The 72,089-nt window shown below is 35.6% G+C and overlaps 2 protein-coding genes across 2 annotated transcripts; both read left to right on the plus strand.

Annotated features, from left to right (window-relative positions):
- The first annotated feature begins 15,193 nt into the window (after positions 1 to 15,193).
- LOC105051282 (cytochrome P450 71A9) lies at positions 15,194 to 19,061 on the plus strand. Its single transcript, XM_010931629.4, is given in 3 exon segments — positions 15,194 to 15,493; positions 15,496 to 16,127; positions 18,303 to 19,061. Coding segments are annotated over 3 exon segments (1,530 nt in total). The 5' UTR covers positions 15,194 to 15,207; the 3' UTR covers positions 18,915 to 19,061.
- Positions 19,062 to 30,665: 11,604 nt separating this feature from the next.
- Positions 30,666 to 51,982, plus strand: LOC105051281 (rhodanese-like domain-containing protein 11, chloroplastic). The gene is given in 12 exon segments (XM_010931627.3): positions 30,666 to 30,794; positions 30,797 to 30,852; positions 30,937 to 31,041; positions 32,067 to 32,174; positions 32,290 to 32,386; positions 33,923 to 33,962; positions 34,076 to 34,150; positions 51,050 to 51,137; positions 51,280 to 51,347; positions 51,587 to 51,659; positions 51,743 to 51,755; positions 51,758 to 51,982. Coding segments are annotated over 12 exon segments (867 nt in total). The 5' UTR covers positions 30,666 to 30,718; the 3' UTR covers positions 51,826 to 51,982.
- The last annotated feature ends 20,107 nt before the right edge of the window (positions 51,983 to 72,089 follow it).

A 72,089-nucleotide genomic window follows, 5' to 3' on the forward strand; every position in this document is an offset into this window, starting at 1 on the left:
GCTTCGTTCAAACACCTACAAAGAAATCTTTACCGAGATATTCTCCGACGAAGACCCTCCGACGCTCAAGTTAGGGGATAGAGAACAATGAGAGGAGAGAGCAGAAAGTTAAGTGTGTACCTTGAGAGTCCCATAGTCTCATTATTTATAGGAGAGGAATTGGAGTCGTATTCATCTCGGAGTTCTAATAATCTTCCAGATTTGTCACACAGATTGATTTGAATAAGATATTTTTTTTACAGGAGATTCGATTGCAGAGAAATTTCATTCTATCCGGACTTTTCTAGTTTAAGAGAGAGGTCTGATGAGAAGGAGCTTAGCTCAGCCATAAACAAGCTATAATAGATCATTCGAGGCTGAGGTTGTAGAGTCCATGAAGCAGGTGTTGACCTCAAGTTGCCTGAGATTGGTCGGCAATGTGCAAGCTATGGTAGGTCGTAGTAGGATGAGGTGAACCAAGATTAGGCTAAGGAGTAGGAATTGCTATAAATTCAATAGGTCGTGCCTGGTGATCTTCATATCTACTGTATACCCATAATCTGGTAAATATCAATCTCCCATAGCTCAACTAGAGGCAAGGATGTGGTAGCCAAGGACAAGGTACAAATCCACAATACAAACCAAATCATTTTGTCACTCAAACTAAATCAGACCAGACCAGTGAACTATGGTTTGGTTTGGTCTGATTATCAGTTTGACATATTGCAACATAAAAGATGAAAAATCTTGAGAAAAAAAAATATTCTAGCCAAATAAAGACTGGAATTATCAGAATAACTTTTGGACCAATATATAGCTTCGATTTCTGGAACCGTTAAAAGTGAAAATTATGCCAATAGCCAACCAAAAGCTAGGCTCCATTCTAGGGTTTATGTATCAGTGTCAATATATACACATATTACGATTTACGATTTGGTCTGGTCTAATATTTTTGCAAAATCAGACCAAACCGTTAAACCATTTTATATAAAAATCATAAACCAAACCAAACAATTTTATTTTTCAAATCAAACCATACTAATAAAAATGCTTTAATCTGGTTCAATTTAGCGGTTAGAGCCATTTAGAGAGCACCCTTACTTAGAGGTTTGATAAAATAATTTATGATATATAGATGATGATATGGCATATAAGTGATAATATGATACTCGATGATGGACATTTTTAGGTAAAAAAATTCTATTGCAATATGTGCTATATGCCACATCATCACCTATATACTGCATCATTAAAATAAAAATTTTTATATATTATACCAGATCATGATCCATATGATGGCAGTGGTGCTAGTGAGAAAAATAATGCCACATTATTATCATCAATCAATCAATCATATAGTCATCTATCTAAATAGTTTATGCTATATAATCAGCCACATAATCACTAGCTAATATCGGCAATTCCAACAAGAGGTGGCTAAAATTGAGGAAGAAAAATTTTTGGAGAAAAAGAATTGAAAATAGAGAAAGGAGAACAGCATGAGGCATCATGGTTGCAATGGTATGCTGGTCCATATGGAATGAAAGGAATGGAAAAAATATTTTTGTTGAAAGCTTCCAATGTGGTTTAGAACATGCCATTCTCCTATCTAAAAATCAGAGTTTGTGTCCCTGGGAAAGTTAAGCAAGAGCTGGAAAATATGACAAAGGCTATAAAAAGATAGGGGAAGAATGAAGTAACTTCACTCTTGTGAAAGAATTAGATGGATCTTAATTTCTTCTCTTCTTTGGATTTTATGTTATTTTCTTATTCCAGGAAGTTAGCAGCACTAATTCAAAGAAATAATCTATCATTAGGATTGTAATTAACAATTTTGCTTCGTATATTTCCTCCCACTTGCTCATTTTTATTTTATATCTTTTTCTTTCTTTCTTCTTCCTATGCATATAAATCTTCCATTTAAATAAAGGCCTAAATGGTAATTAGCCTTCCATTTTTGAAAAAGAAGAAGAAGAAGAAGGATGAATCACGCCAAAAATCTTGAACTATTTGAAAATTTTTAATTTTTATCTGAACTTTGATTTAGTATAATCAGATCATCAAACTTTTCAATTTAGATCCTGACAATGAATTCTGTTTGGCTGCCATAACAGAGTGCCAGGTAATATCACATGAGTTGCTATTGTGGCAGAAGAGGGTGATGTGTATAAGTTTTTGTCCCTTATTTTTATCTCTTCAATTAAATTATGTTTGGTAGCTGGCAATCTATCCAGATTACTGATAATTAAATATGATAATCTGGATTACTGTATTTAGTATATTTTTTCGGTGGCAATCCAGATTGCCTCATGGGAGGCAATTTAGATTATCTTATGGAGGGATAGCTATCCAGATTACCACTTCTTTGGTAATATTGTAATAAAAATTTTAGACAAAAGTATCGCTCAAAAAAATTACACAAAATTCATTACCCAACCCTTCTCCCAGACCCCCCAACCCTCCTCCGCATGCACCCCTGGCCTGTGGCTCCTCCATCTTCCTTTGCTTGCCCGAGGCTCCTCTGCCCTTATCCTCTCAACCCCCTGTGGCTCCTCCATGCTCATCTCCACCATTTCCATGGCTCCACATGCACCTGCCCCCTTCCTATATTAGAAATTATATCCTAAAGTCAATCGTTTGATGATTGTGCTAATTATAAATATATATAAATTGATCAATAATAAAAGTTATTTGACCTTTTTCATCACAAAGTTACATCTTCTAACGAACTCCTATATTATGATGAAGTCTTTAGGATTACTTTGATCGATAAAGGAAGATTTATCGTATAGTTTTTGAACTTATTCGTGATCAAATGATACGTTATTACTAGGACGATAGTGATATCAAGTGTAGGTCATTGTGTGTCACATACGTTGGTTGTCTTCAAAACTAAATGGTGTGGAGATACTGGTATGACATGCAAGTGAGATGTAAGAGTACATCATCATGAAACGTGATCAACTGTGGAGCACTCTACTATCAAGAGTAGCTCGCAAAGTGTATGGGTATAAGTGTCCCTTCGATCTGAGATCACCACAGTGACTTGCAAGCAACTCACTATACTTTGATACTAGATAATCTGAATTTATAATTCAGTGATGGAAGATTTCTGGATGCAGTCAAGTACTTATCAAGTTGGTGCATGAGTCAAGATGGAATTGATCCCTCCAAATTAGTAGGAGTTAATGTATCAATGTATTTCAATTTAGCAAAACTTGAGCCTCGATAATCTATGTGATGGATTTGAAAGATTGAAATATAATGTGAATGACTTATCTAGGATTAACAGTTAAATCCTAAATTATCTTTGAGCATTAAGGTTAAATGGATGAATTATATGATAACCATACATCAGTAGGTTCTTAAATATTGCTTCGCCATCATTCGATCTATCCGAACGTCGGATCACCATTGCTAGATGGTTTCATCAATTGATTCAAAAATTTATTTTTATACTGTCGGCTTAGGTTCAAACCTATGGAGTCACACTCAAAAGAAGTTTCTGACTCATAATGTGGCTGATCAATGATTGAGGATCGTTCAAGGATTTAATCATTAATACGATTGATGATTAACCTTATACAAAAGTTACAATAAATTTATTTACCAAGTGTTAGTGAATTAATAGAGAATTAATTAATAATTAGATTGTTGATTAGCTCAATTTGATTAAGCAAAGAGGATTAAATAAAATCTAATTGAATTAGATTCAATTATGTTTGATCCGATTAGACTATGAAATGACCTAATCGCTAAGGAAGAATTATCCCTGATTTGATCAGAACTTTGATTCAATCAATTTTTAATTTGATTGAGATTTGATTAAAAATTTATGAATCTAATTAGATTAGATTTCATCTATTTTATTTGGGCTAAACCAAATGTGATTTGATTTGGATTCAAATAAGAAAATTAAGAGTCCATATAATGTTGGACCCTTCTCCCTTGCGCATGAAAACTTGGATGCCACTTTTCTCCATGCATAAAATTATTTTTTTTGAGATTTTTTCATGACAAAGAGTCCTTTGCCCTCTCTTTCTCACTTCCAAAATTGAATGAGATATGATTTTATTTGGTATGTTCAAATGAGATTTGAATTAGATACCATAAAAGATAATGTTTGACATTATCTACAATCTTGCTACCCATATTTTTTTTATTCCATTATTTTGTGTGACAAAATAAGAATTTTTCATTGTGGAAATCAGATGGAAAACCTGATTTACCATGAAAAAATATGAGATGGGGCATCCTATATTTTTTTGGATGTGCATTGGCGTGGAATTTAAAGAGGAGGCGATATCTTGTTAGAGTCCATGATCTCTTGGACTCTTCATCCCACCTACTTACACATTGAAATAAAAGGAGTTTTGTTTTCATTCTTATGCGTGTAAGAGACTAGAAGAAGGGATTTCATGGTGAGAAGTCCTTGGGCATAGGTTCCTAATGTGAAAAGAGAAGGAGAGTCCTTTCTCTTAGGGTATATGCAAAAATCTAGTTTCTAGGGTTTCTTTTTCAGGGTTTGAGAAGAGAAAAAAAATAAGAAAAAAATTATTTTCTTCTCTATCTTTCTTCTACCTCTTTACCTCCTCCAGAAGTCCATCTTCAACCTCTAAACAGGTTTTAAATATTTGAAGAAAGGATCTAGATTAATCAAAAAGGAGGTCTTCATACGAACTAGTAATCCCGAAAAGATTGATCAAATCAGAGCTTCGAGTGAATTTTTCGTAGAGGCCGGACGTATGTGCTACTATGAGAAATTAACAAGAATCATCTTTATCATATCTCTTAATAGTGATGATCATCGATCCATGCTTAGATATCGAGTTCTAAACTTAGATGGGTGTAGATTTGATCAACTACTTACATCCATGCATGCAGATTTTGTCATGTGATTATTTTAGATTTTATATGCAATATATCATGTCATAGTTTTTAGAGTAGGTTGATTTGATGATTAGATCATATGCATGTTAGGTTAATATGATTAATCTAATTATCTTCTGCTGTATTTTATTTCAAAAATTTTTGAAATACATGCATGAAATCGTCTATATTTTTCAACAGTGGTATCAAAGTCTAGGTTCGTTATGACATATTATATATGCTCATTAAATCTAAATTTAATTTTATTTAAATTTGATATATGATATCTTTAATCTAAATTTAATTAATGATTGATCGCACAAACTGACATAAGGTTGTCCTGCTGTAGGGTTTATCCCTTACAGTGAAAAGGTTGTCCTAGTTTGTACTGATCATTGATAAAATCTGATTTTACATATTGCATATGATGTTTATGATCTGATTTAGATATGATCTAAGGTTGTGATTAGATCTGATATAATTTAGATTAGATCTAAATTTAAATATATATGATATGTGGTTAGATTAGATGATCAATTAGCAAGTACTTGAATTGAGTTGATCATCAGGCCGTCCGATCATAGAAGCAAGAAGAATTTAAAGGCCCTCTCTTTTCATTCAATGGGATATTCTTATGGCATGTAGGGATGCCATGTGATTAGATCCCATGAAGAAGAATATGGAAGGAAGAATTTATTTTTCTGTAAAATCTTAGATTTTGAAATTTTAGGTTTGTTGTATATGATACAAGGTTATATAAAAAATAAAGCATCTAATCTATATGATTAAAATTATTTTAATCATGAGAAAATAAAATCTTGAATCATAAAAGATTTAGATATGATCTAAAAGGATGTTTATGATTGATTTTATTTTAAGATTATGTAAGATTTTTAGATTCGAAACTCTTTGAATCATGCTCGCACAACTACTGAGCCGCTCTAATTCTGAATTGAGTTGACCCAATCCCTTTGTGTAGCCGGCTCAATATTGATTGAGTCGATCCAATTTCAGAATAGAAAGTCTTTGCATAATATTTGTTGTAAATTGTTTACAAAATGAAAAGTTAAAATTATTCAAAACTTAACCTAAACCCATGTTGATGCTGAAACTTAATTAAGAATTAAGTGTAGAATCGATTAGATCTAGAATTTCGCATAAAATATGGGGGGCATGGGTTAGCTAAAATAAGGTTTTTTTAATTGAATTAGACCTAAGGTTAGAATCAAAGAGTTAATGGACCATGTAGAGAAATTGATTAAATTTAACCAAATGTTGAATTAGATTAAATTAAGATTTTTCTAGAACCAATATAATAGTTGTAGATAGTCAAGTCTATGTCTTTGATTAGATCAAATAGACTTTGATTGTGGCTCAGTGGTTGAACTCAAATCATTAGGTTGGTCAAATTAAAACTAATTAATCAATTAGTATTTAAGATAAGTTTGGTATTTTGATCGATGATTTTTAATTGAAAGCAGCTTACCTGACCAATTTGGTGAATTAAATTTTGATTAGATCGCTAAATGATTCAAGTTAACCCATGCCATTAAGGTTGATCGGTGTGACTGATCTAGATGCCATTTCAATTAATATATCCCTAATCTGATTCAATGACTTGATGAAGTTAGTGAGAGGATTGTGATCCACTGATTGATCTCTTCTTCTCTTTTCTCTAAATTAATTAAATCTTCTAAATTATTAGGTCCCTAAAATGAGCTGGTTATGATAATAACTAGATCATAGCCTCCCATTAAGATGAATGGTAATAGGTCCATTATTTTTTATTGACATTGTAGGCACCATCCATCTGATATTCTCTCTGAATAATGAAATTATCATTTATCATATGATGACTTTATTGTCTATTTGATGATGGTTGGGTTGACCGAGCCATCCTTGAGCTTGATCATTCATTAGTTAGAATCACTGAGTAGGTTCATATTAATGGTTTGATCTAATCGAGACTTTTAGTAGATGCCCATCGCCTACTGAAATAAAATTTGAGGTTAAATTAATTACTAAAAATTATTTGAAGAAATAATTAGTTGAGAACCTACCCATAGGTGCATATGGGTTGATCGAGCCATCCTCAGATCTGTATGGATTCTAGTACCCGCTAAGAAATTAAGGTAATTTCTCGGATTGGAGGTAGAGGCTACCAATTTGACTAAAATAGTGGGAGAACCTTTAGACTAAAGTTCAAATTTTTAGACTTAATCAATTCATAAATATAGAGGTCTTGTATTTTTTTTTCAGTTATGGCTAGATGTCTGTTGCTCTATTCAATGTTTGACATTGACTTATTTATAGGACCCAACTTCGATAGATGATATCAGAAGTTGCAAATAGTTTTAGCGCATGAATGGATCCTAAATATGATTATAGATCCAGCACCTAATATTCCCATATCTAATACACATGATGTGATAAAAGACACTTATCAGAAGTGGCCAAATGATCGTATCTCCATGTGGTATTTTTTTAGAGTAGCGAAGAATATGAATTTAGTTGTAAATTCGATGATGCTCAGTGGAAGAAATCTTTCAAATATTGAAGGAGTTCTTTTGCACATCTGAAGATGTGTCTTTAGTAGGACAACAATCCTTTGAGAAAGAAAAAGAAGGTGCAAAGAGTCGTGCTTGGGCTGAGGAGTCCGAACTGACAAAAGAGTCTAAGGTTAACCTAGTCTGGCAGAGTCCCTTAATCTGAACAGGCTAAGAAAGAAAAATTAGCAAAGGATTGCTGGACAAGATACTTATATGATAACACCTTATGATTTCTCTATCTATGACACTACTATCTGGATATTGGATATTGAAAGTCTACGTAAATTGTTGCAACGACTTCAGATTAGTAGAAAGTTTGAAAATAGCAAGAGGTTTCTGAATGTTAGAGATGGAAATTATGTTTTAATCTTAGTTTTAAAAATCGTCGAACCTATTTTCAATTCAAACAATATCATTTTGGTGATTGTCACTATTGTCCATTTTGACGAATGTATTTTTCATAGACTTTATGACCAGGGATAGATTTACATTGTTAACATAGAATAATTTTTGTGATATCATTATAGGTGATGTCAAAATCATGTGTGGACTATTGAGAAATGGTATTTACGAATAGTCATAGCCTGTTAGTGTACTACACACAACAAACAAACTCCTTAGAGTAGATAATGTCATGAAAGCCTACCTTTGGTAATTTAAGCTCAGTCATATAAACAAGAATAGGATCAACATGAGATAGCTCTCGAAGTCAATAATTATGAATCATTATCAACCTGTTAATCCTATCTCTTTAATAAGATGACCGAATCACTTTTTGCTTGAAAAGATGAACGAGCCAATGATGTTCTAAGTCTGATACATATTAATGTATTGGATCTACGAACATATTTGTCATAAATTTAGATTATTTAAAATATTTAAATAATTTCTTAATAAAGTAGAGAAATAAACTGGGAAGAGCATTGATACTCTTCCGTCAAACCAAAGAGGAGAATGCCTTTCAGGTGAGTTTTGATATATCTAGAAGAGAATAGGATTCTCTCTTATTGGAATCGACTTTGTTAGACATAGTTCGATCCATGATGGGGTTTACAAGTCTGCTAGTCTCCTTTTAAAGTTTTGCTTTTAAGACTACTTGTTATGTTCTGAACTGGATTCTGAATTAATCAATCGCATTAACTCCATATGAGATATGGACTAGGTGTAAATCGATACTTTTTTACCTTAGGATTTGGGAGTGTTGTTCTATGTCAAGCATTTGTAAACCGATTAGCTTGAATTCTGATCCTATATGTATTATTTTATAGAGTAACCCCAAAGAATCTAGAGGATATTACTTCTATCTTACTGAAGAATAAAAGTTGTTTGGCATTCTTTTTATAAAAGGAGTACCTTAGTAAAAGAACTGATGCCTTTAATGTAAAACTTATGAAGTTTGACAGGTAGAAGAACTGACACAATCTAGTGAACCCATAGAACCGGATTTGATTAGATCCAATCCGGAACCCACTGTAGAGGCACCATTAAGGAGATCCGGTAGAGTATCGTGTCCATTGAATAGATACTTCAGCTTCTAGTTTCGGGATGTGATTCTGTTGAACTCGATGAGAACAATAAGGATTGATCACCTATATGGATGCCATACAGAGGTCTGACTCCACTTAATGGCTTGGAGCCATAAAGTCAAAATGGAGTCCATGAAGATCAACAGTATATGGACACTCGTTGATCAACTCGAAGGAAAAAAATTCATAGAGTGTAAGTGGATCTTTAATAGGATCAAAAAGTGTAGACGAGAAGGTGGAGACCTACAAAATTCATCTGGTTGCCTAAGGATATCATCAACATTATGGTATTAACCATAATGAGATAATTTTTTGCTGTGATAATGCTAAATATTTCAGAGTTGGAACATGTATTTTGATAAGTGATCAAAATACATGGTTTCGTTGAGAACAAAGAAAAACTCTGTAAATACAAATTGGTTAATAGTTCTATAAGTATATTTCTTTTTTTATATAAATAAAAAAATTTTAATCAAAAATAACATCCCTTATATTATAGGGAATAAAAGTTTTACTGTTATCATTGTTCTCCATAAAAGATTTGAAAAAAATATCCCTCATCCGAGGGATGAAGATCTATAGAGATAGATCTAAAAGCCTACTTAGATTATCCCAATCTATGTACATAGAGTATTTATGAGTAGAATTTATTCTATCATGAATACTATGTATAAAATCGGATATAGTATACTCACTAAAGTAGTGAGTGGATACCTGAAAGATCTGAATGAGAATCACTAGAAGGTCATCCTTAAGTATTTTAGGAATACTAAGGACCGACGACTTAGTTATGGAGAATCTGACTTAAAACTTATAGAGTATGACTTCAATTTTTAGTTGGATATAATAATAGCAAGAACGTATCGAAATACATCCATACCCTAAATAATAGAGTAATCTGCTGAAAAAGTTTCAAGCAGAAAGATATAGCCAATTAAATTTGCGAGGCTGAATACATTGCAACATCTGATGCTTACAAGAAAGCTATGTGATTGTACAGATTCACTGACAAGCTAAAGTGGCACCCTCCGATGATAGTTCTGTTGTATTGTACAGTACCAAAGTCATAGTTCATGTCAAGGAGCCGAAATCTCATTAGCTTACCTAGCATTTTGCATCGCTACCACCTTATTTGGAAACTCTGTTAAGGTGACGTTGAACTTTAGAAGATCGACGAAAAGGAGAATCTGATCAATCCATTTACTAAAGTCTCGATATCTAAGAGTTTTGAGATGATAAATCGAAGATGGGTATATAATACTATACTTATTGGCCTTAGTCCAAGTGAGAGTTGTTGGAAATTATATCTTAAAGTCAATCGTTTGACGATTGTGCTAATTATAAATGTATATGAATTGATCAATAATAAAAGTTATTTGACCTTTTTCATCATAAAATTATATCTTCTAACGAACTCCTATATTGTGATGAAGTCTTTAGGATTACTTTAATCGATAAAGGAGGATTTATCGCGTAGTCCTTAAACTTGTTCGTGATCAAACAATACGCTATTACTAGGATGATAGCAATATCAAATGTAGATCATTGTGTGCCATATGCGTTGGTTGTCTTCGAAATCAAATGGTGTGGAGACACTGGTATGACATGCAGATGAGATATAGGAGTATATTATCACGGAACGTGACCAACTATGGAGCACTCTGCTATCAAGAGTAGCTCGCAAAAGGTATGGGTATAAGTATCTCTCCGACCTAAGATCACCACGGTGATTTACAAGCAATTCACTATACTTTGGTGTCAGATAATCTGAATTTATAATTCAGTGATAAAAGATTTCTGGGTGTAGTCAAGTACTTATCAAGTCAGTGTGTGAATCAAGATAGAATTGATCCCTCCAAATTAGTAAGAGTTAACATATCAATGTATTACAATTTAGCAAAATCTGAGCTCGGATAATCTATGTGAAGGATTTAAAAGATTGAAATATAATATGGATAACTTATCTAGGATTGATAGTTAAATCCTAGATCGTCTTTGAGTATTAGGATCAAAGAGATGAATTATATGGTAACCATATGCTAGTAGGTTCTCGAAGGTTGCTACACCATCATTCGACCTATCTGGACGTCAATTCATCATTGCTAGATGGTTACATCGATTGGTTTAAAAATTTATTCTTGTGCTATCAATTTAGGTTCGAACCTATAGAGTCACACTCAAAAGAAGTTTCTGATTGATCATGTGGTTGATCAACGATTGAGAATCATTCAAGATTTAATCGTCAATTTGATTGATGATTAATTTTATGCAAAAGTTGTAATAAATTAATTCATCAAGTATTAGTAAATTAATAAAAAATTAATTAATAATTAGATTGCTGATTAGCTCAATTTGATTGAACAAAAAAGATTAAATAAAATCTAATTGAATTAGATTCAATTAGGTTTGACTTGATTAGGCTATGAGATGACCTAATCATTAAGAAAAAATTATCCCTAATTTGATCAGAATTTTGATTCAATCAATTTTTAATTTGATTAAGATTTGATTAAGAATTTATGAATCTAATTAGATTGAGTTTTATCTATTTTATTTGGGCTAAACTGGATTTGATTTGGTTTGGATTCAAATAAAAAAATTAAGGGTCCGTATAATGTTGGACTCTTCTCCCTTGCGCACTAAAACTTGGACGTCACTTTTCTCCATGCACAAAATTATTTTGTATGAATTTTTTATGCCAAAGAGTCCTTCACCCTCTCTTTCTCATGTCCAAAATTGGATGAGATCTAACTTTATTTGGTATGTTCAAATGAGATTTTAATTGGATACCATAAAAGATAATGTTTGATATTATCTACATATTTTTTTATTCCATTATTTTGTGTGACAAAATAAGAATTCTTCATCATAGAAATTAGATGGAAAACCTGATTTATCATGAAAAAATATGGGATGGGGCGTCTCATATTTTTTTGGATGTGTATTGGCATGGAATTGAAAAAGGAGGCGACATCTTGTTAGAGTCCATGATCTCTTGGACTCTTCATCCCACCTCCTTACACATTGAAATAAAAGGAGTTTTATTTTCATTCTTGTGCATGTAAGAGACTAGAAGAAGGGCTTTCATGGTGAGAAATCCTTGGGCATGGGTTCATGGTGTGAAAAGAGAAGGAGAGTCTTTTCTCTTGGCGTGTGTGTAAAAATCTAGTTTCTAGGATTTCTTCCTCAGAGTTTGGAAAAAAAAAATAAGAAAAAAATTATTTTCTTCTCCATCTTTTTTTCACCTCTTCATCTCCTCCAGAAGTTCATCTTCAATCTCTGAAAAGATTTCAGAGATTTGAAGAAAGGATCCAGATCAGCTAAAAAGAAGGTCTTCGCATGAACTAGCATTTTTTAGAAGACCGATCAGATCGGAGCTTTAAGTGAACTTTTCAGAGAGGTCGGACGTATGTGCAGCTATGAGCAATCAGTAAAAATCATCTTCACTATGTCTCTCAGTAGCGACGATCATCGATCTGTGCTCAAGTATCGAGTTCTGAATTCAAATAGGTGTAGATTTGATCTACTGCTTAATCCATGCATGCAGATTTTATCGTGTGATTATTTTAGATTTTATATTTAACATATAATGTCATAGATCTTAAAGTAGGTTGATTTGATGATTAGATCATATACATGTTAGGTTAATATGATTAATCTAATTATCTTCCGCATGCGCCCCTGGTCTGTGGCTCCTCTATCTTCCTTTGCTTGCCCGAGGCTCCTCCACCCTTGTCCCCCACCAACCCCCTGTGACTCCTCCATGCCCATCTCCACTCTCCCCATGGCTCCACATGCACCTGCCCCCTCCCCACCCCTTCCAATGCCCACAGTTCCCCACACCCCTCGGCTCGTCACTTCTTCATGCCACCATCACACCCACATCACTCCTGTTACTTCTCACCAAAGAAAAAGAAAAGCATCAAGATAAAATTATTGAGAATATTTTAAAATTTTGATTTCACATTATCAGTAATCTAATTGTCATATCAAATATATCAATCAAGATTTTCAATAATTTTACTGCAACATTATCTATGTGTACCAAATACGGTAATCAATATTACTGGCAAGGTTGGCAGAACCGGTACCGGTGGCTGGATCGATCGATCGATGGTATAGTATGGTACGCTTCTGTTTCGTTCCGAACCGAGGTGAACCGACGAAGGAAAACACGGACGAATCGGAGAAGAAAAAGAAAGAAAGAGAGAGAAATAGATAGAGAGAGGGAGGGAGGAAGAAAAAGAGGGAGAAAAATCCGTTGGAGGGGCCGTCGGAGGGCGGCCGTGACCGTCGGACAGCGAAAAGGGCTCCCGCGGCTTGCACGGGGAACAGGGGCGATCCGTCCCCATTTGTCGGGGCTTTTTTTAAAAAAAATCTTTTCAAAGTGAAGTCGGCAAAATCCTTGCTGGCTTTACTTAAGTGAAACCGGCAAAACCCATGCCGACTTCACTTTGAAAAGACTTTTTAAAAAAAAATCCCGAGAAACAGGGGCGGATCGCCCCTGTTCCCCGCGCGGAGCCGCGGGACCCTTTCCGCCGTCCGACGGCCACGGCTGCCCTCCGACCGCCCCTCCGATGGATTTCCCTCCTTTTTTTTCCTCCCTCCCTCTCTCTCTCTATTTCTCTCTCTTTTTTTCTTTTTCTTCTCCGGCACCGGCATGTGCCGTTTTGCATGTCGGAACCGTCTCGGTTCTCCATCGGGATGATTCGGCACACCCCGTATCGGATGGTTCAATCCGATACGGCAATCTTTGATTACTGGTAATTTAATGGTGGCAATCATCCTGAAAGCAATCCACATTATTTTTCAAGATTGCTTGGCGATGCACTAAATGCAATCTTAGGATTTTTAACTTTCATTTCCATTCAAATGCTAACTCTTCTTGATGGTATTTCTCCTAGGCGACAAGTAGCAGACAATTGACAATGGTAGGAAAAGGGAGAAGGGAGGAGATGGACTACGTAAGAAAAAAGTTCTAGTGATTGGATCTAAGTATTTTTATTTTTTTTTTTTATCTTTGTTCATCTATTTTTTGGTTGTTTGAGGTCATAGTTTCTGATTTGAGAAAGATGGATTGAATAATTTTGATTTGAAGGAATGGTATGTATTTAACTATTAGTTTTTTTCTTTTATTTTGTCCCTCGAGAAGTTCAAAAAGTTGGATTGATATAGGCTAAGATATAAGATTTTTATGGGTTTACTTTTTAAGATTTTTCATCCCTTATCTTGGGTTCCCTTATCTTAAAAAAAAAAATAAAAAAGAGAAGTATTTGTAATGAGTTACTACATTATATATTTTGAATATTATCATATAGATTGTCAAGTCATAAAAAAAAAAAATCAACTTTCAAGAGCCCCCAAGTAATGGATTAAAACCCATTGTCATATTTCTCTACCTTTGTTTTTCGCATTCTTAATTTTTAATTCTGTTGTTCGTATTTTAGGTGAGAAAAAAAAAAGATTTAGTTACTATGATAATAAGTCTTTTGCTTTTCCATTCTCTCTTTTTTTCTTTTTTTTTTTTTTTTCTCACTCTTGCTATTCGCCCCAAAGTCGTTGCCAAGATCTCTAGTCGCCGAATGAGCAGAAGGAATGGAATTAGTACGTAAAACCTTAGTCAGAGGAGAAGAGAAAAGGATTTCAGAGCTTTTTTCTGTATCAATCGAAAGGATGATAAATCTATAATTTTTAACAAACCACATGATATACACTATCACGACAGTCAAAAGGAATTCATAGCCCAGGTATAAGTTAAAAAAATTTAAAAATTTAATTATCTGATCGTGTTAAATTAGAGTTCCAAAGGAAATTGAAAATCTTCAAATAATTTAAAATTTTTGATATGATTAATTTAAAAAAATAAAAATAATTAAAATTAAGAGAGATGAAAATATTAAAATAGTAACAGATTAATAGAGGCCAAATTTAAGGTTTTTAAAACTTAAGAATTTAGTAAAAATTCGATCTACATTTGGAGTATAAGAAAGCATAATTTATGCTCGTCTCTTTATTCTTTTTCTGTTTTCCTTCCGGTTTCCCTGTGCGGGTCACAGTCTCCAACGACGGAAACGGCTGGTGGAGCATTAGGCCCCCCGGCTGCACCATTCCCTCACCGACCACGTCCACCACGTTTTTCTTCGTTTGTTTCTTCTTCTTCTTTTTTTTTTTTTGGGGTCCCACTAGGACGTACCACCCACCCCAACGGCCCTTCACTTTTGGCTATTTATAGCCCTCCTCCCACGGGATGTTGAGCGTACAACCTTCTAATAATAGCATCAAATATGACTTCGAGTCTTCTCCTTTGCTTTTCTGTGCTCTCCGTTCCTCTACTTCTCTTCCTCTTTAATCAAGTAAGAAGGGGAAGCCTCTATGGAAAGGTGGCAGCAAGCAAGCTGCCTCCAGGCCCATGGAGGCTCCCCATCATTGGAAACCTATACCAGCTCGGCCCATTGCCTCACCACTCACTCCATCACCTATCTCTCAAGCATGGAGACCTCATGTATCTCCAGCTTGGTTCCATTCCCGCTCTGGTCGTCTCTTCCAGCGAGGTGGTTCGAGAGCTCATCAAAGTCATGATCTCGTACTCTCCAGCAGGCCGGCCTTGTATGCCGCAAGAAAGTTCACTTATGGCTTCGCAGACATGGCTTTCGCACCCTACGGAGAACACTGGAAGCAGGGTCGCAAAGTTGTTGTCTCGGAACTTCTCAGTGCAAAACGAGTGCAATCTTTTCAGGTGATAAGGGATGAAGAAGTAGCCATGTCGATTGCTGCTATCAAAAGACTATCTTCTTCTTCTCCATCTCCTGTTCCCATTAACTTGAGCGAGATGCTGCTCTCTCTCTCAAATAATGTTACTTGTCGCGCTGCACTTGGTGAGAGGTTCGGATCCAGCAATTATGAGGAGGATGCGAGCAGAATCTTTCATATCCTTGAAGAGACGCAGAGGCTGCTTGGAGGGTTCTGCACGGCAGATTTCTTTCCATGGTTGGAGTGGATTCATAAGCTGACGGGCTTGCAAGCAAAGCTGGAGGGCAACTTCAAGGACCTGGATGAATTCTATGATCAGGTGATTGAAGAGCACATCGAGACAGTTGACTTGTCGCACCCCGGAGATGAGGACCTCGTCCATGTTCTGCTTCGACTTCAGAAGGACCCATTGCGCGGAAACATCAACATAGATCACATCAAGGGTCTTCTGACAGTATGATTGCTCTCTCTCTCTCTCTCTCCCTCTCTCATATTTAATTAATCTCTTGATATTGTCTTTTTCATAAAATTTAATATTAAAATCAATGATGACCTTTCCGTATTTAATGTCCATGAGGTTGATTATAATCTTCGTGACCAAAAGAGCCTAGAAGTAAAAATTATGTCAATAATATTTGTCTCTAACATATGCATCAAATAAGTTAAAAAAAATAATTTATATAATATGATATTATATTTTAATATAATCTGAGTCATGACATCTATTGATTTTAATTGATATATATTTTAATATATAGATCTTGGTTATAAAATACTTTTCAAATTAAATATTTATTATTCATTTTAACGTATTAGCACCAAATAAGTACTATATTCATTTTTTATCTGCATTATCTTGCAAAGGTTAGAGATTGAACCTCCCATCATTGATATTTTGAATTTAAATCCTTTACCAAATATATAATGTAAGTTAAGTTTGTTCTCCAACTCATATTTATAAAATTAAGGGAAATGTAGTATCTGATCCTTCTTTTTGGCTACCATTTTTTTCCCAGCCCTTTGACCATTATTAGTTTTTAATTTCTAGTAATACACATATTTTGTACAAGGTTTACACAAATTTGCACTTGCATCTCACACACTTTTACTAGTCCTTGCATACAAATAGTTTTATGCACATAGATATAAATGTTCATGGGGCTATGGATTAAAAAATAAATAGCTTAGAATTATAAAATGGGATTCCATTCAATAGGGATTAAACATCAAATGGTGGCCCATAATGGGTATACTTTAGAGACTTGTTTGGTTGACGAAAAATAGAGGGGGAAGAGACACTTTCTGAAAAGTGGAGAAATAACTTCTTGTTTGGTTGGAATTTTAAGAGAGAGAGAGTGAAAAAAATACTTTCCATAAAAAGTCACTTTTCATATTTCATGGGAAGTGAAAATCCATGGAGGAGATAGATTTTAGCACTTCTCGTAACAAGAAAAGTGGTGTTACTTTTTTCTTTCCTAAAATACCTTTTTAAGATCCATAGTTAAAATTTAGTAAAATATCAATGGATGGTTAGAATAAAATATTGAATAATAATATAATATAATATTAATATTATCTTAATATTTATATAATATAATATTAATATTTATTATATTTTAATATTTACTTTAATATAATATTTTTATTAATATTAATATATTATTTATATAAATATAATAATATATTTATATCTATATTAATAAATTTATTATATTAAAATATTCATACTATATTAATATAATATTAATATATTAGTATTATATTAACACAATAAATTATTATGGTCTAATGTTATATTATAATATATTAATATTATATTTATATAAAGTTTATGAGTAAAAATGCATGGTTTTATATTACTAAGGGTATAATAGGTATTTTACATAGATTTTTGAGAAAAATAAGTGTTCATCTAAATATAAGCTACTTTATAATAAATCACTTCCCATGATCAACCAAATATTTCAAAATCCTATTATCAAGAAGTAACTTGCTGGAAAGTTACTTTTCAGGAAGCTACTTCTTAAGAAGAAAAGTTCTTCCCACGAATCAAATGAATCCTAGATGATATTAGGATAGCATCTTTATATATATTACTACTTACGAGTGGCATTTTTTTTTGAAGTAAGTGCACTGATTGCTAGTCTATGTCTCCTAAATTATAGGATATAGAAATTATTTCCTAAACATTGTTGGATGTGGATTAGCAATTGGAGCTAAGACATGCCTAATTGGTGAAAAATTTAGGAGTGCAACACTATCTAAGGTTATTATCTATATCCATGTATTTCGAGCGTGAACGGATTCATGCTATGGAGCGGCCTAGAAGTTGCTGGCGTTTTAGTCAACTATCAAATTAGTATGTATTTGCTCTCTTCACTTTACTCATATGTGCTTGCTATCTCTCTCTCCCTTTATCACTATAATTTATGAACATGTGTCATCAACAAAATTTTTTTTTTGGAAATTAGGAATTAACAGTTTTGGGATTAATTAGAAAAAAAGCATTATTGATCCTATTTTTTTTATGACTATGATTTTAAATTCACAGCAGAGATCAGAATAGATCCAAACAAAACAAATTCAAGAGACTTAAAAATATGATAAGTAAATATTTTCTGTTTCGTAGGATATCTTCATTGCTGCAACCGATACAATTTCAGCAACACTAGTATGGACAATGGCGGAGCTCGTGAGAAACCAAAATGTAATGACCAAGGCACAAGAAGAAGTACGAAAAGTTGTTGGCAACAAAGACAAGGTGGATGAATGTGACCTGCGACATCTTGAGTATTTAAAATTGGTGATTAGGGAATCATTTCGGTTGCATCCTCCTGCTCCATTTCTAGGGCCTCGTCAGACCAACGAGATTTGCAAGATTAGAGGATATGAGATCCCTCCAAAAACAAGGGTCTTCATTAATGCAAGAGCTATAGGAATGGATCCAAATATTTGGACAAATCCTACGGAATTTTATCCCGAGAGATTCTTGACGAGTGACATTGACTTCAAGGGACAAGATTTTGATCTCATACCATTTGGAGTTGGCCGAAGGATGTGTCCAGGCATGAATTTTGCAATAGTGTTAGTTGAGCTTGTCCTCGCTAACCTTTTGTATCATTTGGATTGGAAATTACCATTTGGAATGCGAGAGGAGGATTTGGATTTAGATGAGAAATTTGGGCTTACTGTGCACAAGAAAAATCCTCTTTGCCTTTTAGCTCAACCTAAAGATAATTAGATAGCTTCATGTATGACACAGAGGGTATCATGTTGAAAATAATGAGATGTCATTATGATACTAACACATATTTTTAACATGACACTCTTTATGATACCCTACATGATACTTATATGATTTACTGTGCTTGTTACTTAGTCTTGATTATTTGGAAGTGGTGTACTAAGGAATTGGGAGTATAACATTATTTCCATGAATATGTACTTCAAGTTTGTATTATCTGTTTATGATTTTACTTAATGAAAAAAATGATCTCCTTGTGTTATTTTTTTTTTCTTTTTCTTATATCTGATTGAGATCACTCTATTTATTTTGTTTCTTCAAAAACTTGCTCATTATTTGCTTTATAATTTGAAGGTTAGATAGAGTGATACAATTTTTATTATTCAGGTTGTACAAAATGAGGGAATGTGTGGGAAAACACATGATATTAACTTAAATAAAAAAGACTTTATGGTTATAAGTTATAATATATCAATTGATGTGCAAATCAACCAAAATGGGTAAGGGAGACATCATTGTTAAAGATGAGAAAAAGAGCTAGGATAAGAAAGATCTCAAGTAATCCCAATAACCATTGATAAAACTTAAAATATGAAGCATATAGAGATTTTAAATTATTATCATCTTCACCTACGGAATCCACCAATGATTTATCAAAATTACTAGACCAAGTTTACACTAGGTTTAGTATGGTTGAAATCCTACCAAATCTCCTTCCTTTCGATGATGTTAGCCCAAGACCCAAGTAATTCCATTTATTGGGATGGTTAGGATATGTGCATAGAAAATGTAGGAGACCCATTAGGTCACTCTAACTTGACCTATTCAAACATGACCCAAACCTGACCAAGAGCATTTAGGTTTAGCTTGAGCCAGATTTAGGTTCCAAATCAATACATGATAAATACAAGAAAAAATTAATGATAAGATGAAAAATAGATAAAGAAACCTAAACATGGTAGGGGATGGTCACAAAATGTAACCATATATGTAGTTTATATGATGCATTAACTATAAATACATTGCCATAGTATCTGATTTATAAATTATAGTTGGAATTTGATTCAAACATCCATTAGGATTAAAAATTTAACCTAATCTTCAAAATTAAGTTGAGAATGGATAAATTCAAATTCACCATATTCAAGGAATTCCTTGTAACACTTACACATATCTCAAGGTTCATTCGGTAAAATTATCAATTTATCTTTAATTATACAAATAGACGAATTACCTAAATAATTAATAAGAATAAGTTGAAATTAATCAAACATATTCTATGAATTATAAATAATCACCAAAATAATATTATATCATATTTAATCAACATATACCCCTGAATTATTAACCATGTGCAAAGGCACTTTGGTCATTTCATATATCATCCTAATAATTTGTAGATTTATATTTTTTTTGTATTATTTACATCTTAGATAAGTTGATTTTCAACCTAGTTAATCTAAGGTTGTTCTTGTAGAAGTGGATGTAATAATTAACTAGGGATCTTACAAAACATAGAAATCATAGTTCTATATTCATTTGATATCTTCATAATCATTTCTTTTTGCTCTTCATTCTCACAAGGATAAACCATACTTTTGACTCAACAATATCACATGATTGGGCAATAGAAAAATTAATGAAGTGTTAAGGTAGAAAATGAGGAAAATGAGAGTAAAATCAAAAGAAATTAAGAAGGTTAATTATGATCATTGTTTATTATTTTTCTATAATTCAAATGAATGGTTCTTTACTTTTCTAGAAAAATTAGTATTTTTGAATTTTTTTTGACATTTAAACAAATTATTTTACACCAGTTGCATAATAAAATATGAGGGGCTACCTATCCCTTTCATTTTCTTTCTAAGATTCTTTTAATATTTATGTGAAAACTTAAAATTTTATGTAATAAATTTTATTCTCTATGATGCGTGAAGGAACTATCCAACTATTTCATTGCAGGACTTGAAATAAATAATAAATATTTTTTTAAAAATGGATAAAGTTGACCTAATTAGGGGTTAAAATGGATCGAATAATATCACCTGAATCCATTTTCATATTTGAATTTATCTGAATATGGATAGAAATTCGAACATCTAACTAATATCTATATCCGTATCTATATCTATCAAAGAAAAATAAATATATATTTAAATAGACAACTATCTGATCCATATCAAAATATCCAAATCTATTTGTAGTTCTATTTAAGTTTATATAGCACTCATGAACTTGTAAGAAAAATAAATAACTATATTAATATGCTATTAATTTAATTTTTTATTTATTTAGTAATATCTTTGATTCTAAGATTATAACTTTGAATTATTAAAATTATTGTCATATTTATATCTATACTTCTAGTAACCAATTTGTATCCATATTCATTTAAAACAAGTATGGACATGAATTTTTTGCATCCGACTAATATTTGTATGCATATTTTATTTGTCAAACAAAAAAATATGGTTGTAAGATGTATCTGATCCATATCTGATCTAATTTTAGCCCTAGACCTAATGCTTCTATTGATTTTGAATAATTATGAAACAATCAAGATATGATATATCCCAACTTTTCCTCAAAGCTAACCAAACCCAAATAAGTTTAGACTTAACCTTGGCCTAGACATGGCTAGAACCCAATTAAACCCTTATTATAACTAGCTTATTGGACTAGAGTATATGCATAAGCCTCACATAAGAACTGAGATAAAAAGTGGATAACATAAGTAGACATGGTTATTGCCAATATGATAAACAAAATAAGGAGATGCATATGTAAAAGCACGTGAGGAGGTTCAAAAAGGTTAGTTGACATACAAAAAAATATGCTCATTTATTGTTGTCTCAATTCTTACACATACCTCTACTACTAGCATCGGGTCATCACCTTTGAGACTTGAATTTATCAAATAAAATATATAAATATATGTTTAAAACTATATGAGAAGGTCAGAAGTGCTGCTTGATTAATAAGATATAATGGTTGCTTGTTTTCATAAAAGATTATAAAAAAATTATTGGCATGTGTTGGAAAAAATTGCAATCACGACAATTATACTACAAACTTCTTTTTTCTCTTTGTGCAAATTAAATGAGATATTATAAAGCAACAATAATCTCTATAATCTACTTAGGCAATTAATAAGTAAAAATAATTAAGCAACCTACAAAAAATATATCATAATTTTGATGTGAATCTTTCACTATTTAAAATAATAAGATTATTACAGGTCTTATTTAGATTAACTAGAGGTTGTATAAATATATCATCAAGAATAAATCTTGGCTCCATAATAAAAACAATCATTACCAATAAAGCAGATTTCAATAATAAACAAAGATAGATCTCACCAAATATATAGATGCTTGAAATAATTGATGGAGAAGGTTTTTCAAAGATCAAGACTATTCAACTTGTAGCTTTTATTGTCCAAAATAATATACTAAAATTTCATCAAAATCGAGATATGATCAATCATCTGATCATTTAACAAGGTAGCATTTTTTTTTATTTTTCTTCTTCTCTTGTCCTATTGCCTCTATTTCACACTGTGCCCCCAAAAGGTTACATGAAACTTTTTTCCTCACTGGTTTCTATGTATTGCCCCAAAGCTTTTCCATGCTCGCATCTTACAGCCCGTAGAACAATTAATTTGAGTCCTACTTAGACTCTTTTTCATTTTTTTTTAATTAAAAGTTGTAGCCCCATATAAGAAGGGACCATCCCAACAAATCTCCTCCTCCTGATTCACATAGGAGGTTCTACCAAGCCCACTTTTTCTCTGTAAATAATCAACTTTTTCATTGATAAAATTTTAGTCATCATATCTGATCCGTTATCGTTAGTATGGATTTTCTCAAGATAAAATAACTTTATCTCCAAAGCATCCCGAACCAAATGATATCTCACATTAATATGTTTGGATCTCGAATGAAATATTAGATTCTTTGAAAGATGGATAGCACTTTGACTATCATAATAAAATATATACTTCTTTTGTTCTAGGCTCAACTAATGTAATAAAGTTTTTATTTACAAAAGTTCTTTGCAAACTTCTATAACTATAATATACTCTGTCTCTATAGTGGATAAAGCAACATATTTTTGTAATTTAGATTACTATAACATTGCTTCCCTAGAAAAAGTCATCAAGTATTCTGATGTAGATTTTTTAGAATTTATATCACCAGCTATGTCTACATCTGTGCATCCATCCAATACAAGTTTATCTTTAGCAAAGCACAAACTGACTGTAGAAGTGCCTTTGAGATATTTGAGAATCCATTTAATAGCTGTCCAATATTTCTTATCAGAATTAAAGAGAAGCTGACTTACAACATCAATTATATGAGTAATATCTGGCCTTATACAAACTATGACGTACATCAGACTACCAATTATAGATGCATAAGAATTTTTTTTCATTTTTTTTTATCTTTATCCCTTGTAGGATATTGTTTGAAACTTAATTTGAAGTGACCTGTAAGTAGAGAGAAAATTGGTTTAGACTTACACATGTTAAACCTTTTAGGTTCCTTTTCGATCTATCTATCTTGAAATAGCCAAAGTTTTCTACTTTTCTATCATAAGTAATTCTCATGCCAAGGATTTGTTTAGCTGGTCCCAAGTCCTTCATGACAAAGGACTTTCTCAACTTTCATTTTAAGCTTTCAATCTTTTTAGTATCATGACTAATAATCAGCATATCATCTACATAAAATAAGAGAGCAATGAAGTCTTCATCAGAGAATTTTTTTATAAATATACAATGATAAAGTGATTTTGTTATACTCATGGTCCATCATGAAGGAATCAAATTTTTTATACCACTGTTGAGGTACCTACTTGAGTCCATACAAGTTCTTTTTTAATCTGCATATAAGATACTCTTTTCCTTTAACTATAAATCTCTCTGGATTTTACTTCTAACTGTAAATCTCTCTGGTTGCTCCATATAAATTTTCTCGTCTAAGTCTCCAAGGAGAAAAATAATTTTTACATCAAGTTATTTAATCTTTAAATCCATGGTTGCAACTAAATCAAGAAAACTCAAATTGAAGACATCTTGACCATATGTGAGAAAATTTCTTCAAAATTAATATCTTTTTTCTGACCAAATCTTTTTACCACCAATTATGTCTTGTACCTTGGCTGTAAGCTCTTTTCTTCCATCTTTAATCTGAACACCCATTTATTTTTGAATGTCCCTTATTCTTAGATAGTTCCATCAACTTAAATATGTGGTTCTCATGCAAAGATTTTATCTTCTCCTGCATGACTCTTAACCACTTTTTCTTTTGCTTATGATTCATAGCCTCTTAGTAGCATTCTGATTCTTCTCCATCAGTGATTGTTATATACTCACGAGAAGAATATATTTGGGAAGGACGATGCTCGCTAGTAGATTTTCTCAACTGAGGCTCAACTGGTGGTTTTAGAGGGGCTTGCTCGGTATACTTATCTAATATTTTATTATTAAGTATGGGCTCGTTAACTGTGTTATCATCATCTTCCTATACATCTTCTTCTGTTATTATTATTCATCATGGTAGGAGGCACTGTATCTAGATCAACATAATTTCTAATGATAGACTTTGACTTTTTAATCTTTTCAAAATTCTCAATAGTCTGATCTTTTAGAAATATAACATCTCTACTTCTGATAATCTTTTTACTAACTGGATCCTACAATCTATAACCAAACTCTTCATGTGCATAACCTAAGAAGATACACACTTTAGACTTTCCATCAAGCTTGGATCTTTCATCTTTAGGAACGTGAATAAATGCCCTTCAACCAAACATCCTTAAGTATTCACACAAAACCTTTTTCAATCCTTACTCTTTCTACTACATCACCTTAAAGAGGAACTAATGTAAAAAAGTTGATGAAATCTGCTACAGTTCTCATCGCTTCATCCCAAAAGGATTTAGGCATGAGAGAGCATATAATGAATTCTTTCATAAATAGTACGATTCATTCTTTCAGCAACTTCATTATATTGAGATATTTTAGAAATAGTTTTCTCAAGCTTGATACCTTGATCTCTGCAATATTCTCAAATGGACCTCTATATTCACCATCGTTATCTACTTGAATATACTTTAATTACCTTTTGTATCTCTTTCAATACTAGCATGAAGATGTTTGAACATATTGAGCACCTAATCTTTCGATTTTAAAATAAAAACCCATACATTTTTAGCATGATCATTAATAAAAATAATAAAATATAAAGTACCACCAAGAGTTCTAGCTCTATAGTGCAAACATCAATGTGAATCAAATCCAAATTATGTGATCTTTTATGTAAAGAGGATTTATAAGAAGCAACTCTATATTGTTTGTCAGTTAAACAATCAGAACATATCTCCAGAGATGTACCTTTGATAGAAAGAAGTTTTTTTTTCAGCAAAGATATCAAGTTCCTTCTCACTCATGTGGCCAAGCCACTTATGCTATAATTCAGTGGAGAAATTTCAACTATATTCATCTCCATCTTACATAATTTTACTTGCATTATATAAAGTCTGCTTGATTTCTTTCCTCTCACTATCACTAGAGAACTTTTGGTAAGTTTTCATTTTTCTTCACCGAAGTAATCATGATAACCTTCATCATCAAGTATTTCAATAGAGATCAAGTAGAGGTGGATATCTGAAACATATCCCATATTTTTCAGTAATAGTTCGCATCTAACACTGATTTTCAAGCAAACATCTTCAATGCCTATAGTTTTTATTATTTCATCATTTTTCATTTTGACCCTACCAAAATTACTGCTAGTGTAAGATGTGAAGAAGTTATACCAAAAAATAATATGAAAAGAGACACCTGAGTCAACAACCCAAGTACAAACATGGCATGTAAGGTTCATAAAATCATCATCACAAATAATGGCAACATTAACATCAGATGCAACTGTTGTTGTAACTTTTTCTTCTTTCTTTTCTTCATCTTTTTCCTTTAATTGCTCTCTTTTAAATTTTCTATATTCTTTTTTCATTTGCCTTGGCTTACCATAATAAAAATATTTAATATCTTTTTTGAATTTAGATCTTTCTTTTGACTTGTCATGATTGTTAGGATTTTATAAATTTCTGATTTTACTCTTCCTCTATCTTTTTATAATCAATGCCTCTGACTTTGTAGTCACACCTTGTTCTCTTCTTTTGATCTCCTCAGTAAGCATACTATCCTTCACCATTTTCAAAGTCATTATACCATTAGGAGCTAAATTATCGAGTGATACAATTAGAGTTTTCCAACTGTTAGATAGAGAATTAAGCAATAATAATACTTGCAACTTATTATCTAGCATCATCTTCATAGGAGCCAACTAATTTATCATATCCTGAAATTTACTCAGATATTCGACAACTGAATTTTCCTCCTTATACTTTATATTCATAAGCTTTCTGATCATGAATACTTTGTTCTGTGCGATCTTCTATTCATAGAGGCTCTTTATTTTCTTTTATAAACTATGGGCATTAGTTTCCATAGCAATATGAGAAAAATAATATCATCTATCCATTGCTTGACTAATCTAACTATCTTTCTATTTATTTTTTATCGTTTTTATTGAGTTTTTCATTTAGTTTGGCACTATCTCCTTCAATAGAATCATACAAATCTTTGTAGAGTAATAAATCTTCCATACGAAGCTTTCAAATTGAATAATTAGAAGACATAAGCTTAACCATACTTTCGCTTATATGTTCTTCCTTTAATCAATACAATAAAATCAACCAACAACAATCTGACTCTGATATCACTTTGTTGGAAAAAATTGAAATCATGGATAATTATATCACAAACTTTTTTTTTTTATATATAAATTAAAGGAGATATCACAAAATAACAATAATCTCTACGATCTAATCAGATAATTAATTAGCAAAAATAATCAAGTAACCTATAAAAAAAGATATCATAATTTTGATGTGAAACTTTTACTATTTAAAATAATAGGATTACTGCAAGTCTTCTCTAGATTAACTAAAAGTTATACAAATATATCATTAAAGATAAATCTTGACTTCATAAATAGGACAGATCTCACCAAATATATAGATGCTTAAAATAATTAATGGAGAAGGTTTGTTCAACTTGTAGCTCTCGATGTAAGGAATAACATGCTAAAATTTCATCAAAATTGAGATATGATCAACTATCCAATCATCTAACAAAGTAGCATATGCTTCTTTATTTTTCTTTTTCTCCTATTTTGCCACCTCTGTTTCACACCATGCCCCTAAAAGATTACGTAAAATTTTTTTTCGTTGGTTTCCATGCACTATCCCAAAGCTTTTTCATGCTCACAACTTATAGCCCAAAGGCTAATTAATTTGAGTCCTACTTGGACTCTTTTTCCCTCTTCTTTTTTTTTTATTAAAAATTGTAGTCCCACGTAAGGAGGGACCACTCCAATAGCATGTAAGTAAAAGAAAGTACCATATTATTTCATTGTATCTAAAGGAAATGGAAAACATACATTGTGTTCATATTGGTATCATTTGGGTAAGATGTAAAGGAGCGCCATGGTCAAAGAGCACCATCATTGAAGAAATTACTAAAAGATTCTATTGGAAGGCAATTTTAATTATTTATCACATCAGCCATGCACATGACTGGTTAAAATTCGTTGTCGACGATAAAGTACCATCCATCTCGATTTAGATTATCCAAAAAAAAAGTAATAAAAAGGATGAAAAAGAGGTTTGGAGTACCGTAGAAAAATTCTGGACTATAAGGGAGAAATGAAAAAGGAGAGATTGGACTTTTTCATGGAGATGGTTGATGATTCTTAATCATGTCTGATTTGATCTAAGGAGGATGAGCAGAGAAAGTTGTCCTTCATTGTGAGGAGATTTGGATGCAAAAAAGGAGGGATGAGCCTTACTTGAAGCTTGGAAAGGAGGACAAGGGGTTGCTATTCTCCTCTATAAATGATCATCAAATATTTTTGTAATCGACAAGTTTATTATTCGCCACATATCTATAGTTCTTTTTCTATGTTGATTCCTTTTTGTATCCTCTTGTTAAGATGCTGATGGTTAAAGTAATATGTTCTACACATAATAACATATGGATAAAGATATATGGTTCTTTTTTCTTTCTCAGGATGTGGAAGTGAGCATGGAATCTTCATAATTTTCCTCTATGGGCACTAATTGATTTGGATATTTAAGGCCAGAAATACTTAGTCATGGTGGTCTGATTGTGTTAAATATATACTAGAATTTTCTTTTATAGCACTATCGATTTCTATGCTGAAAGCCAATAATGCCATTTTATATTTTTTAGATATTTGTCTTGCTAATTTGACCCTCAAGCTTTGCAATTGATTTTTTTGAACCCTAGCTTCTTAGTATTGAAAGTAACCTAACTTGTTTAGTACAACTCTAACCTGGGTAGTAAACCCTCCTCGATGAATTCATCATCCAAGTTGTTTAGTACTACTCTAAGTCGGATAGTAAACCCTCTTCGATAAATTCATCATTCATTTGCAGCCTTCTTATTACGAAAATGAAGTTTTAACTTGAACTAGGTCCTTGACTAGAAGGTGTTAACTTGCAATATCAATAAGCTGGTAGTTTATGATTGGATGATATGACTGCAAAATTTTGCTAAGAAATTTATTTTCTTATTCAACCATAAATAGGAAATTTTATTTGACACACATATATTGTGTGATTTAGACTTAGACCTGATCCGAATTGAACAATCTGTTGAGTCTAAAACTTTTGGCTATAGATCCAATAAAATATAATTTGATTTTCTATTGGATTGGATCTAGGTTCAATATCAAGATCCGAAGAAGAAATTGTGTCGATTCAGATCAATCGTGTAGTCTGGCCCCATTCATTTATAGTCTTAAATCCTCTCATATATATTTACCCCCTTAACTCCCCTTCCTCCACCAACAAAAATCAAATGTTAATTGATCCACAAGAATGCCTAAGTCCAAGCCGAACAACCAATGTAAATGGAATAGCAAACTTTGAACCAAACTAAAAATACAAAATAGATCCAAACCGAGCATAGAACGGAATGGGGCTCCATCTATAATTTCACCCACATATTGGTTTGAAATTCCTAACATTTTCGACCATAACTCAAACATGAAGGAATGCTTAACCCAAGCGAAACCCTAGTGCAAGAACAACATGGAAGAGCTAAACTAGATGAATCATGAAGTTAAGATTGGGCTTCGTGCAAAATTTCTCTTACATATCAAAACAAATATTGTAAAGATACCCCACCTGCTTTGTATCAATAGATATGAATACCCACTTTCTATTCAATTCTCTCTCTCTCTCTCTCTCTCTCACACACACACACACACCCCTATCACATATTGAAGAGAACTTTTCCTAAAACTATCGTGCCCCAATTTTTATCTGGAAGTATTCTACTACACATTGTTATTGGTCTCTTCATTAACATATTAAAAGGCAGCATAGTTGGAACTAAACTAAATGATCATAAAAAACAAAGCCTATCCTTGCTAGCATCACATTTAATTAATGGAAGGATAATTAACTAACTAGAATATAATCCTATTATGAATAAGAGCAATAATCTCTAACGGTCCCCCTCAAGACATCTCTTCCAACTCAACACCCATCACCGATTCGCCAGCTACAGGGCATGTGTTGAAGTCAATGTTGACTTGAACTGATACGATTCTCTATTTTTATTATATTTGATGACTTAGTGATGTGAAACTTTTAATCAAAGCATCTATCAATAGCTAATATGTAATCAATATTTTTTCCAAGTTGGTATTCAAGAATTATATTGGATTTATGATAGCTGTTATTTTGGCTATAACAAAATTTATCCTTATCTTTTTGTGATATTAGAAGAGGCTATTCCTAACTTTCTACCTTATCCCTGCCCATCCATCAAGGGCTAATTGCAACATAATTGCAATGAAATAATATCTTTCACTTTTTTCTTAAAGTTATTTGGGGCATTCGAATTTACTAAATATTTATTGATATCATCAAATAATGGACCATCTCATTTGATTTTATTTAGTGTTTTAACCAAAATCATAATACTATGCTATCCAAATCTACTTCAATTAGAAATAAGTTTCAAATAAAAAATTATTGTTGCGATGGCTTGATTATCTTTGTGCCAAAATACAAGAGACCATAATAAAAATATAGTAATATTATTTAAATTACTATTTCTATGATAGAATAATATTACCTATAAAATGATAAAATAGTCATTGCTATATTAATAATATATTTCATAATGAGAGAGAAATAGACAACATCACATATTATAATGCAAAACTAAAAGTTGGCAATATTCATTCATCTGAAACGAAAGGTTTAATGCTTACCAAAAAGAAAAAAGAAAAGCTTTAATGGGTGTAAACCCTCCAAAAGACGTGTAACCAGGTACCAATTGGAGCCATAAATGTGTTGGATCAATCTACCTGTAGTTCAAAATTCTAGACCTAAATCCAATCTACTAAATAGATGGTTATAGTTGGATCAATTTGTTCTACCCAAACCCAATTATCCCAAGCCAGGTTCATGCCGGGCTGATAGTCGGGTCATAATTTCCCACCCCTAATTTTTATTGGAAAGCCGTTAAGCCCAAAAAGGAGCCAGGTCAGCTTAAGTCCACTTTTCAAGTTCGAATCCAGCGTCCACGTCTAACAGCTTCTCTCTTGCAGAAGAGGATAAAGCGTGCGAGCCGGGGAGCTCCCTGCCATCATCGTCACCCCACGATGGCAGTTTGAGTTGTTTTGCTCCCTTCGAAGATGGAAGCTTTTGGTCACACCTTCACCACCACCCTCGCCATTTCTCCGTTGGCCCCTCGGCGACAAAGAGCTGGCCACCGGGGAGAAGCAGTCTGCTCTCCGTTCCAAGGCCACGCTCTCCCAATTTTGGAGGGGTTTTTCCTCCTCTTTTTCCTTCAGATTTTATTGCCGCATACTTTGCTCTTCCGGGGAATAAAAATTTCTTTCTTTCGGTGCAGAGGTCGAGGGCTGGCGTAAGAATGGGCGCCGCCGTGGGCGGAGAAGAAGAGGAGGTGAAGCAGGCGAAAGAGATGACTGCGGCTCGGAGGAGATGGGAAGCTCTGGTATTCTTTTATTATATGTGCAATTATTCAAAGTTTTCCTGTATTTGAGAAGCTTTGAGGACGTAACATCTGGTATCAAAAGGTCCAAATGAGTGGAAAAGACATTCCATTGGTTCCATCCTGATCCTTGATTGATATTTTTTTCTTTTATGTTCTGTGATGGAAAAGAAAAAGAACATACGATTTCTTGCCTCGTATATAAATTTCATGATTTTGCATTATAGGTGGACACTGATATCCTTGGGTGAAAATTTTAACCATTTTTGGTTTCCATATGAGAATTGCTTCATGCACTTGATGATTAAGCAACTATAATCAAATAACTATTTGGGAAATTACATGATAGCAGAAATTTGCTTTTCTATGGTATCAAAAAAAAAAAAAAAAAAATCACACTTGTAAACATGGACATGGATGTGGAAATGACTACAGCATAGTATGGAGCTACAGTGACACCTATATTGGTAGATTCTGAAAAAAATACTATATGGACTGGTTGAAATAAAGTAATATATACATATTAAGTTATATGATTGATATTAATTTTTCTATAATTTTTTGAATGTTCTGTAATTCTAGGTCTTGGCCTCTATGTTTTTCTCCCATTCGTCCTTCTTTTGATTAAGGAAGACTTGTTGCATGAAGGCTAAATGTAACTGAGGGTTAAATCTGCTTGAGTCATCTCGACCTGTAAACTGCAAGCCCCCAAAACGTAACTGAAATGCATCAAGGAAGAAATTAAGCCATATCCTTACCATATTCAATATCATTTTTTTTTTCTAAATATATATGTTCACACTGACAGGAAGTTCTAATATGTTACATATGAGAGATGGATATATGACTCTAGCGAAGTTCCATGCTTTACAGAACTGCACTTTGATATGTTTTGCTCATTTTGTGGTGTTTTTATGTGACATTAAAGGAAAACGACACAAATGGAAATGAAACTATATACAAATATTAGGCTTTTTTGTTGTTAAACAAAATGAATTTGTACAAATTTTCATATGTTATGTTTGAAGATTAGGGAGCAGAAAATTAAGGTCCTTACACCAAGGGAAGCTGGTTATGCGATCCAACTTTCAAACAAGGCCCTTCTTGATGTCCGTCCCTCAACCGAACACAATAAGGTTTGTGTGGCTATTGGGTAAATGAAGAATTCCATGTTGTTCTTTAGTATCATCTTTCAAATCAAGTTGCGGTGCTTTCTTCTTTCTTTCTTGTTTCCTTTTTCTTTCTGGGCAGGCATGGGTAAAAGGTTCAACTTGGATACCCATATTTGATTTGGAGACCTCTGTTGACATGCAAACTCTAGCCAAGAAAATCACAAACTTTGTTATGGGTACTACATCAATCAACTTAATTTCCATACAATTGATCAATATGGTACATGCATGACTCGCTTTTCTTTTCTAGTGGGAAATATGGAACTATTTTAGATTGGCCCTCTCATTGACTATAATTTTTTCGCTCTTTTTTTTTTTTTTTTTAACCTAACTACATTTTTGGTTTGCTAATTCATATTTGTTTTATGGACAAGTTGGCATTCTGTGTGGATTGCAATATCTTGATAACCTATTATGATTTAAAGATGTTCATTCATGCTAAAATGATTCAATTCTCTGTTTTACACATAAACTCCTCTAATTCAAAATCTTACCTTTTGCATTGTCATGGTCATTTCCACCAGATACATGAACAACAGGGTCAACTTGTGAGGTCAATCCATTAGTCTAGGCCATTTAATTTATGAGCTATTAAATTGATTTGTGAACCATGGCTTATATTGTATATAAACTCGTTTACTTGGACCATAAATTTGTTTCTTTTCAGATGATAAAAAATTAGCTTGGGTGAACACAACTGGCAAGAAGTGGGCATTGGCAAAATGTGTAAAGATGGTCCATGCATAACAGTTTCTATGAAAATTATTAGCTGTATCTAGGAATGGCATTTAAGGGAGAGAGCATATATATATATATATATATATATATATATATATATATATATATATATTTCATATTCGAATAAATTATTCATATATTTAAACTAAAAAGTAGGCTAACATGAATTGGAGTTTGCTGGATTTTAATCAAGCAAAAACTTGGAGAATTTGTTTTGTTGTATCATTCCCACATGGCAATAGTGGATATCGTGGGCCTTAACAATGATGGTTTTATTAGATTTAGTCCTTACATGAGTCCATAATTATTCTTAGTATGACAATAGTAGATTTAGGCCCTACATGAGTCCATAATTTTAGCTACAAAATTTGGATTATATTCTTCTCAAATTTTCCAGTTCAAAAATATTTACTCTTTGAATAGCTGAATAGCAACTTCACCTTTTTTCATATCAAGAAGAGTATCTTGATAGATGTATACCACGAAAGCACTCTTTAGATTAGCAAGGTTACCGATATTTCAACCAATACTGGTGATTTGCATGAAAGTCAGTATCCTTTCAGCTGTAGAATAAAATAATCTCATTCACCTTTTGTGATAGTACAACGATTGTCCAGCCTTATGGATCCTCAATTGTCAAATGTTCCTTTCTGGGGCCAACCTCTGATGTTATTTCTAGCTTTTCTGTATCTTTTCTCACAACCTGCACATATGTTGCCATATGTCTTCCCCTCCTTTCCTGATCACCGGTGAAGATAATTACTTTAAATTGAACATAGTTTATGCTAATGAAATAAATACTATATTTAATAATAGGATATGCAAGCATGCATGAAACATGCTTGCCCATTTCTAGAAGTTCTATTCCATGCTCATGATCTTCTTTTTGGTATGCTAAAAAAGTTTTTAATTTGTCAAATGAGATTTTCATTTTGTGATTTTAAAGAAGTTCTGTATTATGGTTTTTTGTGCAGGAGGTTGGTGGAGTGGCAGTCCTACGCTGGCATATGATAAGTATATTATTCACATCACATAACCTCAGATATCATTTCAGTTTAAGCTATAACTTTATATTCTTAGATATTTTTATTTATTTATTTACTTATTTATTTATTATATTGCTATAGGGGTTTCATAGCAAAGGTTGAGGAGAAATTCCCCAAAGACTCTGACCTTATTGTTGTGTGTCAAAAGGGTCTGAGGTAGTGGCTTTCTCATGCATGTTAGTCTTTGCAGACAAATTTGCTTTAGCTTACTAAATTCTTCTTATAATCTTAAATGCTCTTTATATTGGGTTCTTGTGAAATTCTTGTGGTTGTTTCTCCAATATTATCTTATTATGGTGCAATATAAAATCTTTCAAATATGGCCATTTTATTCCAATTCTATTACTCATGTAATTCTATAACTCTTTTGTTTTATCTATGAAGTACTTGTCTGTGTTTTTGTGTTCCACCATTAATCTTTTCAAGTACAACTGAAAGTTTTAGTTCTTCTACTGATGCAGGAAGAGATGGGCAATGAGACTCTAATAAGTTGATGGGATTCCAAGATACTGAAATTTGGTTTGTCTGAAATTTCTCAACTTATCTGTAACTTGAAAGTTGAAACTAAAGCAACAAACTTGTGGTCTTGGGATGACTAGGTGAAGATTGGTCAGGCTGAGCATAGGTAATAGGTTTTGAAGATTAAGATGAAAACATAGGAATAGTAAGGGAAGGCGCAGTAGATGTCAGGACTGAATGGGTTCCAGAACTTAATCGGGATTTTGGTGACATGGTATTTAGTGTGGAGAATGATAGGTAGAGGACATGAAAATGTTCACTGGTTAGAGTTGTTACATTTTGTATTAGCCCACTCAGCAATTAGGTTGAAAGAGTCATTGATTTTCAATCAGGAGATCATCACTGTGGAGGGACAGAAAAAGATCTTGTAATTTGTTGCAGCTGAAGTAGGTGATGCATTTGAGGGTAGCTAGTGCGTAGGATCTTACAATTTTCATGTAGCATTAGCAGCAAAAAATGAACTGTCACAAAATAAATAAAGTTTCTTCGGGGGAAAAAAGACGAGTTGAGGCTTTCGATGTGAGGAAAGATCTTACGGGATGGGATTTTTCATCCCAATCTATTAGAGGACTTCTAGGCTCTAGTGAGAAGTTTAAGCAAAAATGGTTTTAGGCAATGATTCTGTCCTAAGGACCATAACAACATGAGTATTCTTTTACTTGTTATAAGTCTAGATCAAAAGCCAAACATCATCAATGAGAAGAATTTGACAGAGGTCTGATTCTAAATCTCTGATTTCTGAGATATAAAACATTTTAAAAGAACTTCAGCATTGTTAATAATCAACATAGCTGCTCCAAGTATGCAGTTGATCTACTGTAACTTGCATCGCTGATAGTGGGGTACTGTCGGGACTTCATTGTGAAAAATTCTTCCCCTCTTTGGAAATTCAACTCAATTTGAGAATGAAGCTTGATTTCAGTCTTCCATATCTCAGGAATGTGGGTTCTTTGCTAGACTTTAAACAAGATAGCAGGGTGTCCTAAGGTCCTGAGTGTCAGGATGGGACAAGTTGGGAAATAGACTAGGACAGGACAGGACATTTACCAATTCGAGTGCCATAAAAGGGAGCATCCCATTCTACAAAAATATTGGGAGCGTCCCATCCCAGAGTGTTTAAAACCTTGCTTCCAGAAGTCACTAGGGCTGAGGCCTTCATTGGTCAAGGTTGTGACTTTTTGCTAGTTAGTAAAGTTCAAATCAAATTAATGAAGGAAAGGAAAGAAGCATTCCTTGTGATCATGAAATTAGAAAATATATTCAAATTTTAAATAGCAAAACTGAAATTTATATTCCTTCATTCTTGTAAGGTGGAGTTAAAACTTCCTCCTGAGCCACAAGAAATCGCTAATAGATAGACCTAATTATTGTCTTTATCATCAGATTGAAGAATGTTGCACCTTCAAGAAGTGGGTCCAATATGGTCAACTTGGCAAGTGGGTCAGATGAAGATCTCCATGTCCCTGAAGAAGGAGAAGAAAAGGAGAATCCTCAGATGAGCTGCAAAATGAATCTTAGGATGGACAAGATGTTACCTAAGAGGCTAATCAGCACCTAAAGATAGAGATAGCAGATATGGTTAAAGAAAATGCAAGCAACTTGAGATTGTAAAGAAGTAATTGATCCCTCAAATCATCCTAAACCTGATACACATTTTCGCACATTTAAAGAAAGTTCCAGCTCTCTTGAGAATATATGATGATTCTGATGTGCTCTCAAGAGTACAAAGATGTTCACAATTAGAAATTTCAGGGTTCCTTTGCTGAATTTAGTGCAGAGGAAGCCTTATATGCACTTCATGAGGATATTGCTAGCTTCACTGACTAGGATCTACTGTTAGGTACAGCTAAATATGGTGATCTCTTTGACTTAGGTCTTAGGTTAACTTAATGACCTTTATAACTCTTAGAAGCTTGCCTGTGGATATTCATCCCCTTAATTTTAAGAAAATTGTGATCCAACATATTAACCATTAAACTAAAAATGCTCAAGAATTACCTTAAAAGCTAGGAAGCTTGCATTCTGAAGCAAATTTTACATTATCAACATAGAAAACCCTACAGAACATTGTCATGTGGCTTCTATGTTACATAGTGCCCTCCACTCTTGACTTATGAATTATCTTAAAGATGGAAAACCAATGAGAATTGATGGAGCTTTTTATCTGTTCATGAAATTTGCTATGAAGAATCTGGATACTTTCTGGAAATGTAACAAAATTTTATTTAAATATCCTAACAAGAACATTGCCTGGAAATTCAAAAAGAAAATTAATGTGATAAAAAGGAAGAATCCCATTGATCCTCCACTTATACCACATTGTTCTAATGTCCTTCGTGATATAAAGATATGTTATAACTTTCCTATTAATTATTAAACTGTATGACATTGACATATTCATGATGATCCATATAGGGTAGAGAAGGCCTTCATGCTGGCCTTCTGGCCTTCTCTACCTCTTTTTCTTCAATAGAAAATCAAGTTGAAAACAAGGGGGAACATCGATTTTCACATGATTTTAGGGTAAATCCCATCTTCTTTAGGTATAAACCCCTCGTTTCTTCCCATTCTCTTCTTTTTTTTCTCCTTTTTTATATCTAAACCAGGCAAAAATAGAAAAATCGAGAGAAAATCATGTCAAAATTTGTACCTTGGCACGATTTCACGATATGGTGTAAATATAAGAAGATTTACACATTGAAGAAATTATGATCCATTTCATAATGGTTTTGTATATGATGAGAAGGATCCGATGAATGGCTGGCTTGAGGGATAGTAGCAGCAGTCAGAACTTGATGAGCTAGGATCACCTTCTTGGTTGGCTAGTTTCATAGCAAGGGATGCTGGAGTAAATGCAGAGCAATGGGTAGAATGACACATGTCATGCTCATAATCAGCCAAGCAACCACAGAAGTTAGTGGGAGCCAATCATCATCACAAGGCCCTATGTCCGAGACATTCTCCTAGAGATATGTTAGAGAGATGCTCAGAAGAGGTCATCATAGTACTTGGTTCGGTCAGGGAGGTAGGGCCAGTCAGCTTGGTAGGCCTAGTTCAGCCACCAATGAGATAGACAAGTAGGGGCATTCAGGGAAAAAGCAATTCCTCATAGCGCAACAAAGGAAAAAGGAGATAGAACAACTATACCATACCATAGCTAGCCAAGCAGCTACAGAGGTCAAGAGGGAACCAATCATCATCACAAGGCTCTATATTATCTAGCACATCCTCCTAGAGCTATGGCAAGGAATGCTAAGATGAGGTCATCATGGTAATCAGTCCAATCTGAGAGGTAGGGCCAGTCAGGATTTGGGCCTAGTTGAGCCAGGAGGGTAGGGGCATGAGGGAAAATAGTTTCCTAGAGCAACAAGAAAGGGAAAGGAATGAGAACTACAGATCTCTTGAAGAGAGTGGATGAGGAGCTTATTCACTCAAATTTCGAGTCCAGTGAGCTCTTAGATGATCGGTTGTTTGGATCATGTTGCCATATGAGTGATGATGATCACGACAGTTCAATTGATAATGCATCTGGTGTCTAGGGAGGTAGTAGGGGATATGGCAGGGGTGCATATAGCTCACAATTCTATGATCTTGGTCAATTCATTAGTGAGATCACAGTTCATCATGCCATACAATATACATACTATAATGTGTGACCTATAGCTCGTGAGGATATGGTATCATACGGGAGATAAGTCCTTCAAGATGGTTCAGGATATGACACTATTGCAGGTGATCTGGGATGCGAAGTAGGGTCTGTGGATGTATATAGATCCAAATCATGCATTGGATTTTATTCCATACAACCAAGGTATGACCTGCATGCATGTCCTTCATCTGGGATATTGTATTCAAGTGGCTACTGCCATCTACAATCTCAACTAGATTATGTGTTAGATTTGGCTGTCATAATCTTCCGTCAGATGGGATGGCTAGCCTAATATCTAACATCAATCAGGATTAAGGTGGCTATCTAGGAGGCTTGGATCATGGGATGTAGGGGAGGATATAGTATCTTGGTTGGAGTTAGATCCTAGGCCCCACTATGATCAAGATCTCGATGTCTCCAAGCGGCATTAACACTCTATGGGGAAGTGGATATCGATATATATTCAAATCATTTTGATGTATGCAATTTCAAGATCAAAAATATTTATTGTCTATATTAATTTATTATAATTGCATTCATTGATCAATCAATAAGAAGGTCTATTGAAACTAACATAACATAAAATAAGATCAAAATAACATTGAAATGAACCACAAACATTTAAATAATCTTGAAAATAAAAAAAAGAAAAATAAAAAAGGAAACAAGATGTGCCAATACCAAATCGATGCACCATAGCGTACCATGTGTCTACGTTGTGCATATGTAAATGTACCATACTAGTCACTAACTTGTACTGCACTCTAAGTACCAGTTTAGCGGACTTTGATTAAAATGCTTGTATAGGTACCAAGCTGCTATAATGTCAATACGAGTTGGTTCATGATATTGACACTTGGTAAGTGCTTGTATTGAGTGTTAGTTCACTATTGCTGTAGTATATAGTCCGGTACTAAACAATATAATATAGTACACAAGGTTCACCATCTCGGTACTGGATCCTGTATCGATGAAATCCCACTATAGTATTGGTATGTGGTATAGTATGGTACGGTTGTGTCGGTATGGGATGATTGATGTACTGATATGGTATAGTATACCCCGTACGGTCCGGTGTGGGATAGTTCTACGAACCATGGTAGTATGATAAACCATTATTGGAAGAGTTATAAAGTATAAAGTTCATGGAAGTAATGACTTCTAATTTCTATCATGGAAAAGGGGTATCCGGGTATGCATTGGTAACATTTTTCCAAAAATTATCTATAGTTTTTATATCAATTTAAGGCTTATTTGGTCGTTCTTCACACTCCAACTTGGCTCAAAGTTTTTCTTCTCTTTTCTTTTCTTTTAAATTGCTTCCAGTTTGATGTTTGCCTCTTATTTTCATTCTCTAAACACAACTTTTAAACAAATGAATCCTTCATCACCAAATACATCTCTTTTTCTCTAGTCTTCTATCATGGTAGTTGAGATCATAATTGTTGACTAATTACCTCCTGTGTCCATGTTCCTTTATAGCACTTGCTGAATGGCATATCTATTAAAATCAAAGGTAGTCCTTCATGGTTGTGGCTTTGATTGCATGGCTTTTTTTGGGACCTTTAACATAGGCCTCTGATTTTAACTTTCCATTTTACTTTCTATCATAATGCAATGACAACCATCGAACTTTTGGCTTGATTTTTACTTTGAAGGCAAAAATCGTTGCGATGATTTAGGGAAATAAAAGCATCGATCAGATCATTGACTCTTGTGCCAAACATGATGCAATCACTATTGAATAATGACTTATATGACCCAAGAGGGGATGCAATGAATGGAAGAATCAACTTGGAAAGCTTTCCAATCATCGCTTGCATAAAGGAGGGCTGAGGTAGTGTTTTTGTTGATTTATGTAGGTATCTTAGTCCACATCCATCCAATCAGCATTTTGGAGCAAAAGAAAAGCCTGATAGCTACTTGAGTGGTTCTGATTTATTCTAATATTTTGTTTTTGGTGTCTAAGTTTAGGGATAGTTTAAGAAATGTTGTTTTAAATGAAATAAAGCATTACCATTTAACATTCCTCATGTGATATGGTAAGATGTAGAGTGATACCTAGTTGTGCTTGCACGACCATTCTCAATTGCACGCAACCTCTAAGTTTTGTATTGGCATTGAGACTCACCCAAATCAACTTCCCCCCTCTCTTGGTCCCCATAGTCAAACAAGAGGGTCAACCGCTTGAAGCTCCTCGGCTCTCTTTCCGCTCTCTCTCCCTCCTCTCCCCTCCCTCTCCTTCCTTTCACCCCTCTCTCTCTCTTCCTCCCTCTATTTTCCTCACTCTTCCTCCCCCTTCCTCCCTATTTCTATCGTCAACTGCCTCCTTCGCCACCAGACCCTCACTCTTCAAGCATTCTCTATCATCCATGGCTTCGTCCACCACTAGATCCATGCTCACCAGGCCTCCATTGCTAGATTCATGCTCAAGCCTTCTTCATCATCCATGGCTTGCTCTACCATCAGATCCATGCTCCCTAGGCCACAATTTTGATCATTGAGCATCGTTGGAGGCTGGTACAAGCTTCTCTCTTCTCCCTCTACCTCCCTTTCTCTCACTCTCCCATTCTCCCTCTCCCCTTCCCATTTCGGTATGTCCCAAAGCAACATGGTACGAACCCATATGTACTGAACTGATCGTTGGGTGGTATGACCCTCGGTATTGGTACAACAAACCTTGATGTAAATACTTGAAGAGCTCCAAGCTTCACTTTGATCACACTCTGGACACTCCCAACTGCACAACAAGTGAGCAAGAGAGAAGATGGATGGTTTAGGATAAATGCAATGAAAATAGGATTTTTTGCTTCCAAACCTTAGCCAGAGGATTCCTATTTGTAAGTTAAAAAGGGAGGAGGTACTAGAGTTTGGTGGGTCCCATTATGATGTGGCACCGGTTTGTGCTTTCTCACATTATGTGCGAAAGAGGAGCACACTTCATTTGGGGCACTGGCTTCCTCTTTCTTAGATGTGGAGAGAGGGGCCATTTCACCATTACATGGGTCTCTCCTATCACATCTCAGGCAATGGGCCTAGTACGGCTTGATAATTGAATCAAATGCACCAAGAATCTAGTTTCTCTAATAAATGGGGCTGTATTGCATAAATTCTCAATCTTCTCATAAAGACCGATTGATATCAATATGTAGAGCCTAAACCGCCTTTTAGTTAGCTAATAAGGCTAAAATAATTTTCGAATATTAAAATAATGAGTTCGAACCTATATATGCACGCAAGGATCTTGCCAATGTGTACAATTCACATATATGGAACTACGTCAGTAGGCTAAATATTGAGATTTCGATCATTGGGCTGAAGATGAATCATTGACCAACAAACCCCGATAAGTTATATAATTAGCAATGGTTACATCATATATAATTAGCAAACCAATATGTTATAGGTGACTGAGAAAATGGTATTACAACAAACCACAAGGATGGAAGATTTTGAGATGTGACCGCTACCCCTATTACAATAGCCAAGGTTGGCCATTGGGAAAAATGTCACTATCAAAACCCATAGCCATACACTCGACCATCAAAGTTTATAGAGTTATTAGACAAGGGCAAGCAATTTCCCAAAATAAAAAAAACTTGCTTGATATACAAAAAAAATTATCAAAACATTTTTTGACCAACCATTGGTGGATTTATTTTATCTGATCAACCCTCTATATCTGACTGAACTGGTTATTCTCTTATGCTGGTTGTGTGTTCCTTTTTGAGCATTTTGCATGATCTCAACACAGGTCATACACTTAACATGCTAGTGTACAAAGACTATCTGGTCCAAGCAATGTAGCTATCAAAGTGACTTGACCAATATTAACTCATGCAAATCTGTCAGGTCAAGGGACGTGCAAAAGCCATCATGCAATGAGAGCATGATCCAAAAATACTTGACAGTGCAATGTTTCACCAGATCTACTTTCAGACTAGCCAATCAGTGTGATATAACACATCTAGATGTTAATGTGGAATCCATGATCCGACGATTGGGAAAAGTTGCCACCATCCTAGTCATCATCTAGATTTGGCAACCATGTTGATTAAGTCTCCCAACCTCATCCAAAGTTGTGATGCATTCAAGGAATAAGGATGGATTCCTAGTCCTCCCTTGATAGACTGATTCAATTGACAAGGTGTCCTACTATACTCCTTTGAATGTTGGACATCTTATGCCATTTACATATCTCATGTATAAGTAAAAAGACCCTAATATGCATTAATGAAATAAAGAATCATTATTAATGCCTGAAAGAATGTATCTATTGTAGAAAATATGGCTTTGTTAGGGCACCTAGTCTAGCAGATTTTGACATGCAGTTGCTGACTTGATATTCTTAGGTCCACATATTTGATGATAAAATGGGTCTATTGGATCTGGTTAAGCATTGTTTAAGAAAGAAGCGGTAAAAAAAATTATGTACATCAAAGAGAAACTTATGCTTAAAACTAAGTAACTTGAAGAATTTCATAAAAAAAGGCTCTTGCATGACCTTTAAAGGAATATGAAGTGTCCATAGTTATGGATTAAATTGAATGAGGGTGAAGAGGACTCAATTATATCAATGTAATACAAATATGTGGGTCATAGTAGTTATGCTTAATGGATAGCTTATATATTAATCATATATAGAAGTGCTAAAAAAAAAAAAGAGAAAAACAAATTGGCTGACTTGGAGATGATATTAAACTCATCTTGGCATTATTGTCTAGAGATGGTGTCAAACTCATATAGGATGCATATGAAAGAGTAAGAACAATTGAATAAGTTAGAGCTCCATGCTTACTATAACCATAACCATCTAGCATTTTCTTAGCTACAGGGGGTTGGCTTTTTTGGATCCTCGTTCACAAGTATTCTTATTTAGGTTACCATTGATGTTATTTCAAGCTTCTCCATATCTTTCCTTGCACGTTGCAACCTTCATTCTTGTTACGTTAGGTCGTGCCTTTTCCTACTACCATTACACAAATTAAATTCTCTCCTTACCAGTGTTTATCGAACTATCCTGAACCACCTAGTTCAAGGTGTGCTGAACCATATCGGTGGCCAACTGGAACAGTTCTAACATTCAAATGAGAAATCGATGAGCAGGAGAAGAGGGAGAAGGAAAGAGAGGAAGAGAGAAGTGGGGGGAAGGAGAGGAGGGAGAGAGGCCTTCAAAGGCTGTTGGAGGATGTTGCACCATTGTCGAGCTTAGTGGAAGTCGGAGGAAGGTAGAGGGAGGGAGGGAGAGGGAGAGGAGGCCTTTGAAGGGTCGAGAGGCTGTTGTGCCGCGACCAAGGCTGGTGGAAGGTTGGATAAGGGTTGCCGATGTCAACCAAGTCTCCATGTAGCAATGCAGTCTTAACATCAAATTATTGTAGACACCAACCAAACATAGCAGTAAGGGATAGTAACATGGTTTTCAGAACTATCTCGAATCGGGCGTTTGGGACATGTCGAATCGGACCGATAGGGAATTGGAATGGTTTTGGTAGGAAAAACTGTGCATGCCGATGCCAGAGAAGAAAGAGAGAAAAACAGAAGAAGAGAGGGAGAGGCCGTCGGAGGTCAGTGGTGGCCCTCTGTGACCGTTGGAGGCTGCGGAAGCCTCCGTGGCTTGGTTGTCCGATAGGACTGCTGCAACAAGCCAGAAAGAGAGGAGAGGTCGTTAAAGATGGAAGGATGGGACGGGGAGGGGCCGTGGAGATCTCTGGATGGTCATCATGGCCGCCAGACAATGGTGCAGGTGGAGTTGCGATCGTGGAACAGGGGCGACCGTCTCTGTTCACATGTCAGCCCTTTTTTAAAAAAAGATGAATAGTGAAGTGGGTACTTGGTTTGCCAGCTTCAATTTTTAAGATTTTTTTTAAAAAATTGAAAATAGTGAAGTCGGCAATCAGTTTGCCAGCTTCACTATTTGAATGCTTATTTAAAAAAGTCCAAAAATATGAAGCTGGCAATGGATTTGCCGGCTTCACTTTGTCAAGCTATTAAAAATGTTTCTAAAAAGGAGGTTTTTTTAAGCCCTATTTCAAGGCCACGGAACCGGAAGTGGTGTTTATGCTGTCAGGTCGCCAGCTGGAGGCCCTTCGATGGCTCTTCGTCGGATCCCCCTTAGTCCGGTTCTTCCCCCCTTTCTATTCTTTCTTTTCCTGTGGACGATGCAAAGCCGCGATGGCCGACGTGGATCCGTGGTGGCCACCACAGCCCTCCGAGAGCCCACGCAGCCCTCAAATGGCCATCGCGACGTCTTCGCTGCCTCAACCTCCTTCCCTCCCCTCCTTTCTCTCTCTTCCTTTACCGATATTGGATAGTAATATCCATACAGTGTTTATCTTTGCCATAAGAGCAAAGATTTCTTGATAATCCATCCCATAGGTTTGAGTATATCCTTTTGCCACTAATCTAGTTTTATACCTCTCAAGAGATCCATAGTTTTATATTTCAATGCATAAATCTATTTGCATCCTATTGTTTGTTTTTCTTTAGGTGGAGTAACAACCTCCCACGTTTTATTCTTCTTTAATGCATTCATTTCCTCTTTCATAGCTTGTCCCCAATTCCTATCCTTTAATGTCTCTTGTACGATCTTAAGGATGTCAATCGAATTTACAGTAGTGAGGAAGCTTCTGTGTTGTGGGGATAGTTTATGGAAGACAAACTATGAAATTGGATGTTGGATGCATTTTCTGATGGCTTTTTTTAAAGTAATTGGTAGGTCCAAATCTTGAGGGGTAGATTTCTTAGGATTAGATCGTTGATAAAGCAAGAAGGGGGAATAGTTTCTTTATCTGATTCTGGTTCAGACTCATAGATTTGTATCAATTCTGGAATGGGCTTCTTCTTGAATACTACTGTAGTTCAGATGGTTTCAGGTCTAGTTGCTACTGGTGCCCTTCCCGGATGATGTCAGATTTTGATGCAAGTTGGCAAGAAATAGATGATGGTTGAGATGAAGTCTAAGGTGAAAAAGAGGAAAAAGAAGAAGGCAACTGAGTACCATTGAAATCACTAAGGAGAAATCTTCCCCATTCCATATCTTCTTTTGAACTCTCCCCTGAAGATAGAAATGTGGACGTTGAAAGAATGATTCAGTTTCACTAAAGGTGACATCCATGGAGATAAACACCTTTCGGGTTGAAGGATGATAATATTTGTAGTCTTTTTTGGTATTTAAGTACCCCATAAACATACACTTTAAAGCTCTAGGATCGAGTTTGCCCCTATTTTGTTGGTAAACATGAACATAGGAGACACATCTGAGCATTCTAAGTGGTAGGTTATTGAAAAAATGAAACTCAGGATGAAGTTTTGATAATATCTGAATAGGATTTTTATTGCCTAGGAGGCGAGAGGGTACCCTATTTATCAAGTAAGCTGCTGTTAGGACTCTCTCTCCTCAAAACTTTTTGGAATATTGGACTGAAATAGAAGTGTACGGATAATGTTAAGTGTCTATTTTTTCGCTCAGCTATCTCATTTTGTTGGGGTGTGTCAAAACAAGAAGACTCATGGATAATTCTCTTTTTTTGAAAGAAAGTAGAGAGTGTGATTAAAGTAATTCCTTGCATTATCAGATCTAACTCATTTTATAAAATCTCGAACTGAGTTTTTATCATTTTGTAAAAATAAAAAATATATTACTTCAGACTTCTCTTTCATTAGATATAGCCATGTAGTTCTAGTGTATTATCAATAAAGACACAAATCACTTAGCCCAGTGAAGTTAGAAATTTTAAACGGCCCCCAAATATCAGTATGCACTAAGAAAAAAGGTTGAAAGGACTTTGTATTACTCAAAGGTAATGACACACGATGGTGTTTAATAATTTTACAAATGTCATAATGGAAACTTTCAACCGCATCATTTTTAAAAGTAAAGAAAACATGGTTTGAGCACTTGAAAAGGTGGATGATCAAGACGAAAGTGGTGAAGCCAAATTTTAAATTTGTTTGAGCCAGAATTAATGAAAGAAGTACTTTGTGAAAAGCAGAAGATGGTTAACCGAGTTCTTTATCTGTAGAATCATTGACTTCTTCAAGATAGTAGAGCCATTCCATTCTGTAGCAAATCCAATCATCCTCCCCATAACCTAGTCCTGGAGGACACAATAAGTGGAAAAAAGGTTATCTGGCAGTTTAAGTCTTTGGTAAGTTGATGAATGGAAACAAGATTGGTGGATAGTTTAGGAATATGTAGCACATTTTGTAGAGAGAGGGAGGGAGTCAAATTTATGGTGTCCTGGCTCGCAATGGTTATAGGAGAACCATCATCAACAATAATTTTCTTATTCCTGAACATGGTTTATAAGTTTCAAATTTAGTAGAGCTATGTGTTGTATGATCGATGGCTTCGAAGTCTATGACCCAAGAGTCAAAGTGGATGGATTGTCAGCATTAAAGATTTCGGAAATAAGGCACTTATTAGATTGAGCCAATGAACACGAGCTAGATGAATTAGAGAGAGATTTAAGAAAATCTTATAGTTTTTCAATCTCTTCCTTTTGAATTCTCTGAATTCATCATCATCAGGGATTGGTTTTTCTTGAGAGGTACCTTCTTTGTTCGTGAAGTTGGCCTGACTTCTTTGCAGTCTTTTAAATCCTCTATTCTGACTAAAGACTTGTACTTTCCCATGAAGCTTGAAATAGTTTTTTTTGTATGTTGGGGTTTTTACAATAGGTGCATCAGAGTCCATCTCGATTGGACTATTTAGAGGAATGATTATTAGTAGTTCTGTCATCTTGTCTTTGTCCAAAGTTATTAGACTTCCATCCGCAGCCTTCGTAGAGACATAGCTGAGCCTTGATTCTAGCATGACATTCGTCGACTATTCTCAACACGTATGATAGAGAATACTTCATTTAGTGATGGCAGCTGTTCTTTCCCAAGAATCTAATCCTAACTTAATCAAATTCTACATTAAGTCCTGCAAAAAATTCAAAAATCCGATCTTGTTCCACTAAACCAAAAGGCTTTGGTATCCTCACTATATAGCATCTTAATATCTTGGTCCAATTCAAGCTAAAAACCATTCAACAGGTTATAATATTCCGTAATCGAAAGAATACCTTGCTTGATGATTGAAATCTTCATCTTGATCTCATAGATTATAGTGGCATCTTGCATCTTGGAGTATGTTTGACGAACCGTTTTTCATATATCTTTAGCAGTAGGAAGAAGCATACAGTTCTTACTAATATCTAGTTGCATTGAATTCTATAGTTAGGACATGATCATTGAGTCTTCCTCATCTCATGTGGGAAACTTTGGATCGTTTGCACTAGGTCCAACTCGTTCAAATGACGAAGTTTTCCTCTCCCCTTGAGGAATATTTTAACAATCTGTGACCATTGGAGATAATTCTTCTCATCAAGTCGATAGGAAAGATCCATATTTTGGAGCTCTCCATTTGATCCATTCAGTAAAGATCCAAAAGTTGGTCCAGTAGAATTATGGCCACAGTTTCAGAAGTTTTCGATATTTTCAAAAGATTGAAGAAACAAAAAAAGTTTAAGAGAAGAAACAACCGGATATGAATGGCAAAGGTAGATGTATTAAGAAAGATTGATCGGCAATAAAGGCACGATCAGGAACAATTGACAATGAAGACCAATAACTCAACAATGAAGGCTCACAAAGAAGAAAAGGCCCAAAGACAAGCTCTGATACCATGAAGAAAAATATAATCTTATTTCCTTAAATCAAATATTGGGTAACAACCCTGTATATAAGTACATAGAGTGTGACCTTATTTAGAGGATCAAATTTCAAAAAATAAGGAATTAGTCAAAGAATTAAAAAATGTAACAGAGAAGAAAAAATAGGAATTACATGCAAGATTTCCTATTAAAGTATATTTTAGAAAAGTAAGTTGAGAGATTTCAGGGATTCTAGTAGTGGATGGATGTTGCTACTTCGACCGAGAGGAGGGTGGAGACCCTCCTTCGGCCTTAACAGCAAACCAGTGGCCTCGTCAGGCCCTCCGAAGGCTTCTAGTGGCCTCCTCTCTTCCTCTCCCTCCGTTCCTCTACTCTTTCCGGCTTCCACTGAGCTCGGCAATGGCGTGGTGCCCTCTGATGGCATCCGGCGGCCTTCAAAGGCCTTCTCTCCCTCTTCCTCTCCTTCCCTCCCCCAGTATCTCTTCCTCTTTCCCATTCTCCCTTCGCCCTCTCTCTATGTCAGTTTGGGCCTGATATGGAATGCGTGGGGGCATACCGAATCATACTGCTAGCTGACTGGTCCGGACTCCGATATCGACATGACAAACCTTGCTCATTATTGAACCTCTCTGCAGATATAGCCCACATGCTTGGTCCTTTTCTTTAAGTGGAAGTGAAGTGAGCAAAACATATAATAGAGCCAAATCAAGAGAAACAAAGATAATAAATTTCTCATAATTGATAAGAAGATGCTTATCATGTTTACTTGTGAATAATCTACTGCCAAGGTGATGAGAATGATTCTAGGAATTTAGAATGAGACTTGAGAAAGAGACCAGATAAGAAAATGGTATGGATGGACAAAATTGCAGCGAGATTCTGCTGCTATCCAGCAAAAAGAGGCTTAAAATCCATCAGTGACATTATTTCTTTATCGATAGAATTGTGTGAATACTATGTTGGAGTACGTCTGGCTCTGTATATGGCTTTTGCTATATCATATCTACCTTGTGACCAATAAATGAATGACTTAAACACTTGAAACTTACCACACTCATCCAAGTTGACTTCCCTAACTTCTGTATGATAAATAATGAACCTCTTACAAATTTACAACTACTAACCTGCTGCCTAGTTGTGGCAAACTAGGAGAGGGGTTGAATTGGTTCTTTTTAAAATTTAAAGTGATAATATGGTCTAATTATGATTTGTAAGTGCTTGTGAAAAGAATGCAGCTGAATAAAGCCATAGTAATATGTAAATGTAAAGCAAATAAACAAGAGAAAAATGCACAAACACAACTAAATTTATAGTGGTTTGGTATCAAATCCAACACCTACATCCACTTTCCAAGAATCCTGCTTGAGAATTAGAGTATAATCTCAGAGATGCAGTAAGATTGTTTTATCCAGGCATAATCAACCCAGTGGATTATGCATAGACTCACTAATCAAAATCTTCCGAAGTCCCTAAGACTTGGTCAGTACAACCTCATTATGGGCTTGGACTCGCCACTTCCACAAGTTTCTATCCTAAGAAACTTGCAAAGAAATACTAAAAAGTACAAGAGTGAATGGAAATAAATGAGCTGCTGCTCAAGAAAATAGACTTATTGAAGTCAGCAGAAGTCGAAGTAGGTTGAACTTTAATGCTTGGACTTCTTCTCTATAATGCTTGGGGAGTATCTTGAATGATTGTTGAGGATTTCTCAAATAAGCTCAATCATTAAATGCTCTCAATTTCTTCTCTTTTCTCAAATTGTGAATGAGTGGAAGGTTGGGACTTGAATGCACACTTGATTCCCTTGGTTTTCTTTTTTCTTTTTGTGTCCTCTTTTGAAAACTTTGCTTAATATCTTCAAAAATGGATGGAAGAGGAAATAGGGTTGTTGGAGAAGCTAAATTAGTTGTTGGAGCTTGAAATTGCCCATTGGAAGCTGTCAAAAAAAAAAAAAAAAAAAAAAAAAAACTAGCTGTCCAGCTATCTCCTACAGAGGAGTCAACTCATCTCGGCCTCAAGTTGGCTCATCTCAGCCTTGAGTCGGCTCATCCAGCTTCTCGAGTTGGCTCATGAAGTCCGTATTTTTGAGTGCTCTCTATCTTTCATCTATGGCCATTCTCGAGTTGGCTCATGTAAAGCCTCGAGTCGACTCATCAACTTGTCAATTTTGAGCAGTGTCTTTTGCCTTTGGCTATTCTTGTGTCAGCTTATGCTTCAACTGGGGTTGACTCATGAGCCATGCTAGTTTTTTGCAATGTGCTAGAGTTGACTCGTGAGACCATCAAAGATATATCTTCTTTGTTTCAGCCTGTGGTCATTCTTGAGACGGCTCGTCAAGGTTAAAACTTATAAAATTGGTCTCCAAAATTCAGTTGACTTGACTTATTTGAGAGGCATTCTTCCTTCTACCAATGGAACTTGAGAAGTCCTACAACCAAGCTTAAAGTGCGTAATTAGTACTAATTATACTCAATTGTTTTGTTATCATCAAAATCAAGGCCTTGGGTCGACATAACCACTAAAATAATTAAATGAAATCTTCAGATTTAAAATTGAATTCCAACATCAACTAAAATTGGGATTAAAGTCCTTTATCTCTAATAACTTAAAATAGCTCTTGCATCAATCCCCTTCCTTGGGTTAGAGTTAGTTATAATATCTAATGAAAAAAATTGGCTATATTGCTCAATCATTATGGGATCTAAACTCTTCTTCATGTGAGAAGTTTGTGTGCTTCCCGTTGTTCAGCTGCTTGACAAGGAGTTGACTGTACAATTGCTTCTTGAAGTTGCTTCGTCCTTACTGTCAACATATGGCTAAAACCAAGAAACTTTTGAGTCTTATACAGGAAAGCTATTCAATGGCCTTGTATAGCCATTACATGACAGTCTTGCGATATGGGATCCCAAAGTGCTCATTCTCCTTTTGACCCCATGAGTCTATGTGATAGGAAGCTTCTGATTGAAGACACCAATCGGAACTTCCATCTTGAGTCTCTCAAGCTCATCTACATTACCTTCTGCAATACAATGTGCAAATTTAGATGTGTTGGATGATTGACCAAGTGATACTTGTACAAAATATGCTAGTTCTTGTAATAAGTGTTTTTTATTATTTCTTTCCATTGTTAAACACTTAAATAGGGCATCTTGATGCATCACTATGAATTTAATATTAGACGGCTATATCAACAGAGTGTTTATCCTCTAGATTGCTTGATTTTTGTAGATCTCTTGCTGCTTGTGAGCTGCTTTACAATGCGGGTTTCAGAAACTTATTTTGGGTACAAGGAGGTTTAGAAGCTGCTGAAGATGAGGTAGTAGAACTGTGTTGATGTGTGTGTGGACCGGCCATGCACAAGCACACATCTTTGCTTGTATTTCATCCATATTCAAATGTGATCTCTTTTATTGGGTCATGTAATTTGATTATAATAGTTGGATCCTTGTTGGTTATAGGATTTTCAACGGGAGGGTCCCCAACCTTTCAACCTTGCTGGGATTGGTGGAGTTTCTGAGTTCCTTGGGTAGCATCACATACCTGAATTTCATAGTTATACTGATATCTCCTAGGTTTCCTGCCATTTTTAGCTTTTGCTTTCAAAGTGAAACACTCGATTAAAACTTTATTGGATAATATCATTATGAAAATGAAAGAAAATAGTTCCAATGATTTCAGAATATCGGAAGGTTGTTCATGTGCACACTGATTTGTGTGTGTGTGTGTGTGTTTTTTTTTAAACTAATTTCCCCTTTCTATTTTCAGTTGGACAGATCAGCAACGTGCTATAGGTGCCAAGGAAGGATGGGGTTATCGATTAGTCTTCACTGGACGTTTGGTAAATTTTTATGTTGTGAATGAAAATATTAATATCAATGATTCCATGGGGAAAAGGTGTCATATGTTTCTTTGGTCCTGCAGCTTGGACTTATTCTTTGGCAGATGCTTTGTTTCTTGGGGCTCAAAAGCTTGGACCTTTACTTCAAGAACTGAGGTCTCATTGAGAATCTAACCTCTGGCCCACCTGCACCATAAGGGATACGTTTGTCATTTTGAAAGCCATGAGTTTGTTATGTACCATTTGATCAGATATGTCTATGATCTCAGTTTTCTTTGTTATGTGGAAAATTTTGTTTTACGTAAGTATATGTCTGCAGCTCATCTCCTTTAGCTCTTCTGATTGATGCTTGTTTCTATTAGTTGGGCTATCACAATTATTTTTTATTAATTTGTCCCTCAACAAAAAATAAAAAATTGCTGGCTGGATGATATTGGGCCCGGAAGTCAAAAGTATGATAAATGCAAAATCAGTGGTAGCTCTTTGGAAATGAAATTTTTATATTGTTGGTCACTTTCAAAATAAAAATATAAACCATTTTCAAAAAAATGAAAATAAAAATGTTTTATAGAGTGCATGTTTTTGATTTGATAAGCAATGGTAAACTTGATTTGTTTTATGGTATTATTGTATAGTCTTCAGCAAAATCATTTGGTTAGAAACAAATTTGTTTATACCTGTAAGTTGGTTAAAAATTTGAATTATAATAATCTAATTTAATGTAGTGTATTTTTACCGGGGCTACAAAGAGTTACAAGATCTGAGGTAATGATCCCACAATGATCAAAAAAATAATGACCCGATCTATCAATCCAGTTCATATTGGACATGTAATAAGTAGATTTGAGTTTGGGATAAAGAAGTATAAATCATAAACAAGTTGATCTATCTTGATCTACTTATTAAATAGATCAGATTTGGGTTTCAGGTTATTTAGTTTGGATTACATTAAGGAGGTGTTTAGTTGGAGGGTGAGGGTTTGGAATCGAATTGGAATGGGTGGTTTCTATTCTAATCGTTTTGGAAGGAGTCCTATTCTGATTCTGATTTTGGATGGAATGAAATGTTCAATCTATATAAAACTCAATCTCTACTCTCTTTCATGGATTCAATTTTTCATTTCAATTTCGATTTTGATTTCAATTACGAACCAAACGCTTCGAAAGATTTGATCATTTCGATTTCGATTTCAAGTCATTCCGATTTTCATTTTCATTTTAATTCGGGTGCGAACCAAATACCTCTTAAACTTATATATCTACATATTTACTATTTTCTAAACTTATCTATCTGAACCATTTAGCTATTTGTACTAAATCATCCCGTGTATTATTCAAACCCAATTATCGGTGCCCATTTATTCCTCATGAATTCAGAATCAGCATTTCAGGTTTTGACGATTTTGGAATGGGCAAAGAGGAAGAACACCATTGTCAACCCCGATTGCCCTTTCCTCTTATCTAAGACTTTGATTGAAACTTTGATGCCGCCATGCTCCTGGATCTCCAATCTTATCAACTCAGTTTGAAGATCCGTCGAGAAGCAACCAAGCAAACGGGTTGCCAAGGGTAGCGGGTTCCTTGCTGGTGGTGCCCATGGAAGATTGATTCAACTTCAGATTCGGCTTCCCTCTTTCCCATTTCTCTTTGGGCAGTCTTCTAATAAATGCTTAATTTATCTTCTCTAACCCAATTAAGGAAACTTCTATTTAGTGATCTGCATGCCAAGCTGATTTTTGAAACCTTATTTCTTTGGTTAATTGACACATTAAAATTTACCAAGATATGTTGATGTCCCTACATGAAATAAAGTAAATGGTATATGCAATCTTGTAAAACCTTTTATAATAATTGGATTTTCCTTATGGGATTTATTGTAAGATGGATGTTGGAATCTTGTAGTCCCATTGATAAAACAAATATGATTAGAGTAGCCAAGTAAAGATGACATATTATCTTTTTTATGTGTTGTAAAGTTTTAACTTTTGATTGTTTATGCATGTTTTTGATTCCAATTGCTTTAATACCAATTGTATGCAAAATATCTAGTGATTGAAGTAGAGCAAGAGTTAATGAGCTATAGAAGTATGTATATGTCAAGGTATTCTTGTCTAGAATCCAACAGATTGTGATCATCGAGAATTGGACATGTGGAACAAGCAAAAAACTGTGAGGAACTTGATGCTAAGCAAGACCCTAATACTGTTTAATAATGGTAGGATTTGTAAACAACCATCCAATTTGTCTTGTGAACTGATTTCATTGTGTTTGTGATTTCTGAAATTAACAATTCTTAATTTGACATTATTTTTTTTTTTTTTTTTGTAGAAAATGTCATTGAATTTCATTGAGTTTTTTTAATAGAACCATTGATGCACTACATGTTCTTGAAAGTGGCCAGGTTAATGTCATTCATTTGTGTGAATATCTTTGAGTTACTGGTTTCCTTTTTAGTTGATTTAGAGTCTAACATTGTTGAGAGTATGCTAGTTTGTGCTCTGTCGTTTTCATTTGCAGCATTCTGAAATTGGAAGTGCCTGCCTGTAATAATTCATAGCTGCCAGGTATATGAGTTTACAACTTTACTAGGTAGGATCTACCTGATCATGATTAGACTGTTAATGAGGCACCAGTATTTGATATAAACAGGTTATACAGGTATCTAATAGTGAAATAGGTTTATTATTGGACTTGAACTACTATGACATGTTTATTAAGCAGGTTAAGCAAGTTGGGCTGGGTTGCTTATTAATTAAATCAGGCAAATCCTAACATGTTTAAAAGTTAGGTTCAAGTTTAAATTTTTTACCTGACTATATATGGTCTAACTTAACTCGATTGCCACCCCTAATTTTTACTTGTGAAATTAAGATAATAATATATAGTAAATTACAAAATCCCCGAGATTTAAGCTTATTACACTTATCACTCAATAATTTAAAAAATCTACACTAACATCCAATTAAATTAACAATGTTGGTACTTCCATTTATAATATGTAAAATGTTGAAATCACCCTCTTCTACCTCCTATGTACGTCTAGCATCCCCACCATTCTAAACATATAGATTGGTGGTGCATCTTCATCTCCAAATCACCTATGACCTCACCACCCATGTCGAAACCACGTTGGCCAACTCGACCGTCAATGTAGCACTGTGGCAACATTGACCCTAACACATCTTGCTCCTATACATTCAATCGTTGGAGCGCCTACCACACCCGTACTCTTCGAGCCTCCCGATGTCTTGCACCTACTCCTCCACCAACCGTTATGTTCATGTTGATCATCACTATCGTCGTGATATACTCGGTCCCCTTTTTATTTTCTCAAATATTCATGGAACACTAGTACCCTGATTGCCTTCTCCAAGCATGAGTGCTGACTGTTGAAGGCAGCAATAACGATGGTAGGGACATCGCCATTGCTCTTCTAGAAGTGGACGAGGCCGTGAGCAAAGATGAAGACGTTGCTTTTAGTGATGAGTTTGTTGGCAATGGTGATGGAGCTGACATCGAAGGTGCCATTGAGGACGAAGAACATGGGGGTGGATGTGGAGAGGGCTGAGCTCCCCGAGGGCATAGTCAATGTGAGACATGGAGATGCCCAGTGTGTTGAGCCTCGGGATCTTCTCCACATTGGCCCCATCACTAGGTGTTGGATGTATGCTCTAGAAGCTAATCTTGGCTGACGCATATCATAATACTAGGGCATATTTTTGTACTCATTGGGCATTTATATTATCATTCGTATTTTATGTGTCCATGAATCATCCAAGATTAACAAGATGATGACAATATTCTCAAAAAATTGAAAATTTAAGACATGTGTCATTGATGGTTAATTTCTAAATTGCTCATGATCATAAGATCATCATAAGGATGGTGATTGATCTAGATAGACCAGTGCACTGATCGCTTCCTTCGGACAGATGAGTCTCGAGTCTGTGGTGTAGTGACACTAGAGCGAGAGTGCAGATTTTTGTTAGAAATCAACTAGCATTGAGCGTGACCAATATGAAAAGTCACATAGATGTTTGCTCACTTGTTGGTGACTTTCTCGATGCTGCAGTTGTATGACTGGTCTTTTGACCTGCGGTGCTACCACTGCTCATAGTGTGGCTGCTGGAGTTTGACTACACATAAACATTGACTCAATAAGTCCTTATAGTGGATGTTGGCAACAGTTGGTCTACTGTAGAAGTAGGGTGTACACCTAGATGGAATTTATCGACCCTAGCAGAGGAGAGTAGTCCTATGAGATTTAAGAAGCTGAGTTCTTAAGTCTATGGCCACAGCAGTGTGATTGATGGAAAAGAATTTTTATTAGAATCATGCATGAACTCGAGCCGATTGAATTTATCATATGATTGATGATGAGGTTTGACGATTCATCGATGACCTACCATCTGATCGGAACTCACGATAAAGGACTATATCATACGTTAATTGCACTTAGAGATTCATCACTTTTTATTCTGTTGGATTGCTATTACATACTGCTAGGTGTCACTGATGAATTGTGAGACCTACGAGTATCATCTCGATGATCGATGATCCTTGATGAGCAGAGTTAGAATGGTTCCAACACATTGAAAAATTTTGATGATATTGTGATAGGGATCACAATATATCTCACTACCAGATAGAGTAGAATTTATGAAATCATACACAGAATTTTTGACTGATCAGATGATTGAATTACGATTATGAATCGTGATAGGATTTGATTATCAATTTAATTGATGATTAATCAAATGCAAAAGTTACAATGAAGTAACTCACTAAAGAGTTAGTGAGTTATAGGAGGATTAATTAGCAATTAGATTGCTAATTGGTTCAATTTGATTGAGCAATGGAGCTTACATCAAGTCTAATTAAATTAGATTTAATTTGACTTGACATGGATTTGATTTGATCAAGCCTAATTGGGTTATGAGATAACCAAATCACATGGAAGAATAATTTCTTGTTGAATTACGATTTGAGTTTGATTTAATTCCTAATTAGACTGGGATCTAAACAAGAGTGTTTGAGTTTCTATTTGGACTAAAAATTCTCCTCTTATGGGTGTACTAAATTCTAATTAGATTGAGATTAAATTGAGTTTGACTCAAACATCAAAAGAGAGTCCAAAAGACTAGGACTCCTTTAATTAGGTGACATCTAATCTAAATAGTTTGGACTCGTAATCAAATTAGGATATCAATTTATTTGGGTCTAATCAATTTCTAATATAATTAGAATTAGTTAGGATTTTATTTGGTTTAAATCAGCCATCTTAAGAGGAGTCTCATGATAATAGAACTCTCCCTTCCATGTGCCAAAAACAAGCCCCACGCCCACATTTTCTTTGTGCCAATTTTTCTCCATATACTGTGAGGTTTTAGCATGAAAGAAAGTTCATGTTGATCCCTTTTCTCCATGTGATTTATGGGGCATAAGGAAGGGTGGGCGGCATATATGCTAGAATCTTAAGAAGTTTGGACTCTTATCTCCTACTCAAAATCAAACTCCTTCCTATTTAAACTTAGGATCGATGTGGGGCGTGTAACAAACCAGATATGGATTAGGTTTTGATGCCAATAGAGGGGAGTTGTGCGTGGAGAAAAATCTAAGGGGAGAGGGCACGCATATGGATGCATGGCATGAGGTATGAGTGATCCCATCTCTTCTTTGTTACCAACAACCAAAGGTTGGTTGTTGGGGACTATTCTCTCTCTCTTTTGTCCTTATTTGGACATGAGTTTTTTCTCTTCTCTTGTTCAAAAGTTGGACAAAAATTTTTACATCTCCAGTATAGAGATTTGGTGCATGGATTTTAGGAAGAAAAGAGAAAAAATGATTCTTCTCATGATCTCTAGCATAGAGATCATCATCCTCCTATTTTCTTCTTCTTCTCTAGGATTGTCTTGAGAGAAAAGAAGATTTTCAACTATCAAAATGTGATCTCTGTAAGAAAACTAGCACTCCGATGAGATAAAAAAGTTTTTGATCAGATCAAAATCTCGTATGGATACCCGTAGAGGTCGAACACTGTGCAGCTTCAAGAGACCTTCAGAAGATATTCACGATCATCAGTTCACGGTGAAGATCGACTCGTGTCAAGGTATAAAGTTTATTTATTTTTCTCTATTTGATTTCTGTATCTGAATCCTATCTCACATATGTAGATCTTGTTTATGGTTTTAAGATTTGATCTTGTGCATGCTTAGATTAAATTAGATTTAATCTAAATTTTTAAATTTTACTGTGTACTCATTTTAAAATTTTTTTGCATGTATGAAACTATGAAATTCTAATAGTAGTATCAGAGCCACGTTACATGCATGAGATTAGATTTAGATCTGAAATCTGTAGAGAAAAATTTTAAATCTAAAAGTTTTTGTTGTCATTCTGATATAAGGTTATCCTAGCATAACTTGTTATGCTGTATGGTTGTCCTAGAATGATATTAAAATTTTTGATTAAAATAAAATTTAGATCTGATTTTTCAGCATGTATATGATATATATTTGTATGTATGATTGAAAATTATTTCGAGATTAAAATATACTTTGTATGCAAAGAATTTAGATCTGAAAATTTATTTTAAGATCTGAAATTAGTGTTTGTGCATGAGGGATTGATCATGGGTAGATCAAATTAGATCATGTAATTGGATTACATCTAAGATTTCTGATTTGATCATATGGGTCAAAATTGATTTAGCAGTTGATCTAACCAAGTCAAGTGTTGATTAGGATGAGATCAATAGAGCTTAAGATCATACAATTATTGTTGATCGAATCGATTGACACCTATATGTAGAATCGATTAACCTAAGGACCTAATTCGGCTCTATGGCTCGAATCTGATTCTCCTAAGCTAACCTATTTGGATCAATTAACTAATTGGTGTCTAAGGCAAGTAATTGAAAGGTGATTATTTAATTAATTTCATTTGCTGATCTGATCAATTTATTGATGTCTAAGGAAAGTAATGGGGGGATCTCCATCGATCTCCACTTATCTGACTGATTTGAAAGATTGAGTCTTGTTGGGTATAAAATAACCCTAGCCAAAGTTCGTAAAAGGCCGACCCTCCTAGGGCTCTTTCGGCTTTCGATCTTGTGCGGTATTTTTCTGAACTTCTCCGACTGTCCGAGCTTTCATAATACCATCCGGACTCTCCAATAATGAGCTCTTCCATTCATCTACCGGATTGCTCAAACGCTCTCTGAGCTTCACTATCAGCCGATTTTCTACAGTGATCGACTATTCTCCGAATCTCTTCCAGACTTCTTCCAGCCACAATCGACTCTACCTCGAACTTCTATTGCAAGCGGACTTCATCTGAGCTCTACAAGAGCAGACTCCGTCCGAACTCCTACAACAGAATTGAATCTCGGACTCCTCCAACGTTCGACCTTCCACAGTATCCTCAAGACTCCTCCAGCGGACGAACCTCCACAGTGCCATCCGAACTCCACTGTCGGTCGATCCTCTGTCGGATTTCTCATGAAACTGGATCTCTCCGACGAACAGTCTTCAGATGAGCTTCCACATCAGGTAAATTTCAGACGGACTTCTCTAGCAATCGGACTCCTACCGGACTTCTCCAACAGAAAGTTTCCGTCTGAGCTTCTACAGCAGATGACTTTCGCCTACAGCATTAGCGCCTAAGGCACCCCACAACTGTGGACTCGTCAGCAACTTCGAAAACATCTGAGCTTTTCTTAGATTGCTGAGATAGAGAGCCGTTCCGCTCCACCAGACGTTCCAGTCGAGCTTCAGCTGTCCAGCCCGAACTCTCCGGCAAGTCGCGACAATGGACATCACTCCACGTGGCTCCATCACTCTCTGGTAAGTCACGACAACAAACATTACTCCACTCTCCATAACAAACTCCACGTGGCCCTGAACGGCCCACTGATGCCACTACTCTCCGTAACAAACCTCGCATGGCCTCGAACGGCTCACTACCAGGCAGTTACGGACGTCACTGTCAATCAGTTACGCTCTCTCATCTATAAAAGGGACCCCTAGATACGTTCTTCTCTAAGCTCTAAACTCTATCTCGAAACTCTGCTAAAATCTCATTCGAGTGCTCCATTTCTATTGAGGCAGAGTACTGACTTGAGCATCGGAGGATCTTGCCGGAGCACCCCCAACTCCGGTTAGACTTTCCTTGTAGGTCCCAGCGGCGGTCGCGATCCCCTCGACTCCAGCTTCTCAGGCATCGATGGAATTCTGCACCAACAAGTCTCAAATATGGTTGTTTGGCGATTTGATTTAGCCCATGCCAATTAGATCAGTCATGTGATGATTGATTAATGAGACCTAAACCAAAATCTCTCCATTAATATTAAGTCCAATGATCTTCCACCATTGTAGTGTGTGGGCGTGCTACCGGCGTTGATTGTTCTGACTAGTCATAGTGGTTTAGTTGCATCGAAAATATGCAACCACTCTATTAGCAAAGAGTTGCTCCAGGATAAAGATGGGGTTGGGCCCAATAACTGTTAGATGAGGAACCCAATGACGGCTTTGCATCTGCTTGTCAATGGTGGATCTGACTTAACTAAAAAATATGGACAATAACTGTTAGGTGAGCCCACATGACTTAGAGATCAAGTAGCTGCAATATACTTAGAGAAACATCTGGATAAAGAGTTGTCTATGCATCAGTGTTCATGTTATTAATAACTGTTAGGTGAGATACACGGCATCGGTGCGACCACAGTACCTACTAAAAATTCAGTTGTCGCATTAGAGTTTTTATTTCTCCATTCGAAGAGTGTGGGAGATCTGATAAAATAGTGAAAGTTTTTTTGTATCTAAAAGTTTCTAGAGTAAATTATAAAATAAGTACAAACATCTAACTAGAATTTTTGCTCTCTACTATTTATTGTGTCAGCTTCCAACCCTCTAGCTCAAATCTCAGATATTAACCGTTTAACCGAAACCAATTATATAGACTGGATCACATATCTAAAAATTATTTTTAATTTATAAAATTAAGTAATATTTTTTATCAAGTTATTTTGATGTTAATAACTTGTCCAACCCAAAGTCAATGAGCTATACTTGATGAGTGGATGGACAATGTCAATAAAGATAGGTGCTATGTATTGAAGTCCATGTTAGATGAACTCCAATATATGCATGAGCACATGTTCACTGCCAACGATATATCGATTCATCTACAAGTATTGTGAGGTGATCAAAGTCATACAGCGTATGAGATGCGCGATGGATAGTCAGTCTATGATCGTTATTTGATAATGATCAAGGACATTAAAGAGCTTAAAAAGCTCGACATGACCATGCATAAGAAATTACTTATGAATTTGATCTTACAATTCTTATTTAGTTTATATGGATAGTTTATGGTAAACTACCGTATGAATGACCATCTTGGTATCTTATCTGAATTGATCAAATTGTTGTTAACAAAAGAACCTTGAAAGAGTTTAGAGGTAAATATCTGAAGAGCCTAAAAAAATAAGGACAAGTCTTGAGCAGGCATGTCGAAATTGCTTAATACTATCCTTACGATTTTTTTTTCCTCCAGTTGAGTTTTAGACTCTAGTATTTTTTTATATAGAGTCTATGGGAAGGTAGAGGGCTGAGAAAGTAACTTTAAAATTGATAATAGAAAAGAGTTGTTGCTGTGGCCACGGGTATCTATCCTTTGTGATTATCGTTTGAATTTAGTTTTTAGAGACGACCTCTATCATTTGTATGGTGAAGCATCTATGAATTTAATTGAGTAAGCAGTGAATGTCATTGGATCTAAGAGATTTAGAGTTAAGATAAACCTTAAGTATATATAGAACCTTGGGCTAGGTCGTATAGGAGAAGAAATAATTAACAAACTAGAGAAATATAGGCTTTTGGGCTCATTGACTGTTGAGTCATATCTAGTTTGTGCATCATCTCTTTGAGAAAAAAATGATCAAACTACTCTTATGGGATAAGAGTAAGAGGACCACTAAGATACTTATCCTAGTATACATTTGATGTGTGTAGCCCATATGATGTGCTAACAAAAGAAATTATCTCTACTTCATTACCTTTACCGATAATAGTCATGGTATGGGTAAGTATATGAGATACAAATCTGAAATTTTTGAAAGATTCAAAGAATTCAGATGTAAAGTAGAGAAGCAAATTAAAAAATTTTAAAGATACTTCGATCGGATCGAGGATGCAATACCAAAGAAAGAAATTTTCGATTATCTCATGACATAGTTTTATATTGGACCCCTCTTAGTACATCTCAGCTCAACAAGATAATTAAGAAGAGTCATGGGACTATATGAGATATGATCCGATCCATGATGGAATTCACTGATTTATTTTGTTTCTTTAGGGGCATACTTTATTTCTATAAAATTGAGTTCTCTCCTACCACACCATATGAGATATGGTATGGTAAGAACTAAATCTTGATTATTTCAAGATCCAAGGATGTCCAGCCTGTGTCAAGGACAGCAGGTGGATGTGTTAGAGGATAGGTCTATAAAGTTCATCTTAAAAGAGTTTGGGATACTACTTTTCTTCTGGAAGGATTACAATGTGATTGTGACCGACATGCTATCTTCTTAAAAAATTATTTAACCAAGATAAGCAGTGAGAGGAAAGTCTAGCTCGAAGAGAGTGTCTCTAAAGAGCAGCGAGCCATAGGATCTAAAAAACCTATTCATCATGAGCCAATATACGTATATTCCTCCTCCACCTCGTACATATAGTAGGATCTCCCATCCTCTCGAAAGATACTTGGGTATATTTAACAAAGGATGTAGAGAAAAATTATTTCTTATGGAAGATAGAGAACATAGAGATGATCTCAAAACCTACAACAAGGCGATGTCAGATATCGACTCCAAAAAAGGGATGTGAAATAATTTTTCTGACTAGATATCTTTTGAAGATTTTTATATGGAGTAGCTTATGGATTTCACTTCTCGTGATAGGAGATTACAAAGTCAGTAATAATCTTGGAGTTGGAACATTTATTTTGATGATATAATCAAATTGTTTGATTAGAAATGAGAAATTATATATTTCGAAAAGGATCAGTGGGAGTATCCAATACTGACATCGGTTAAAATATGATTGTATATATAATTATCCATGAAAGACATAAAGCAAGCGTTCTATATTCTGAGAATATAAAGATCTATAGAGATAGATACAATTGAATGCTTGTATTTTCACAGATAAAGTATAAAGAGTAGATGTTGAAAGGGTTCAGCATAGAAATCTCGAAGTAGGGTCTGCTATCTTCTTGGGTATAGATATATGCCATGTAATATACTTGAATTGATATAGTTAATACTGTGAGTGTCATGAGTAGATATCAGTTGTATCCAGACTGAGAGCGCTAGATTGCTGTAAAATATCCTTAATACTTGAGAAGAACTAAAGATAAGTTCTTAATTTGGAGAAGGATCAAAGCTAGGAGTGGAAGGATACACCAATTCAGATTTTATGTCTGATATTGATGGTAGAATGTCTACATCATGGGGTGTGTTTTTGTGTCGATATCTTGGAAGAGTTTAAATAATCGATCAATGGAAGCTGAGTACACTGTAGATATATAGGATGCATTCTGGTTCATGTTAGTTGCAGAACTGGATGTCATGCCATCAGATACCATGACACTATACTTCAAAGGCAATTGCACCGTAGCCTTTGCTAAGGAGCCTAGGTCTCACCAGATATCCAAGCACATAGAGCAACAGAACACGCGACTACCTCAAGTAGAAATACATAAAGGTGCAGAGAGCAAACTCCATATGAGATGTGGTTAATCCATTGATAAGTCACTTAGTTAGCCAGAGAATAAAGCCTATCTTGTGAAGATAGGCTGGACATATGGCAGATTGGCTTTAGTACAAGTGAAAGATTGTTGGATGTATGCCATAGAAGCTAACCTTGATTGATGCATATCATAGTACTAGGATATATTTTTGTACTTATTGGGTATTTATATTATCATTCATATTTTATATATCATAAATCATTCAAGAGATTAACAAGATGATAACACATATTCTCAAAGAATTGAGAATTTGAGACATGTGTCATTGATAGTTAATTTCTAAATTACTCCTGATCATAGGATCATCATGGAGATGGCGATTGATCTGGATAGACCAGTGCACTGATCGCTTTCTTCGGATAGATGAGTCTCGAGTTTGTGGTGCAGTGACACTGGAGCGAGAGTGCAGGTGGTTGTTAGAGAACAACTAGCACTGAGCATGACCAACATCAGAAGTCACATGGATGTTTGCTCACTCGTTAGTGACTTTCTCGATGCTGCAGTTGTATGACTGGTCTTTTGACCTGCGGTGCTATAGCTGCTCGCAGTGTGGCTGCTGGAGTTTGACAACACATAAACATTGATGCAATGAGTCTTTGTAGTAGATGTTGATGACAGTTGGTCCACTGTAGGAGTAGAGTATACACATAGATGGAATCTATGGATCCTAGCAGAGGAGAGTAGTCCTATGAGATTTAAGAAGCTGAGTCCTTAAGTCTATGGCCATAGCAATTTGATTGATGAAAAAGAGTTTTCATTAGAATCATGCATGGACTCGAGCTGATTGAATCTATCATATGATCGAGGATGAGGTTTGATGATTCATCCATGATCTGCTATTTGATCGGGACTCATGATAGAGGGATTGTATCTTATGTTAATTGCACCTAGAGATTCATCACCTTTTATTCTACTGGGTTGCCACTACATATTGCTAGGTGTCACTGATGGATTGTGAGACCCACGAGTATCATCTCGATGATTAATGATCTTTGGTGGACAGAGTTGGAATGGTTCCAACCCATTGAAAGGAGTTTTGATAATATTGTAATAGAGATCACAATATATCTCACTACCAGACAGAATAAAATCTATGGGATTACACACAAAGAGACTTTTGACTGATCAGATGGTTGAATTACGATTATGAATCATGATAGGATTTGATTATCAATTTGATTGATGATTAATCCAATACAAAAGTTACAATCAAGTAACTCGCTAAAGAGTTAGTGAGTTATAGGAGGATCAATTAGTAATTGGATTACTAATTGGCTCAATTTGATTGAGCAATGGGGCTTGCATCAAGTCTAATTAAATTAGATTTAATTTGACTTGACATGTGTTTGATTTAATCAAACCTAATTGGGTTATGAGATAATCAAATCGTATGGGTGAATAATTTCTTGTTGAATTAAGATTTAGATTTGACTTAATTTCTAATTAGACTAGAATCTAAACAAGAGTGTTTGAGTTTCTATTTGGACTAAAAATTCTTCTCTTCATGGGTGCAATAAATCTTAATTAGATTGGGATTAAATTGAGTTTGACTCAAGCACCAAGAGAGAGTCCAAAAGGACTAGGACTCGTCCTCTAATTAGGTGACATCTAATCTAAATAGTTTGAACTTCTAATCAAATTAAGATATATTTGGGTCTAATCAATTTTTAATATAATTAAAATTGATTAAAATTTTATTTGGTTTAAATCAGCCACCTTAAGAGGAGTCCCATGGTAATAGAACTCTCCCTTCCATGCGCTAAAAACAAGCCACGCCCACCATTTCTTTGCGCCAATTTTTCTCCATATACCGTGAGGTTTTAGCATGAAAGAAAGTTCACGTTTATCCCTTTTCTCTATGTGATTTATGGCGCATAAAAATAAGGAAGGGTGGGCGGCATATATGCTAGAATCCTAAGAAGTTTGGACTCTTATCTCCTACTCAAATTCAAACTCCCTTCCTATTTAAACTTGGGACCAATATGGGGCATGTAACAAACTAGATATGGATCAGGTTTTGATGCCAATAGAGGGGAATTGTGCGTGGAGAAAAATCTAAAGGGAGAGGGTGCGGCATATGGATGCATGGCGTGAGGCATGAGTGATCCCATCTCTTCTTTCTTACCAACAACCAAAGATTGGTTGTTGGAGACTCTTCTCTCTCTCTTTTGTCCTTGTTTGGACATGAGCTTTTCCTCTTCTCTTGGTCCAAAAGTTGGTCAAAAATTTCTACATCTCTAGCGTAGAGATTTGGTTCATGGATTTTAAGAAGAAAAAAGAAGAAAAGATTCTTCTCATAAACTCTAGCGTAGAGGTCATCATCCTCCTATTTTTTTTTTCTTCTCTAAGATTGTCTTAAGAGAAAAAAAGATTTTCAACGATCAAGATGCGATCTCTACAAGAGAGTAAGCATCCCAGTGAGATCAAGAAGCTTCTGATCAGATCGAAGTCTCGTGTGGATACCCATAGAGGTCGGACACTTGTACGGCTTCAAGGGACCTTCGGAAGATATTTACGATCATCAGTTCATGGTGAAGATCGACTCATGCCAAGGTTTAAAGTTTATTTATTTTTTTCTATTTGATTTCTGTATCTAAATCTTATCTCACATATATAGATCCTGTTTATAGTTTTAAAATTTAATTTTATGCATGCTTAGATTAAATTAGATTTAATCTGAATTTTTAAATTTTTACTGCATATTCGTTTTGAAAAATTTTTGCATGCATGAAATCATGAAATTTCAACACTAGGATCCTGTGGTGTTGTTGGTGGCACCAAGGGAGGCTAATGTTATGAAGAAAAAGTCATCCCCTGTCACACATTCACTTTCACAGCTATAGCACCCCATCAACAAGGCATGAAAAAGTCTTTACAAACAAGAAATGCCACAGGGGGAGAGAGAGATTAGAGGAGGAGGATGGAGGAACAAAGGAAGAAAGAAAACCACATGGGGCATTAATTAGTGATAATTAGTAAGGAGAAAAACTTTGATGTAATTAGAATATTAATGTGCCAATCTATTTGATTATTGTGATACCCCAAACCTAGTCGCACAAATCTTAAAGTGATGGAAAAAAATAAAAAAATAAGCCAGCACCGCATTATACATGTTGGAAATTATGGAGGAAAGTAATGGGGTGAGTCTGAACTGGACTCATCTTCCTCTTCGATGGAAGAAGATGAGTTTGAGAAGGATTTCCCGCACCCTCCCCATCCTATTTAAAGATCGCCTACTCCCCTCTGATCCCATATCGGAAGAGCCAAGTTTTGGATGGAATCACGTTAGTGATTGATGGGTTTTGTCCGATGATTTTCACCACCACCACCACAGCTCGAGTATCATTGAAATCAAGTTAAAGATCTCTAGAACTTATGCTGTTTTCTATCTTCCTTGGTCCTTAAACCATGGATTTCACTAATAATTTGCTAGATTTAATCGAGGAAGAAGTGCTCTATTCCCCTATTTATTTTTCATGATCTTTCTTCCTTCTCCAACATCGTTTATCGCCATCGATTGTTGGTGGGGTACTACTTGTTGTGTCACCATCGCTCCAGCCACCATCGACCATAGCCTTATATTGGGATAGATCCTTATCACTTAGCCAACTACCTTTCTTCCTCTGAGGAGCTCGACAGAAGGCCGACTTCATTAGAAGGTCGACCTTATCAAAAGGCTGAGGCCATTAGAAAGCTGACCTCATCGAGAGGTCGACCTCATCAGAAAGCCGATCTCATTGAGAGACCGAGCTCATTATAAGTCCGATCTTATCATCACTTGGACATGTGGTAGTACATTATTATTATCTGAGTTAAATGTTACATCGACCCATTATTGATGTACCTCTCCAGTAACATCGGCCCATAGCCAATCTCTCTTTCCAATATTATTTGCTAATCGACTTAATCTAGAACTGCTAGTAAGCGAAATATTTATCTCAATTTTCTTTCGATCTCCTTCACCTTACTCCGATTAGCGATCGATCTGAATCGATGATTGGATAGCATCACTTGACAGGCTCATTCAGCCAACTTCTGGATCCCCTTCCTTCGACCCATGCTGGGTCCAGTCTCGACTCCAGGCTCTCATCCTCCCACGGACTATGATCCCCACTTATGAGTTGGGATCCTAGAGCACGGGCATCGGTCGAGCAGCTGAACCTCAAGCGTGGCCGCCATGCTATCCCATCAGATCACATCAAATCATATCATCCTGAGAAGCCCATGCTGCTCTTAGGACTTTGTCAGATGACTCTTGCCTCTAACTACGGCAGCCCCCCACATGCTATGAAGTGACAATACTCAAAAAAGTCAAAAGATCAGGCACGGTGCTGCTCAGAGATATAATTAAGGGCAAAAAGGGTGTTTTACGACCTTTCTCTTCTCCTCAAAGGCTCCAACTTCATCTATAAAAGATAATCTGAGGACCCCAAAAAAGGTATACCTCCTCTCTTTCTCATAAATGCTCGCTCTTTTTCATCTGTTGTAAAAAATTTGACTTGAGTGTCGGAGGGTCTCCGTCTGAGCCAACTCGATAGAGCTTTTCTTACAGATCTGACTACCACTGATGCATTGAACGTTACCTGATCTGACCATCGTCGATGCATTAGATGTCGTCCCATTCCAGCGCATCTGGCCTAGGATGGATTTCAAATGCAACAAAATGGCACGTCAAGTAGGGGCTTTACCCACTTTTGAGAAAAAGCACATAACCCATTATCGTGCTACTACGAAGAGCATCCTTGGGGCATTCTAACCCATGGAACGCTCATCGGTAGTAGCTTTGGTGGAGATTATACTCCGTGTTAGATATCGGAGGTGTTCCCACAATCCTCTTTGTCGGTTCTCAGAAGAAACAAAGTTGGAAGGCCAAGCATGGCTCTTGAGGACATTCAATAGGGAGCAAAAAATTTCTAATGGGACAAGATGGTATCATATGACTAGAGGTGATAGGGATGGCCTCTCCCTGACACTCCATTTATGGATCCCTCCTTTGATGACGGCATCAAGCGACCAACCCTTAGACAGCTAATCCTTCATTAGACATTCTTTCAGCCTCACGACCAACTCACGATTGACCAACTACTGCTCTCTGAGCACTACGATCTAAAATCAATGGCCTGCTCAGCAACAGCTAGTGCATGACAGTCCACCTCCAGTGGTACGATGCACTATCGACTCCAGCAGTTCTGATATCAGATAGAAACCCGCACCAATGGGGCCATGTAATTCAGATCGAAAGAGGAAACAAGCTTCAAAAGATCCGTATAAAACTTTCAAGATAAGAGGCTCTCAAGTCCCATTCATTGTCTTATTTTCTTTTTGAGCAATAAGTCCTTGAGCACTTAAGTTGAGGCAAGGTCATAATGATCAAACTAAGGTCGCTCCTCGGTGAGCGACTGAGCTTTCACTATGCATGAAAGACCCGAAGGCTTCAGATCGAAGCCAAAAATGAGGCCACAATGGAGATCAAAACTAAGGTCGCCAACTCTCCAAAGTCGACCTCCAAAGTTCAACTCCTTAAAGCCAAGCTCCAAAGGCTAAAGTGAAACAAATCGGCTAAAATGTGGTAATACAAGTCTAATATTCCTTACTTTAAAGCTTAGCTTAGCTTGAGAGTCAGAAAGTCCAGCCAGAGCTGGTTCGACGAATTCTCTCATCTTGTGTGTGCAGGCCAATGATGAAGACTTCACTTTTCAATGGGGAGCAAAAACCCTCAATGAGATCTGAGGTCATCTTGACAAGATCCAAGATGCAACAACAAAAACTTTGGATCAGATCGGAGGTCACTTTGACAAGATCCAAGGTGCAACAGCAAAAATTCTCAACCAGATCCGAGATCACCTTGACAAGATCCAAGGTGCCATAGCAAAAACCCTTAGTAAGAATAGGATCACCTTGATAAGATCCAAGGTGCAATAGCCAAAACCCTTGGTAAGAACTGAGGTCACCTCGATAAGATCCGAGATGCAATGCAATAGCCAAAATCCTTGGTAAGAACTGAGGTCACCTCGATAAGATTCGAGATGCAATAGCAAAAATCCTGGTAAGAATCGAGGTCACCTTGACAAGATCCAAGGTGCAATAGCAAAAATCCTCGGTAAGAACGAGGTTACCTTGACGAGATCCAAGGTGCAACAAAAAAAAGCCTCGACAAGATCCTAGGTCATCTTGATGAGGTCCAAGGTGTAGCACAAATAAAATCCTAGACGAGATCTGAGATCACCTTGACAAAATTTGAGGTATATGTAGACAAAAGCCTCAATGAGATCTGAGGTCACCTTGATGAAATCTAAGGTGCGGGAGCAAAGATGTCGTCGAGTCCCACTTTCTTGAGGCCTATGATATCGAGTTTGGCAAAGCCTCTCGTGAGGGGTGGATTAGCTGCCAGCATCAGCCAAACCGAAGTAGCCAGATAGAGGGTCGAGTCCTCAGACTTCTAGTTTCATCGAATGAAAGGCTGACAAAGTCAGGAGAAAATCTGAGAAGACTGACAAAGCCAAGGAGAAATTCGAGGAGAAAATCTAAGGAAGTCCACCTTATCAGGAGGTCGAGGAAGTCTAACTTAATCAGAAGACTGAGTGAGTCAACCTCTCATCAGAAAGCTCCTCCAAATGATGAATCGATCATGATTTATGATTCAGAAAGCTCCTCCAAATGATGAATCGATCATGATCTATGATTCAAAAAGTTCCTCCAAATGATGAATCGATCATGATCTCGACAGGATCGAGACTCCAAGGGATAGATGACTAGAAAAGCTCCTCCAAATGATGATATCATTTCCTCTGAGAAAAATTTATGAGTGCAAACTCATATTCTACAACTCTATGCCGAATGGTCCAAATACTCAAAAATTTATCGAGCAACTTGGATGCTTTTCATCTGATCAGACTACTATATCATCAGCTATTATCCAACAAAATGTAATTCGACTAACACCCATTTAACGGAGCTGCAAGGTTTGGCAACTGCAAGCATACCAGCTACGGTCCAAGAGTCGCAAGCATATAAGCTATGGTTTGTATGCAGACCTAGGCAAACAAAGTTGTGGTTAGTTGGCTTGCTACCGATTGACCAAGGATCAATTGATCCAAAATAAAATGAAGATATTTTCTCTATGACTAAGTTTTGATTCAATAAAATGATCTACGACAAATGATCTATGACAAATGATCTACTATAAATGATCTGATTAGATGGAATGATCGATGACTATGCTTCAAATTCAACATGATGTTCTACAAAATGATGACTTGTTCTACGAAACGACAAAGTGGCAGATCATCGAAGAAGCAACTCGGATCCACACGATGACTAACTCCTTTCACCCGATTAAGGCTACATAATCAGACTCAGGAGGTGGGGGGTAAGTGTTGGGGTGGATCCTCGTCGCTTAGCCGACTACCTTTCTTCCTCTAAAGAACTCATCAGAAGTCCGATCTCATCAGAAGGCCGACCTCATCAGAAGATCGAGATTATTGAAAAGCTGACCTCATCAGGAGGCCGACCTCATCAGAAGGTCGAGAACATCAGAAAGCTGATCTCATCAGGAGATTGAGCTCATTATAAGTCTGACCTCATCATCACCTAGACACGTGGCAGTAGATTATTATTATCTGAGTTAAATGTTATATTGACCCATGATCGATGTACCTCTCCAATAACATCGATCCATGGCCGACCTGTCTCTCCAATATTATCTGCTAATTGACTTAATCCAGAACTACTAGTAAGCAGAATGCTCATGTTGGATTTTTTCAATCTCCTTCATCTTACTCCGATTAGTGATCGACCTAAATCGATGATTGGGTGGCACCACTTGATAGGCTCATCCAGTCTTGACTTCGGGCTCTCATCCTCCCACCGACCATGATCCCCACTTGTGAGTTGGGACCTCAGGACACGGGCATCGACCGAGCAGTTGAACCTCAAGCGTGACTGCTATGCTATCCCATCGGGTTACATCAAGTCACATCATCCCTAAGAAGCCCATGTCACTCTCAGGGCCTAGTCAGATGGCTCTTACCTCTAACTACAATGGCCCCCCATGTGCTATAAAGTGATAATACTTAAAAAAGTCAAAAGACCGGGCACGATGCCGCTCAGAGATATAATTAAGGGCAAAAAGGTTTTTTATGGTCTCTTTCTTCTCCTCAAGGCTTTAACTTCACGTATAAAAGGTAATCTGGGGACCTCAAAAAGGGTATGCTTCCTCTCCTTCTCATAAATGCTCGCTCTTTTCCACCTATTGCGGAAGATCTGACTTAAACATCGGAGAGTCCCCACCAGAGTTAACTTCGATGGAGATTTTTTTTGTAGGTCCGATCGCTGTCGATGCATCGAACGTCACCCCGCTCCAGCACCTCCAACCCAGGATGGATTCCAGATGTAATGCCTTGGCCGATGGGAGGTCATGCATTTCGAGAAAAAAATAAGGGGAAAAGATTTGGTGTTTTATAAAGAACCCCGAAAGGAAGAAATGACGAAGAAGAAAGAAAGAAAAAGAAAAAAAAGAAAAAGAAAAAAGAGAAAAGGAAGAAAGAAAGAAAATAAAAGAAAAAAGAAAAGAAAAGAATGAGAGAGAGTTTCTCACTCTTCCCTCTCTCTCTCTCTCCTT

This window comes from Elaeis guineensis, chromosome 9 (genome assembly GCF_000442705.2).
Source record: "Elaeis guineensis isolate ETL-2024a chromosome 9, EG11, whole genome shotgun sequence".
In the NCBI taxonomy this organism is placed as follows: Eukaryota; Viridiplantae; Streptophyta; class Magnoliopsida; order Arecales; family Arecaceae; genus Elaeis; species Elaeis guineensis.